This window comes from Schistosoma mansoni, assembly GCF_000237925.1.
Source record: "Schistosoma mansoni, WGS project CABG00000000 data, supercontig 0251, strain Puerto Rico, whole genome shotgun sequence".
NCBI lineage: Eukaryota > Metazoa > Platyhelminthes > Trematoda > Strigeidida > Schistosomatidae > Schistosoma > Schistosoma mansoni.
In genome coordinates, this window is record NW_017386114.1 from 46,036 (window position 1) to 105,589 (window position 59,554).

At 37.5% G+C, this 59,554-nt stretch overlaps 1 protein-coding gene across 1 annotated transcript; it reads right to left on the reverse strand.

Moving 5' to 3' along the window:
* Nucleotides 1–5,993: 5,993 nt before the first annotated feature.
* Nucleotides 5,994–21,703, reverse strand: Smp_120350 (hypothetical protein). Its single transcript, XM_018792544.1, has 11 exons — nt 21,621–21,703; nt 21,469–21,581; nt 21,354–21,435; nt 21,257–21,315; nt 21,116–21,220; nt 20,942–21,089; nt 20,675–20,910; nt 19,349–19,505; nt 14,249–14,548; nt 12,380–12,472; nt 5,994–6,311 (listed from the first exon to the last, which is right to left on the reverse strand). Exons 1-11 carry the CDS (start codon nt 21,627–21,629, stop codon nt 6,006–6,008), a joined length of 1,608 nt encoding a protein of 535 aa, XP_018644625.1. The 5' UTR covers nt 21,630–21,703; the 3' UTR covers nt 5,994–6,005.
* Between the last annotated feature and the right edge of the window lie 37,851 nt (nt 21,704–59,554).

Consider the following 59,554-nt stretch of genomic DNA (forward strand, 5'->3'; position numbering starts at 1 on the left):
GTAACATAGCGAAAATGAAAAGTCACATGTGGAGATTCTGATTGGCTGATTAATTCACTGCTACTATGTTTAGCATTATTCTAGAATTTTCAGTAAAACGCAAGGACTTTAAAATACTATAAAAGTCCTATATTTTCTGTACATCAAACGAACCTTTTGAAGTGAAGTGCTTCTCGCATATTTGTGCCTTTTCTCTCGTGTTCAAGTCGCTGTGTAGTTCTAGCTTGGGGGTCACGAAAGTAGCTTAGGATCCGAATAATAGCGTTCAACCAACAAGACGTATCAGCGTATGAACCCGTGTTGGTCAACGACTACCATGGGACTGTATCGTCTAACGTTGCTCCACTGCCTTGTGGATCAGACCTTCACATCAAAGGCTCGTGGTGTGACCCCCTAAGAAAACCACCTGCTTCGGTTTCACGCACGAACACTATTCCAGTCCTCAGACAAATCCAATCACAATGTGTGCTGCATATACATTTGGTGCCTCCTTGTACCAATCTTCATGTTTTCTAGTAAATAAATACGGCACCTCTTATTTTAACCTCAAAATGACTAATCATTTCACATGTCGGCTCGACTACGAGTCACAGAGCATTCTCAATGCAGTCCATAATGTCAAATGATCTAGATGTAATTTGAGAAGTTCAATTTAGTTTTCTCAACAGTCTTCTCATTTCACTGAACAAAATTTCAATATTTCTCTTGTCTCATGAAATCAACATCTAAAACGCACTGCTCAGTTGTATTTCAGATGAACAATTTATGGTTGGATATTGATTGTAGAGACTATGAAATTCTTCACAACTGTGTGCCTCGCATTATAGTGGTTTCATTTAAGTTATGCTGTTTGACAGATATTTAGGTAAAAATGAGCTATTATGGAATACAACACTACTGAATGATGATTCGTGCTATAAAATGTTCAGTCGGTATAGTGAAATAGTTGAAACAGAGATACTATCTACGAGTTTTCTCTACAGTTTTATAGTGACTACCCGTAGAATGGAAGACACGCGTTTCGTAGTATTTGGGAGTCGTCATATGCCACCATTGTCCAAACGGAATGATCAATTGAAGTGGTTATCATTAACGACGAGGAGATTCAAACGTTTACAGATCCAAGGCACACTGCATGTTCAAAACGTGAGGTGCAAGTGTTACAATATAACTGTTGAGGGAAGAAATGGCGTATGTTGGTATGATCCTGAAAATTTCTCGCAATCGACTTGATAAGCTCATGAAACATTAAGGAGCATTTCATTCAATCAGCGTTTGATTGGAAGTTATGTTAGTAACATAGCGAAAATGAAAAGTCACATGTGGAGATTCTGATTGGCTGATTAATTCACTGCTACTATGTTTAGCATTATTCTAGAATTTTCAGTAAAACGCAAGGACTTTAAAATACTATAAAAGTCCTATATTTTCTGTACATCAAACGAACCTTTTGAAGTGAAGTGCTTCTCGCATATTTGTGCCTTTTCTCTCGTGTTCAAGTCGCTGTGTAGTTCTAGCTTGGGGGTCACGAAAGTAGCTTAGGATCCGAATAATAGCGTTCAACCAACAAGACGTATCAGCGTATGAACCCGTGTTGGTCAACGACTACCATGGGACTGTATCGTCTAACGTTGCTCCACTGCCTTGTGGATCAGACCTTCACATCAAAGGCTCGTGGTGTGACCCCCTAAGAAAACCACCTGCTTCGGTTTCACGCACGAACACTATTCCAGTCCTCAGACAAATCCAATCACAATGTGTGCTGCATATACATTTGGTGCCTCCTTGTACCAATCTTCATGTTTTCTAGTAAATAAATACGGCACCTCTTATTTTAACCTCAAAATGACTAATCATTTCACATGTCGGCTCGACTACGAGTCACAGAGCATTCTCAATGCAGTCCATAATGTCAAATGATCTAGATGTAATTTGAGAAGTCCAATTTAGTTTTCTCAACAGTCTTCTCATTTCACTGAACAAAATTTCAATATTTCTCTTGTCTCATGAAATCAACATCTAAAACGCACTGCTCAGTTGTATTTCAGATGAACAATTTATGGTTGGATATTGATTGTAGAGACTATGAAATTCTTCACAACTGTGTGCCTCGCATTATAGTGGTTTCATTTAAGTTATGCTGTTTGACAGATATTTAGGTAAAAATGAGCTATTATGGAATACAACACTACTGAATGATGATTCGTGCTATAAAATGTTCAGTCGGTATAGTGAAATAGTTGAAACAGAGATACTATCTACGAGTTTTCTCTACAGTTTTATAGTGACTACCCGTAGAATGGAAGACACGCGTTTCGTAGTATTTGGGAGTCGTCATATGCCACCATTGTCCAAACGGAATGATCAATTGAAGTGGTTATCATTAACGACGAGGAGATTCAAACGTTTACAGATCCAAGGCACACTGCATGTTCAAAACGTGAGGTGCAAGTGTTACAATATAACTGTTGAGGGAAGAAATGGCGTATGTTGGTATGATCCTGAAAATTTCTCGCAATCGACTTGATAAGCTCATGAAACATTAAGGAGCATTTCATTCAATCAGCGTTTGATTGGAAGTTATGTTAGTAACATAGCGAAAATGAAAAGTCACATGTGGAGATTCTGATTGGCTGATTAATTCACTGCTACTATGTTTAGCATTATTCTAGAATTTTCAGTAAAACACAAGGACTTTAAAATACTATAAAAGTCCTATATTTTCTGTACATCAAACGAACCTTTTGAAGTGAAGTGCTTCTCGCATATTTGTGCCTTTTCTCTCGTGTTCAAGTCGCTGTGTAGTTCTAGCTTGGGGGTCACGAAAGTAGCTTAGGATCCGAATAATAGCGTTCAACCAACAAGACGTATCAGCGTATGAACCCGTGTTGGTCAACGACTACCATGGGACTGTATCGTCTAACGTTGCTCCACTGCCTTGTGGATCAAACCTTCACATCAAAGGCTCGTGGTGTGGCCCCCTAAGAAAACCACCTGCTTCGGTTTCACGCAGGAACACTATTCCAGTCCTCACACAAATCCAAACACAATGTGTGCTGCATATACATTTGGTGCCTCCTTGGAACAATCTTCATGTTTTCTAGTAAATAAATACAGCACCTCTTATTTTAACCTCAAAATGACTAATCATTTCACATGTCGGCTCGACTACCATTCACAGAACATTCTCAATGCACTCCATAGAGTCCAATGATCTAGATGTAATTTGATAAGTTCAATTTAATTTTCTCAACACTCTTCTCATTTCACTGAACAAAATTTCAATATTTCTCTTGTCTCATGAAATCAACATCTAAAACACACTGCTCAGTTGTATTTCAGATAAACAATTTATGGTTGGATATTGATTGTAGAGACTATAAAATTCTTCACAACTGTGTCCCTCCCATTATAGTGATTTCATTTAACTTATCCTGTTTCACAGATATTTAGGTAAAAGATGAGCTATTATAGAATACAACACTACTGAATGATCATTCGTACTATAAAATGTTCATTCTCTATACTCAAATACTTCAAACAGAGATACTATCTACTAGTTTTCTCTACACTTTTATAATAACTACCCATACAATAAAACACACTCTTTTCATAATATTTAAAAATCATCATATGCCACCATTGTCCAAACAGAATGATCAATTTAAGTTGTTATCATTAACAACGAGGAGATTCAAACGTTTACAGATCCTATGCCCCCTGCATCTTCAAAACTTGAGGTGCAAGTGTTTCCATATTACTGTTGTAGGAAGAAATGGCGTATGTTGGTATGATCCTCAAAATTTCTCGCCTTCGACTTGATACGCTCATGAAACCTTAAGGAGCATTTCTCTTCATCAGCGTTTGATTGGAAGTTATGTTAGTAACATAAGCGAAAATGAAAAGTCACATGTGGAGATTCTGATTGGCTGATTAATTCACTGCTACTATGTTTAGCATTATTCTAGAATTTTCAGTAAAACACAAGGACTTTAAAATACTATAAAAGTCCTATATTTTCTGTACATCAAACGAACCTTTTGAAGTGAAGTGCTTCTCGCATATTTGTGCCTTTTCTCTCGTGTTCAAGTCGCTGTGTAGTTCTAGCTTGGGGGTCACGAAAGTAGCTTAGGATCCGAATAATAGCGTTCAACCAACAAGACGTATCAGCGTATGAACCCGTGTTGGTCAACGACTACCATGGGACTGTATCGTCTAACGTTGCTCCACTGCCTTGTGGATCAGACCTTCACATCAAAGGCTCGTGGTGTGGCCCCCTAAAAAAACCACCTGCTTCGGTTTCACGCACGAACACTATTCCAGTCCTCAGACAAATCCAATCACAATGTGTGCTGCATATACATTTGGTGCCTCCTTGTACCAATCTTCATGTTTTCTAGTAAATAAATACGGCACCTCTTATTTTAACCTCAAAATGACTAATCATTTCACATGTCGGCTCGACTACGAGTCACAGAGCATTCTCAATGCAGTCCATAATGTCAAATGATCTAGATGTAATTTGAGAAGTTCAATTTAGTTTTCTCAACAGTCTTCTCATTTCACTGAACAAAATTTCAATATTTCTCTTGTCTCATGAAATCAACATCTAAAACGCACTGCTCAGTTGTATTTCAGATGAACAATTTATGGTTGGATATTGATTGTAGAGACTATGAAATTCTTCACAACTGTGTGCCTCGCATTATAGTGGTTTCATTTAAGTTATGCTGTTTGACAGATATTTAGGTAAAAATGAGCTATTATGGAATACAACACTACTGAATGATGATTCGTGCTATAAAATGTTCAGTCGGTATAGTGAAATAGTTGAAACAGAGATACTATCTACGAGTTTTCTCTACAGTTTTATAGTGACTACCCGTAGAATGGAAGACACGCGTTTCGTAGTATTTGGGAGTCGTCATATGCCACCATTGTCCAAACGGAATGATCAATTGAAGTGGTTATCATTAACGACGAGGAGATTCAAACGTTTACAGATCCAAGGCACACTGCATGTTCAAAACGTGAGGTGCAAGTGTTACAATATAACTGTTGAGGGAAGAAATGGCGTATGTTGGTATGATCCTGAAAATTTCTCGCAATCGACTTGATAAGCTCATGAAACATTAAGGAGCATTTCATTCAATCAGCGTTTGATTGGAAGTTATGTTAGTAACATAGCGAAAATGAAAAGTCACATGTGGAGATTCTGATTGGCTGATTAATTCACTGCTACTATGTTTAGCATTATTCTAGAATTTTCAGTAAAACGCAAGGACTTTAAAATACTATAAAAGTCCTATATTTTCTGTACATCAAACGAACCTTTTGAAGTGAAGTGCTTCTCGCATATTTGTGCCTTTTCTCTCGTGTTCAAGTCGCTGTGTAGTTCTAGCTTGGGGGTCACGAAAGTAGCTTAGGATCCGAATAATAGCGTTCAACCAACAAGACGTATCAGCGTATGAACCCGTGTTGGTCAACGACTACCATGGGACTGTATCGTCTAACGTTGCTCCACTGCCTTGTGGATCAGACCTTCACATCAAAGGCTCGTGGTGTGACCCCCTAAGAAAACCACCTGCTTCGGTTTCACGCACGAACACTATTCCAGTCCTCAGACAAATCCAATCACAATGTGTGCTGCATATACATTTGGTGCCTCCTTGTACCAATCTTCATGTTTTCTAGTAAATAAATACGGCACCTCTTATTTTAACCTCAAAATGACTAATCATTTCACATGTCGGCTCGACTACGAGTCACAGAGCATTCTCAATGCAGTCCATAATGTCAAATGATCTAGATGTAATTTGAGAAGTTCAATTTAGTTTTCTCAACAGTCTTCCCATTTCACTGATGATGATTGTCAACCATTGACTGATATATATAAAGAAAAGTAGACTCATTGATTTTTTAAAAAGGTTTTGCAGGAAATCCGAGAAAACAACTTGAAGACAATCAGTTAGTTATAGAATAATAACGAAATTAAGATTCAAAAATTAAACTTCTTTTGGTGGAATCAACACATCAAGAGCAGTGTTTGTGCGTCTTTTCGCTAATTTCTTTTTTGTTACTAAAGCTTCACTGGGTCTTGACAATGTGCTTATATCATTAACGTTTTTGTAAGAAACTTTTCGTCGTAACTTCTCTTCTGCTTCTCGTACACCTAAAGCTTCTTTGATAGTAAACATTTTACGTTCAAAGTGTATATTTTGTTTTTTCGCCTCAATGCGGCCTGGTTTTGATCTACCTTTTTGTTTATTTCGTTTAATAGTAGGTGTATCGACTTTGGGAATTTGTCCAAGCTAAAGGGGCAGTAAAAAGTGATATATATATATATACATATGGGCATACAATTCTTGTTTTAAACTAGTTAATTCTCACAGTTTGATTCCTAGAAACTGACGATAACAAACCTCAGTGTATTTGACAGCAAAAGAACTATGAACATGGATAGCTGATACATGCCAATGCTGAATTGATGTCTCTTACTGAAATCTAGGCATCGATTATTTAATCTATGTGTCAATAGCAAGATAAACAGGTGCTTATTGAATGGATACTACGCTAAATTACAATTCACTCTAACGTTCGTTATTCTTGTGATAAATTATTTTTAAAGTGGGAGAAATGAGTAGATTGTTAAGTGTCGCTTAAGCGTTATTTAATTATAGTGGAACTGTTGAATAAATGATGGCGATAGTCGGCGTTAGATACTAGGTGTAAGCCTTTGTCGATTAATGTGGGTGGGAAATATGTTAATCGAGAGCAGTCATCGCCTATCACAGTGAACAACGTCAGCTTGGTAAGCAATAAATTAGGACAAAATTTAAACAGATTGATCCAAGTAGCCTACAATTAATCAGTCAGTCAATCAGGAACAATGTAGACCTTCGTACGTACGTACATCAGTTCGAGTTGCCATACCACATTAGCACAGAAATACAATTGTCGATTGAAATCCCATAGTGGTAGAGGAAGTAAGAGTATAAGCAGTAATCCGAAAGATTACAGTTTGAAGATGCTATTCAAGGAGTACATTTCAGTGAAATAAATTTGGCAAGAGGAAAAGGAAGGGGATATGAAGAATTCAGAAGACTAGATTTCGGGAGAACACAAAGCTAGACGAGTCTCCTGTATCCGTGCTGGGATTTCGTCACACACCAGAACACAAGGGTTGATGAAACTTCCAAGATAAGTGAAGCGGTCAACACGCTCAACTATTGCATTCCCTATCATTAGTCCAGGTGTCGATGCAACCCAATCCTGAAGTAACATTTTGCATTTCAAGGGGCAGAATCGCATACCAAACATGCATGCATCATTGCTTATAGTGGTCAGAGGACTCTGCTTTTTGTCAGCGTCTTCATGAAATAGGACTATGTCATCGGTGTACTCTAAGTCAACAAGTAAGTCTCCCGATAACAGTTCAACTCCTCTAAATTCGGATGAGGAAAGTGTTATTTCTAAAAGCGTGTCAACGACAAAGTTAAACAAGAATGGAGAGAGTGGACAGCCCTGACGAACATCACTTGAGGTAATCAATTCTGATGACAGTTCGCCATAGTCTATAACTCGATCAGTTGTTTTCGATCAGAGAGCCTTTATAAGGTTCAGTGACATAGAACATCACGGTCAACGCAGTCAAATGCAGCCTCAAGGCAGAGAAATATTACGATTGTATGGCGTCTGAATGCGTGTCTATATTCTAGGACCTGACGCAAAGTTAATATCTGGTCTATACAACCACGTCCAGGTCGAAAACTAGCCTGGTTTCTCTAGTCTGCTCTTCACGAGGTTTAGTAAAGCATCGAAGTATTATTGAAGACAAAATTTTAGACACAATATTGGTCCCTCTGTGATTGTTACAGGAGGACTTATGTCTTTCCTTATAGACTGGCACAATCAGTGATTGAGACCAGTGAGATGGAATTACGTCTAGTTCCCAGATTTTACCCAACTCCTCTCACTGCTAATACTGAACTGCCATCCTTTAAAATATCAGGGGTTAACCTATCTGGGCCTGCTGTTTTCTCTCTTTCTCGCTTGAGATGTTTTATAGCTCTTTGTTGGAGCAATCCTGAAATATTCTTGCAATAGACAAGAAACACTCAGGGAACATTAAGAAGCTTTTTATCCAATCAGCGTTTGACTAGAAGTTTTGCTAGAAACATCACAAAAATGAAAAGTCACATGTAGGAGTTCTGATTGGCTGATTACTACACTGCTACTACGTTTAGTAGCAGGAAAACGTAAGGACTTCTAAAATACTAAAAAAACCCTGTATTTTCTGTACATAAATGCTACTCGCATATTTTGCGCCTTTTCTCTCGTGTTTAAGTCGCTGTGTAGATTTAGCTTGATGGTTACGAGACTAGCTTAGGATCCGAATATAGCGTTCAATCAGCAAGACTTATCAGTGGCGACGGGAAAAACTACAATATTTCTTTGGAGCAACTTGAAGCTTATATGGAGCTTCAAGAAAAGCGGTTTGAACAGTCTCAAATCAGAATCATGGAAGCCCTGATACAGAAAATGTGCCTGTCCCAACAAAACCCTGCTTTTGGTGAATTACAAGTATCCCATACTGATTCAGTCATTAGTGCAATCCGTGAATTTAATTTTGATGATGTAGCAGGTGTTACTTTTGACTCTTGGTTTAAGTATGCAGATTTGTTCCATATCGGTCTCTGCAGACTGCATGACGCCTCAAAAGTCAGAATACTTCTAAAAAAACTTGGGACGACAGAACATGAACGCTGTAGTAACTTTATTCTTCCAAAGGACCCACGAAACTTTAGTTGTAATAGAACAATTAAAACCCTGTCTCAAATCTTTGGAGAACAGTCATTTCTATTAAATATCCGTTACCAGTGCTTGAAGAAAACGAAAGAACCAGGAAATGACTGGGTGAAACATGAAGGAATTGTGAACCGAGAATGTGAGAGATTTAAGTTGTCTTCCATGACTGAAGACCAGTTTAAATGCCAAGTATTTGTCTGTAACCTGAGTTAACGCGAGGATGCTGACATCCGAATGAGAATCCTAAGCAAACTTGAACATTGTCCCAACATGACCCTGAAGGAAGTGACTACTGAGTGTCAAAGGTTAGTGAATTTGAAGCATGATACCTCGATGGTAGAAAACGCTAACCAGTTTCTCCACGTTAATGCTGCTGAGAGAAAAGTCTTACAAGGTTCCAGCACGCAGAATTATCGTAATGACAGCGACAACCACCATCCCCATGCTGGTAATGTGGCGGTTGGCATTTCAAAAGGTTTTGTCCGCTTAAAAGTCATCCTTGTACTACGTGTTCCAGAAAAGGACACAAAGAAAGTCATTGTGAAACCCGAAAACGCCATCAACCTAAAGCGTATTCTAAAAGATTCAAGCCGTGTACATTCAAAGTGACGGTAGCTGTGAACAGAACTGGCTCCTGTGATCGTAGAAAGTATGTTTCCCTCAAGATTAACGGGTATGATGTCCGCTTACAGCTAAAAACAGCCTCTGATGTAACACTTATAAGCAGGAGAGGGTGGGAGAAAATTAAGAGACCGAGAATATATTCAACTCATCAATCAGCACATAGTGCATCCAGGGGAATCCTGAACATTGTGAAGTCACAGTCAAAGAGTTCACGGAGAAGTGAGCAATATTTCTGACAGAACGTTCATCCCTCGACTTATTGGGGCTTGATTGGATAAAGTTTGAAATAAAGAATACGTCAAAAGTTGAGAAGAAACACTCAGTGAAAGTACTGTTAAAACGACATAAAATGGTGTTCAGTGATCGTCTAAATTTAAGGCTGTTCTTACCCTTTGACATGAATCAAAGCCATTGTTTCGACCTAAAAGACCTGTACCATATGCTGCACAACCAGTAGTTGAACGAGAGCTAGAACGACTTCATAAATTAGGTGTCATTGAGCCAGTGAATTTCTCATAATGGGCTGCATCTATAGTGGTAGCAAAGAAGACTAATGGTAGCGTCCGTATATGTGCTAATTACTCAACCGGGCTAAACGAAGCCCTGGAAACTCATCGGTATCCACTACCTCTACCTGAGGATCTTTTCGCTAAACTGAATGGTGGTAACCTCTTTGCAAAGTTGGATTTATCGGAAGCTTATTAACTAATTCCTGTTGCTGATGAGTGTAAAAATCTGCTCATCATAAACACACACAAGGGCCTATCCCGGTATAATCGACTACCTTTCGGAGTCATCCATATTTCAGCAAGTGGTGGACACTATTCTTCAGGATGTTCCAGCAGCTTATCTGGATGATATACTAATTATGGGAGTAGATAGAACAGATTTAGAAAAGAAGCTCGATCACGTGCTGTCACGAATAGCCGAATATGGACTTCGACTCCGTGCAGGGAAATGTAACTTTTGTACGCAAAAGGTGAGCTACCTCAGATTTATAATCGACAAAGATGGCAGAAGACCATATCTAGAAAATACTCAGGCAGTGAAAACTATGCCTAGACGGACGGATGCCCCCACATTACGATCCTTTTCAGGACTAGTTAGTCATTATGGAGCTTTTATTACTAACCGTCATTACCTGAGTGCCCCCTTAAATAACCTTCTGGCGAAGAATGTATGAATCTAAGCATGTGCTCCAGAACGAGCGACAGTTTTCTATTCAGCCCCTCCATCGGTGGCTGATAGCGATGTGACCTAGTCGGGCCCAACGTTGGGACGAATTCGGGGGTCCACATGTCAAGAGATGTTTTTCCTTATATTTAAAGTTAGTATTTGCAAGAAATAGGCGGTTATCTGAGCACAGCTGCAACAGACGGTCACCATTATCTGTTCGTTGAGCTATGACGCCATAAGATCAAACCAAGTGTACTTACTTTTTGTTTAGTTTACTAATTGAGCATTGAAGTCACCCGCCACTATCACTACATCAGAGCGCCTAGCTATTCGGAGAAGGTCGGAAAGCTGTCTGTAAAACTCATCTTTTACCTCATTTGAGCTGCAGTCAGTGGGAGAGTAGGCAGAGGCGACGAAAAGGCAACGATGAGTGTCCCTGTATTTCCGAGTCCTTACTGTTCCGTTTAGTCGGACAGTGCACAGACGACTGCCTACTGGGATCCAGTCTAAAAGAGCTGGTTCTGCCCTAGGACTCAATGCCATACCTACTCCAGCGAGGTCACGGGAAGCAGCATCAGGGCTTCCAGATACACGAAGCGTGTATCGAGATAGTTCTTTATTTTGATTAGGTGAGGTCGAATGAATGACACTACTCGGATCTTGTATGCGCGTTTCGGAGACGCAGCACACATCGATGGTGCGAAATTTTCAAGTCCTAACTAAGGAGGCCTTTTGTCCTATTTGGCACAATGTTGGGATGTTGAAAGTTCCTACATGTAGTTTACAGAATGGTTTCAGGAGACCAGGAATAACGTTCCGCGTACTCGATTCGTTTGCTCCTGAGATGCGAGATGATAAAAGGACATGAGAAGGGTTAGTCGTGGAGATAAGAGAGTAATTAGGTGTAGAGAGATTTGAATGTGACCAACTTGATCTCGTGTACTGTTACGGAAGTCTGTTGTCCTATTTCGCACAATGTTCGGACGTTTAAAGTTCCTACATGTAGTTTAGAGCGTGCCCTGCTACGGCCGAGAGTGGGGAGAGTCCGCTCTCCCTCTCGAAATGATCTCACATGGCCACGCGTATATAGCCTGTGCCAGGAAAGTCCTACTCACAGCCTTCTCGTGGCGGGGGTGTTGTTTACGAAACTGAGAAGACGAAAAACGAATGTCCTGAGTTTTAACCGGGTCAGTGGACACGGAGCGTCTACCTAGGGGAGTTGGAAAACCCTGATTCCAAGCCAACGTTACACATGGGCTCCAGTATTCTGGGGGAACAAATGGCGCACGAAAAAATCGTTGATCACCGACTACCATGGGACTGCATCTCCTTACAATGCTCCACTGCCTTGTGGATCAGGTCTTTAGGTCAAAGACTCCGGGTGTGGGCCCCTAAGAGAACGACCTGCTTCGGCTTGGGCACCTGAGCAGTATCACAGCCCTCACACAAATCGAATGAGATTTGTGCGGCACATATATATCTGGTGCCCCTTTGTATTAATATTTATGTGTTTAAATAAATAAATAAATAAGAGGCTACCATGGGGCTGCATCTCCTGACGTTGCTTCACTGGCTTGTGGATCAGACCTCCAGGTCAAAGGCTCTGAGTATGGCCCCCTAAGAAAACCACCTGAGCACCTGAGCAGTATCACAACCCACACACAAATCAAGTGACTTTTGTGGCGCATATGTATTCGAAGCCCCTTCGTACTAATATTCATGTGTTAAAATAAATAAATAAGAAAAATTAAAATAAAACAGATTAACTTACCAACGCAGCCTTCTTCTTTTCCCATTCTTCTAAAAGGTCTTCCCGACGAACTTCACCAACGATTGGTTTTAATGAAATCATTGTATACGGAATCTGTTTGTAATCGTACAGTAAGTAGTTTTTTAATTATTCTACTAGGTGAAACACATGTTAGTCTGTGAAAGTTATAATTAATGATTGTGTCACGGATAACGACACTATCCTGCTTCTAAAGAAAAACTTTAATTGACTATTTGTAAGAATTGGTGTAGTGTTTCGATAAGTTTAGTTACAGGTAATATTCTTTTACATTGGTTTAAGCTTTGAAACTTTAACCAAGATGTCATTAGTTCAAAGTGAGTCGATGATAATTCGATTGGTGTTACCATTGTGAAACATCAACTTCGGTGCCTTGAACATGTACTACAAATGTTGTTCCAGTGAATTCCACGTCATGCATTATATGCCGACGCTGAAACTGGTTAGAAAAAGCGAAGAGGTGGTCAGTATCTGATATGGCATTGTGGTATGAAAGAAAGCTATACAGGATTGATATCTATCGGTTCTTCAAGGCTCCCTAATTGACGTCATATAGTGCAACACAGTGGTTTGAGACATTATCAAATGTTGTCTGTTATTTTTATAAAACATCTAGATATTAAGTAGTAGTTCACAAACCTGTACCTACTTGTGGAGTATATAAACAATTCGATTGGTATCAAGATGTGGAAATTCTTACCAAACCTGATCAAAATAAATTATTCTATTAAACTTAGTCTTTAAATCTAATTACTGATTAACTCTACGGATATTAACCTCATACTTAAAAACCCGTTTTTAATTTAATATGATAATAGTCTCCATAAAAATAAGAATTAGATTGTAGGCTACCGAAAAAAAAACAAGTAGAAGCAGATAGGTTTTTAAATCTCATCTATGAGTAGATAGTAATATACCCAGAAGAAACCAATCATCAGTAATTTGGAAATATAAGAATGGTTAGGACCTTTGTTAAATAGTCTTTGGATTCTTTTGGGTTATTTGTGTTGCATCGATTTGCAGCAACCAATTTTCTTCCACGAAATGTAAATAATTTTTAGTTGGTGATCCCTACGCTTCCTATCATTATTATTATTTAAATGCTCATGTTTTCGATACTCCGATATTAAATCATTTCTCTTTTTGAATTTTATGGCAACATATCTTTATTACACATGGGCATATTCATTAGCAATTTACACACAATTGAATTAAAAGAGAAATGATAGGGATGAGAAAGTTTATATAAATTATGTTAGTATAGAATAACTAAAACTAAGAATTTTACCTCCCTGTGGTTTTCTTTAGTAGGACTATAGTTTATTAAAATAATCATAGAATACGCTCATGTTCTAATAACATTGGTTGATTTGATAAACAATAGTACTCGATGAAGCTCAATCTCCTGGTAGAAGATTACATAGGTGGTTCTTGAATTGGTGACATAAATGACAGGTCTGTAACTATTCTGGAATCTAATTACTACTTTATATTTAGCAGATTCTGAATATCTGAATTTTAGATTTAGTAGGTTTGTTCGGCAGATAGTTGATAAAGTGGTCCCGAGGATATTTAACTACTGAATACTCTCAAGTTGCTTGTAATCCTCTGATGACATTGATATTTGTTGGTAAGTATGCATTCGCAGAATTTATTTAATTCAATGGAACCAAACATATTTAAAACTAAAATCTAACTGAATTCAAATCCCAAAACCAGTTTTTAACAATATTAAGAAATTGCATTGAAACAGATTTTATGAACATAGATATATGAAGGACATACTTGAGAAAAACACAGAACTAATAACGAAACTAGCAAGTAGAAATGAAAACGTGTGAACAATATTACCTTATCCAAAAGTCGTTTAACTTCCCTTTCTTGCCTATAACGTTTATTGGCAAAAGGATTTTCTTCTAAAGCATCATAATTAGGTTCGGCGCTACCAGGACAAAGAATGGATGAAATCCCAGCGGAACTACCTACCCCTAAAACATCTTCATAAGGACAAAAGCGTACATGATGAACTGGATAAACAGCATAGTGAGAAAGATAAGCATTTGAAAGTACTCGTCGGTTAACATTAGGTGAAATGATTTCGAAGATTTTTGATGTATTGGACGGTGGAATGGAATGGGGATCACGTAAAACCTTTTAAAAATAAAAATGATTTGCTCAGAAATTAGACAAAAGTACGTGTATACTACTTAAGATTCATTAAAATAAAACCTTATTTTATAGATCATAATACTTCATCACAGACAATACTGAAATCATTGTGGGTTTATGTGAAATAGAAAATAAAACATAACTATCTACTCATAGTAAATATTATCAAGGATAACTTAATATTTTGATAACAGTAGATTTATTACTCTTTTCAAAGCACTACTTCGGCCATAGCAAATCGTAACAATAAATATTGTCTTTTGTCATGGCTGTTATTATTCAAAATGGGGAGGACTTTTCTTCATAACAGGCAATCACAAACTAGATATACGGTCGTTAGCCTTTAGTTCCAGTTTTAGACACGCTATATTTCACTCCCTCATATAAACAGAAGAAACGACTTCAGGAAATTAAAAGTAAAAAACAAACCCGAGATTTAAACAAAAGCTTAATCCACTTACCTGCATCAGTACCCAAAAGAGTTCCAACTGTAGGGCCATAATTATCTGGTAAATTTCACTGAATGACTCCGCACATCCCGACTACGCTAGGATCTGAAGTCGATAATCTCATAGACTGATATTATTTTATGAGCTGTTTACCCCTACATTTTATCCAATTATAGTTATAACATGATTGCGGCTTACACGAGCAATGATTATAACACATTTATGATCAAATAATTACGACCTACACAAGTATAATAACTTAGAAATAACAAAAGGTAGACGTCTGTGGTGTTCAATGCCCACTACTTGCTTACTCTCTTGTGTTTGACTGAGAAATGATACCATATAATCCAGATGCGTTCTTTATCTTTGAAAGGAGAGCAGCGCAACCTACAAACTATTGTACTGTCACAAAGTGCTTTGTTCAGGTTATATTTCGTCAGTTTTTACCAGGCAAAGCTCCAGGTGTGGCCCCCTAAGAAAACCACCTGCTTTGGTGTGCGCAACCGGGAAGTGATAACTGCCCTCATACCTCTAACAGCACTCAAGACCACTGTATTCATAATCAATCTCCTTCTTCACTTCCTACTATTCCTTCAACCTCAACTTTCAACACTAAACTTCCTCTTTCGGTTTCCTCCTCAAGTGTCACCATGGCCAACGATTCTTGTGCGCGAAACGCTGTCCCAGGTCTACTAAAACCTAGCTCCAAACTACACATTGGAGCCTTCAACGTACGTACCCTAAGTCAAATCGGTCAACAGGCCTCCTTGGCTAAAACCCTAGAATCTCGTACCATCGGTGTATGATGTGTCTCCGGAACACACATACAGGATCCTGATGTGGTCATTCATTTGACCTCACCTCGCCAAAATGCACAGCCAACGGAATACACCCTCCGTGTATCTGGCAACCCCATGACTAGTTCTCATGGACTGGCAGGTGTAGGAATAGCACTTAGTACGAGGGCAGAACAAGCACTACTAGAATGGATCCCCGTTAACAGTCGCCTGTGTGCTGTCCGGCTAAATGGCTCCGTAAGAACTCGGAAGGATAGGGACACGTCGTTGCCTTTTCGTCGTTTCTGCCTACGCTCCCACTGACTGTAGCCATGATGAAGTGAAAGATGACTTTTTCAGAAAGCTAAGCGCTTAGACATAGTAGTCGTAGCGGGTGACTTTAATGCCCAGGTAGGCAGCTTAAATCAAACAGAAAGACATTTAGGTGAGTATTTTAGTGTTCCGGCTCAACGAACCGATAACGGTGATCGTCTGTTGCAACTATGCTCAGACAATCGTTTATTTTTAGCAAACACTAACTTTAAACATAAGGAGAGACATCGCCTAACATCGCGACCACCTGAACCAAACCAACGATGGACTCAAATAGACCATATTGCCATCAGTCATCGTTAGAGAGGCTCAATAGAAGATTGTCGCTCGTATTGGAATACTTGTTTAGACTCTGATCACGCTTTAATACGAGCACGCATTTGTTTGCGCCTCACTGGACGCACGAAAACTACACTGAGAAGATCCATTAGGACTGAACTGGAGGACGAGAAATCCAAATGTAAATTCCAGGAACTACTGAGTTCACATCTAGGCAGTTCTGTAAACGAGACTGACCCAGATGCTGCTTGGAAAGACACACGAACAGCTGTGGAAACAGCAGTCACATCTATTAGTCATTTAAACCATAGGGCTCCAAAAAACCAATGGATTTCTTCCAAGTCTATTTCACTGATGGATTCGCGTAAACTCATCCCATCAGGCTCCGAACACGACGAAGAGCGTAAACAGAGCAAATCAAGGTTGACTAAAAGTCTAAGCAACGGTCGTGAGCAGTGGTGGGCGACGAAAGCAAAAGAGATGGAAAAGGCAGTGGCTGTAGGCAACACCAGACAACTATTCAGACTAATAAAAGAAACCGGAATTAAGAAGTCAAGTGTAAGTGAAACGATCTCGGAAAAAGACGGAACCCTTATCTGCTCTCAGCCCAGACGTTTAGAACGATGGGCGGAACACTTTAAGGAGCAGTTCAGCTGGCCTTCAGCTACTGTACAACTACCCACTATTCCCAGAAAACCTGAATGGAACATTGAAGTAGGTCCCCCGACCCTACTTGAAGTTCAAAAGGCTATAAGTAATCTGAAATGAGGAAGAGCAGCTGGTCCAGATGGATTGGCTCCAGAGGTCTTTAAATATGGTGGTCCAATTTTAGCGATTAGGTTGACTAATATTCTGGCTAAAATCTGGGAAACGGACGTAATCCCATCTGACTGGTCACAATCTCTGATTGTCCCAATATATAAGAAGGGGCCAAAATCATCCTGTGATAACCTTAGAGGGATTAGTCTGACTAACATAGTATTTAAACTACTAGCCTCAATAATTATCGGGCGCCTAACTAAGACTCGTGAACTCCAAACACGAGAAAATCAGGCTGGCTTCAGACCTGGTCGTGGCTGTATCGACCACATATTCACCATTCGTTAAGTTTTAGAGCACAGACAAGCTTATCGGCGTCCGACAATGATAGTTTTTCTTGACTTGAAAGCAGCACTTGACTCTGTAGACCGAGAGCTTCTGTGGCAGTGTCTGTCACTGAAAGGTGTACCTCAGAATTAGATAAACCTTGTGAAGGCTCTTTACTCGAACACTACCAGTCGAGTGAGAGCTTATGGCGAACTGTCATCTGATTTTACAACCTCAAGTGGTGTCCGACAAGGCTGTCCACTATCCCCATTTTTGTTTAACTTCATTATAGACCTGTTGCTGAAAATAACACTCTCGTCGACTGAATTTTCAGGAATTGATCTCCTACCAGGGGGTCCACTAAGCGACTTAGAATACGCAGGTGACAGTCTTGTTTGGTGAAGACGCTAACAAAATGCAGTCTTCTGTTAGAACTGAGTAATAATGCCAGGATGTTTGGGATGCGTTTCTCCCCATCCAAATGTAAATTGTTACTCCAGGACTGGCCTGCGTCAACACCTGAACTAGGGATAGGGAGTGAAGTAGTCGAACGCGTGGACAACTTCACTTATCTTGGAAGTCTGACAAGCCCTAATGGGTTGGTGTCTGACGAAATCTCAGCACGGATTCAAAAAGCTCGTTTGGCTTTTGCCAACTTACGTCACCTATGGCGAAGACGAGATATCCGTCTATCAATTAAGGGACGAGCATACTGTGCAGCAGTTCGCTCTGTTCTACTTTGCGGCTGCGAAACATGGCCATTAAGAGTAGAAGATACTCGCAAGTTACTAGTATTTGACCACAGATACCTTAGAAATATTGCTCGCATCTGCTGGGATCATTGGGTAAGTAACAGTGAGGTTCAATCAGTCAGTCACAACGTATAACTTTGTACGTACGTACATCAGTTCGAGTTGCCATACCACATTAGCACAGAGATGAAGTTGTCGATTCAAATCCCATAGTGGTAGAAGTAGTAAGAGTGAGGTTAGACACAGGGTGTTAGGGAATGATGGTAAATCAGTTGATGAGGTCATGAATCTTCATCGACTGAGATGGTCAGGCCACGTGTTACGTATGCCTGAACACCGATTACCACGACGCGCTATGCTGACTAGTGTAGGGGATGGTTGGAAGAAAGTCAGGAGCGGCCAAACCGAAACGTGGCATCAGTGCTTGAAGTCACTAACTTCTAGTCTGAGCCATGTTGGTAGATGCAAACTACCTGGTTGGGGTCCGCGTGACTATCGTAACCAATGGTTGGAGACTTTAGGTGACATAGCTCAGAATCGATCACAATGACGTACGTGCATACACTCTTTATCTTCCCTTAAACCTTAAGATTAAAATTGCTTCATAACGTTCTTCCTTCCTATACTATATCCTTATATACAACCTATCTTTTATATACTACCATCACTAAATTAACTACTTCTATGAATCCGGTGTTCATCTTGTTGTGCTAACGAGGTATGGCAACTTGGACCGATGCATAAATGTGCCTGGTCCTACGCTGTAGCTGACTGACTGACTCGGTTTGGGCACCTGGGCAGTATCACAGTCCTCACACAAATCAAATGAGATTTGTGCGGCGCATATATATCTGGTACCACTTTGTACCAATATTTATGTGTTTATATAAATAAATAAATATGAGGCAAAGCGATATCTTCATACAAGGGTCGAGATACGAGAGCGATCAGGCAAAGAAATTGTTATCTTCAGGAGTATATTCACAACAAATGAATGAAAATAAAGAAGGCAAACAGTTTGAAGCATGGTGTGGTATATGGAGAAACAACCACTTGATGCGATAAGTTAATTACTAAACTAAATCATAACCAGAAGTATCATACCTGTACGGTATTAGCGGCACCCAATGCTAATAAACCTTTCTGACTGAAATTAATTGTTGAAGCAGATATAGATAGCGAGATTTCGGAAAGAGGGTCATAGGAGGATCTCAAATCCCAAATCTTTAGTTTTCGGTCAACTCCACAAGTTGCCAAGTAGCTGGAAAGGTGAAAGTGAAGAAAGAATGAGCTATGAGCAAATACATCGTTCAAATAGTGCGAAAAATGTAGAACACCGGCTGTTGAGATATTTTGTGGAAAAAAAGATAATTTATAACCAGTCAATTTTAAACAATACGAAAGTGATTGGAATTAGGTTAAGTGAGTAATTTCGCCAATCTAACTTTTAATCAAAGACTGCCTAACAAAGCTTGAAGAAACGTAGGATTCATAGTGGTTTCCAGATTAGCATATAAATAAATAAGGCACTACGGATCTCCATAACCGAGAAATATAGTATCATTTCATTGAATTCCTCTACCACTGCCACTAACGATAGTAAATTAGAAAGACGAGTTTCATACGAAAACGCTAATTGAGGTGGTATGCCGTTCAGAATGAAACCAACCAATTTTTGCTGAGTCTTTGTAACACATGTGTTTGAAATTTTAACTTCAGAAAAGGTAAGCCTGCTATACATTGCAACATACACAGCTTTTGACAATAACTGCAATGTATAAAGATAATTACTACACTAAGTTAGGTAACCAAAAATTGATTTTTATCGAAAGCGGTACCCATAAAACACCCTCTGTTTTGGACTGGTCAAGTGTTAAGACTGTGATCGTCTAAATTCAGTCACAAGAACAATCAACTAAACCTAAAAGACAGATACCAATATTATGCTTTATCATTGAAAACTTGATTGTTTATTAAGCTTAAGTGGTATTTGTACGAACTAATGATTCCTTTGTATTTGATGGACAGATGCCAAATATAATACGTTCATTTAAGCTTACCTAGTTCTACTTGCTGTAAATTCCACTATTTTAGAAACACCTAGTTAGTACATTACTTCGAATACTTATGATTATCATATTGGCGTCGCTTCATATTCAAAAAACATTTTGTCTGTCCAGTGGTACTTTTCATGATTTTATTGTTGACACTGACAGTATCAAGTCCATCATTTCAGCTGAAAAGTTGAAGTCATTAATACCCGATGCTACAATTGAGCCTTCCAAAGTTACTATTTCGAGTATTACAAGTCATAAGCTTCCTATTTTTGGATGTTATAATCTGCTGATTAGAGGTGATATATGAGAGAAAATTCAGTTGGATATGGATTCGAAATGTATCGAAAGTAATGGATTTATCATAAAAGCTAACCTTCCAGTTTGATCGCAGGCTATTGAAGTAATGGCAGTTGGGTGTGCGAACATTTTGACAACGTATGACTTCTCTGAAGGTACCCACATAGATACAACACCATCGTTGTGCCCTGTGCAAATAACTCCGTTGGAAGGGTTTTGACACATGACACCAAGGCGCCCCATATATGTAGGTATTGAAGTAACAATTGTACCAATTGAGCAGTCTAGGTAGTAAAGAAATCCATTGTCAGCCTTAAATAAAAGTTACGGTTCAGAAACTTACAGTAGACACCAGAAGAAAATGATACGGAAGAAACTCCATTCGTAATATCCCATTTAGTTTTTTTAAACAATGTACTTCTAAGCCTTGATTGTCATATATAGTAACATATTTTTCTGCAACGGCAACGAACGTTTCTTGGTGAAGAAACCTGAAAGATTAATAACTTGTTGTTACTTAACATCTCTGCATTCGTTAGGGACAGTGATCTCAAAAATAGGCTTCTTAACCATCCAGTCGAACGCCGCAATGTGACCTGACTTACCACACAGGGCTAAAAATCTGTCTTCTTTTACGAGAGTTCGGTAACCAATTTACCTGCCGTTCCGTGAATAATCGATTGCATACGGCCCATACTGTAGTTTAACATCAAAACGCTAATTTTAACATCCACCTTAAGCTTATATTATTTTACCTTGGTTGCGGAACCAATATCAACTTCTTTCACCATAATATCTTGAGTGATCACTTCGTTTTCATCTTCCTTCTCAAGAGAACTAAATGCCATAAAGAAGAGAAACACAACGTACCCAGGCAATACATTGTGTAGTGCCGCAACCTGAGTGACACTTTGTTTAGCATATTTAACCTTTCGGTTGAAAGCCTCTGCCTTTTTCCTGAAGAACCTTTCGGGAAGTTTTTTCTACGAACAACCTATGAAAAGACTAGACCTGCAACATACTGTGTCCATATGGATAGTTGTTGATAAAATGTGACCTATGTCTGTCAAAAACTCAGCACGCCGTCCTTGAGATTTGAAAAAAACGGAGCTGCCTATCAATATACAATATCTTTGAGACGAGGTTATGTATAACGAATGATTTCTTTGAGCTAAGGTCTATTTGTTTTGTTGCGCCTCCAGGTTTGTAATAATTTTCAATAGGCTGTATTCTAGTCATTCGATTGCATTATTCCTAGTCAGTTTGGTAGTTATTTGTGGGTTTGTAGATTTTGTAATTTTAGTGAATGCGTTTGTCTCGGAACAGTATAGTTTCTGGATAACAGCGCCTCTCACATTATCAGGCAGGTAGTTGATTAGTTGCGGTGTGAAAAATAATAAACCGAAAATTCTAATACTAAGAGATGAAGAGTTGAAGATTCCACCGGTATTGTAGTTTGACAACACTTTACCAGTAACACCTTCTATAATCAAATCGCGCCCTCCTAGTTAAAATCAGAAGTCAGTAGCGAGGAGGTTGGAAGATATATTTGATGGGTTATCAATATATCGGGAAGTGGCTGATCAAATCTGCATAATGATCGTAGGAGATATTTCTCTAGAGGATTAATTCCTCTATATCTGACTCCAATAAATAAATGATATCTCGTTAACTGAATATTCAATGCAGACTAAATCTCCTAGTAGAATTACGGGTTTATTCGAGATTATTCAAAAGCATGAACACCAGTTATAGATAGTTTGTTGTTGAAGTTTGGCAAAAATCCGCAAGCGTACAGATAGCAAGCACACAGGGAGGACAAGTGAGTGAGTATGCGTGTGTGATTCCATAGGTGTTAAAAAATCCATATATATTTATGGGTTTTAATAGATTAAGGACAAATTATTGATTGTCTTTGTTTACAACCAATGAGAGAATAGATCAAAGATTGATATGTAGTGCCGTGCTTCGATAATAGTTCACTTCGATAACCGTTATTATACCAATCTTAACGGTGTATAATATCAGAAGACAAAGGGAAGCGGCAACTACATTTTTATTGATGAGATGATGCAGACCAGAAAGCTGTGGGCACATGAGCAAGTGTAAGCGAGCGAAGCGAAAACAATGAGAATTGGAGATGGCTGGGAAGCCAACTCGATATGAGCAAGCATTAATCAACATTTATAGTCAGACAAAAATGAATGACAGACATGTGATAGGTAGGATAAGAAGTGTGCATACACATACACTCATTTAAAAAAATAGTCAAGGTCAATAAGCGAATAATTAACGAGATCAAAATATGGCTCATAACGTTATAGGTGAATTGGCTTGTCCAGAAACTAGAATAAGCTATGTAGGTGTAATATAGTACACGACGTTACACTACTCCCCACAGATATGCAGACACATGCGCTCAATCAGACTCACAAATAAGTTTACAAATGTCTAAATTACACAAATATTGTAACGGTTGAATGGGCTCGCTACATTTCGCACGCCGTTCTGAAACGTGATCTGGTACGGATGCATGACCGAGCGCCTTCAGCTAAATGAGTCCACTAAAACTAGTGTGAACAGTATTCAATGTCGAACACTTACAGAGTTATTGATTTTGGGGAATTATTTACAGCTACAGATCAATCCCCCCCTAGTGAGGTAGTGATGCCCCTACGACGTGGCCAGCCAGAAGTTTAAACCCAACGAGTTTGTCGTTGGTAAACACTCTTCTGATAGCTTGCTATATTTAGCAGCGTCCGGTCATCTTTCCTTGCTATAAGGAGCCATATAACACAGTATAGTAATCGTAAAACAAAATACAGTCGAAATCTCGGTTCTTCATTAACTTCATCGTACTTTTCCAGCCGTCCAGTAAAAGAATAAAATAATACGTGTTAGTGCATGTCGAAATACACTCGTACTTGCGTAGAGACACAAGGTGAGCGAAAAAAGGCAAATAAACTAATACGTCTACGACAGCGTAAAAGCAGTCGAAAAAAATTGTTTCCTTGATTTTTTTTACAAAAAAATACGCTTATTAGTAAAACAAAAAATTGTTTTGGAATAAAAATATAAGTATGAGCGTACTCATTTTTTTATAATGTATAATGCAATGGAAATGCGAGATACAGCTTGTCTTACGTGTAATAGACTTTCAAATGTTCCTGAAATCCTAATCGTCTCCCAGAACGCGTTGTTTTAAGTTTATGTTTAGACGCTGACGAAGTATCAACCTGCGTGTCAGCTGTCGGGTGAGTTACCACAAGTGTGGAAGCAATGTTGGTAGGATTTCTTTCCTTGAGGCGATACTGATGCTATCGTTCGTGCCGTTCTTATCGACTACATAGTACTTATGTTCACGCTGAAGAACTATGAAGGGTCCTTCGTACGCTGATTCGAGAGGTCGTCGATTGAGTTTCGACGAACGAAGACGTGTGTACTATGTCGTAAGTCAGGTTGAACGAAATCATCAGTTGATTGTGGTCGAGTGTGAGCAGGTTTAACTGAACGCATTGCGTTTGCAAGCCTGCTTGTGTAGGAGTTTAGATCCATGTTCATTGAAGAGGACGAAGGATATACGAATTCTCCTGGAAGTCGGAGTGTCGTTCCGTAAACAAGTTGAGATGCAGTGTATCCAATGTCAGCCTTGACTGCATTGCGGATACCCAGCAAGACGGGTGGAAGAGCGTCTGTCCGCTGTGGAACGTTTGTTGCTGATAGAGAAGCTTTTAGTTGTCGATGAAAACGTTCTACAACCCGTTTGCTTGTGTGTGGTAGGCGGTCGTTCGGAAGCGAGTGATTACTAATAGTTTGGTCAGGCTACGAAAAAGTCCAGATTCGAACTGGCGTCCGCAGTCTGTAGTGATGGTTGAAGGGCAGCCGAAATTTGCTACCCATCGTTCGACGAAAGCGCGAGCCACAGTTTCAGCAATAATGTCCTTAATAGGTACTGCTTCTGGCCATCGAGTGAAACGGTCTACGCATGTTAAGAGATATGAGTATCCGTTTGAATCGGTTAAGGGTCCTACCAAATTTAGATGAACATGGTCGAAACGAGCGTCAGGGGTTTAGAAAGAGCCTAAGGGACATTTTTTGTGTCTTATGACCTTAGATTTCTTGCAGCTTACACAGGAGCGTGCCCACTCCCTCGCGTCTTTATTCATGCCAGGCCAGCAAAACCGTTCGGCTATAAGTTTGACAGTTGCACGAGCACCTGGATGAGAAAGATTGTGCAACGTATTGAAGACGTTGCGTCGATAATGTTTTGGTACTATTGGACGGTCCCTACCTGTAGATGTGTCGCAAAGTAAGGTTTCCTTACCTGTTCCCATCTGTTGAATACGCAGTTTAAGAGTTGTCGAGGATAACTCATGCTGAAGATCAATGTCTTCTTTTTGAAGCTGAGCGAGTTTAAGAAGGTCGATTCCTTGGAAACTGTTCAAGGAACTTATTCGAGACAAGGCGTCTGCGACTACATTGTTTGCTCCAGAAATGTGTTGTATATCTGAAGTAAACTGTAGTCCAGTTTTCGAGACTCTCGGGGTGAGTACTTGTCTGAAGATGAACTTAAAGAGAAGGTAAGAGGTTTATGGTCAGTAAAAAGTGTGAATTCTCTTCCTTCGATAGAATGTTGGAAATGCCGTACGGCACAATACATAGCTAGGAGTTCCCTACCGAACGTGCTGTACCTACATTCCGCGTCTAGCAACAGTCTCGAGAAAAATCCTAAAGGTTGCCAAGAGTTGTTAACCCATTGTTGTAAGAATCCTCCGACTTCTGAGTCGGATGTGTCTACGGCGATACTAATGGGCGCTTGAGTGTCCTGAGGCGCATGCAGGGTCGCCTTAGCGACATGTTCCTTAACTATGGAGAATGCTTTTCGCGCGACGTCGTCTAGATTAATTGATTTCGCATTTCCCTGGAGTTCGTCTGTTAGCGGTTTCTTGAGGGATGCGCATTTCGGTATGAACCGCCTATAGAAACTTACGAGACCGTTAAATGTGCGCCATTGTTTGACGGTGGTCGGTTCTGGGTAATCCAGAATGGCCGCTACTTTGCTTCTAAGGAGTCGGATGCCTTGGGCATCAATAGTGTGTCCTAGGAAGTCTAAGGATTTGGTTCCGATTTGGCATTTCTGAATGTTGACAGTAATGCCATGCCTTTGCAGTCGTTCGAAAACAATGTCCAGATGCTTGAGATGTGATTCTCTGTCCGGACTTGCTATGAGACAGTCATCAACATACGCATGTACGAAGTTGAGACCTCGGAATACGTCATCTATGAACCTTTGGAAAGTCTGGGCAGCATTTCTTAGGCCGAAAGGCATTCGCATAAACTCGTGGAGTCCAAAAGGAGTTATGATAGTGGTTTTTGGAATGTCGTCAGTAGCCATAGGGATTTGGTTATAGGCTTTAACCAAGTCGATTTTCGAAAAGACAGTTGTACCTTTTAGGGTAGCTGTCAAATCGTGAATGTGGGGCGATGGGTAACGATCGGGATCGGCTTTAGCATTCAAACATTGATAATCACCAGTTGGACGCCAATCGTTGCTGTCCTTTTTAGGGACCATGTGCAAGGAAGATGACCAAGGGCCATTTGACGGTCGAATGATTCCTAATTCTATCATGTGATCGAATTCATTTTTATCCAACCTTAGCTTTTCGGGAGCCATTCGGAGTGCTTTCGAGAATACAGGTGGTCCTGTAGTCGAGATGTGATGTGTAACATTGCTGGTTACACACGGCGATTTCGATTGTGGTCAATCTATCTCAGAGTACTTATCGAGTAATGGTTGATATAAGGGGTCTATGACGTGCTTAATTGTGACTGGAGATAATTTGCAACTAGAAAGAGGAGTTACGCAAACAGATAACTTAGTGTTTCTGTCTACTAGCCTTCGTTTGCGTGTATCAATGGGTGGATTGTTTTTTGAGCAGGTCTATACCGATGATTGGCAGAGATAGATCTGCAACCACGAAAATTTACGTTCAGGCAGACGTACCGTTCACCATATATGGCAATCGGTTTCCCATTTGTCACCTGTAGTCTTGAAACCAACTCGTGGAGCCTGTCGTTGGCATTAGCAGGAAGAACGCTTACTTCCGCGCCAGTGTCGATGAGGTAGCGAACTTTCGTTGTCACACCCGTGACATATAAAATGCAGCTATGCTCGCCAGGTGCGGTTTCCGTTAACGCGTGCCGGCTGGGAAGTTTCCCGAATTTTTTTCATGTCGGTGGATTTTTGTTCGGATACTCGCAAGGTTTTCTAATATTTTTAGAGGTGTTTCCATACTGGTTATGATACCAGCATCAGTCGGGGTTATCCGTTTCTCGTGGTCTAGAAACAGATCGCCTACATGAAGTGGTTCTCCGCGGGGTTTGTGACCGTTTACGGTCATTACGAAATCGAAGGAAACGTGTCAGTGAATGACACAGATACGAAATGTCATTCCGTCTCCCATGAGATTTTTCTTGGACTGAGAATACCTCGGCGTTAGAGGTCTTCGTGATTTCAAGTATGCGATCGGTAGATGCAGCCAACTCGTCCAAGGTGTTGTTTTGAAACGAGACGAGAACTGTGTGCACTTATTGAGGAAGTTTAGATAAGAGACGTTGTTTGAAAAGGCCTTCATCTAAAGTTCTCTGGCCAATAACTTCTCCCATCCTTAGCAACATATCTGTCGCAGAACCATGTTGCAGGTCGATACTATTAAGGAGTTGATCTAATCTTTGTCGATCGGTTATATCTCCGTGTCTCAGCATCGATCGTTTGAGAGTTTCGTAAGGTCCCGAAACATCACTAGTAAACATACTTGGTGGAACGCACTCGTTGAAATCTCGCGGTAGTGCTTTTACAACCGCGAGAAACTGTGCGTGTGAATCAGTGATGCCGTGCTCGTGGAAATCGGCTTCTGTGTAGCAGAACCAGGCTTCGATATTGTCCGGCCAAAAAGGCATTAGCTGAAACGAGGGTGGTGTAGGAGTCTTAATCCTAAGAAGCTTGGGAGTCTGATCAGTCATGGCAAGTTTAAAGTATAGGAATGAAGGATGAAAAAATATCCCAAATTACGAAAAATATATCGCAATGTATAAAATAAAATACAGCAAAGCAATGATTCATGAAGTTCCAGAAAATAACAGACTCACAGTATATTGTTTAGTGTACCAGATCACGTCGGGCTCACCACTGAAGATATCAACGATATTGTAGTTTGAAAACACTTTACCAGTAACACCTTCTATAATCAAATCGCGCCCACCCAGTAAAATCAAAAGTCAGAAGCGAGTAGGTTGGAAGATATATTCGATGGTTTATCAATATACAGATGAGTGACTGATCTAATCTGGCTAATGATCGCAGGAGATGTCGCGCACACCGTTCCAAACCGTGATCTGGTACGGATGCATGACCGAGCGCCTTCAGCTAAATGAATCCACTAAAATTAGTGTGGGCAGCATCCAATGTCGAACACTTACAGAGCTATTGATTTTGGGTATTTATTTATAGCTACAGAGTGTTTCAGGTAACCAGTGATAAATGTGCTAAGTAATTGGCAATGAATATAGTTTGAGAAGGCTGGAGTACAAAAATAAAATGAGAAGCAGAGATGAAAATTATTGAGGGAGGATTCGGTCTATGACATGTGGTAATGATAACAGTAGGTGGTTTAGGAGATAGCAGAAGTCTCAGCTAATCAAAGTGCGAGATATTAATCAATGGGTGAGTATGCGTTTCTAAACTTTCCTCTTAAAGCCATCCGCTGAGTGAGCTGTGGTAACTTCGGCTACGAGAACACTTCAAATAGAGTTAGCTTTTAATAAAAAATGCTGAGACAGTGCCTAGTCTTTGTTGTTTGCTGTGGAATTCTTTGAAGATGCTGATGTTCAAGTTCAAAGCTCGTGTTGGGGTGGCTAGGCGTCAAACTGTCATAGACAGTAATCAACATTTTTGTGAAGTGACAGTAAGAACGCGATAAATGCTTTATCGTCACGGCACAGTTCTAGGTATTTGAAGCGTCAAGAGAAGGTTATTGAGACATTCTACTGCATATGCCCCAGTGAATTAGATAATGATATCTTGAAATCCAATGTCCGGACTAATTTTCACTTTATTGATTTGAATGTCTATTTGCCTATATTTTCATATAGTGCAGATGCAAATATCTCGATTTCAAGATAAAAAGTAATGCTGAACCAACGAGAAAATTAGTAGAATTCGTATTACTACGCGAACTAGGAATCACCGAAATAACTCGATGTGACTAACACAGAACTAGATGAGTACAAACAAGCGCATTGTATTTAGAATTCAAAACCAGGAAGTCATCATGTACAAAGAAATCATTAGTTCACACGAACACTACAGCCACAACAGTTTAAATTGCAATCCAAGCTATTGTGATCATTTGAACGTCTTCCCCTCAGGTTCATCGAACGTCTGTCAGATTGTGCATTGGATATAGACTCTATATTATCTAGAATATGCCCATTAGTATTGGAATTACCAATTGAAATTGGAACGGACTCATCTGGGTCCTAGAAATGTATGTGATCAACATGTCTGTTTTGTATTGGAATCACTGATACCTAGAATTCGAAAGGTCGCCTTTCCAACACTATTCTCCCCGGTGAAATAATCTTGGATATTCATGTCCCTGAGTTATAAATAACGTGGCTTCATTTAAAACATATTTCTCACATTAACTAGGAGATTCGTTAGAAGTGACTCCGTGATAAGGATAAACAACAGTTGAAATGAAACCATCCGAATTGTAATCAGGGTCAAGCTCATTTGGGACTCGTGCTTCGTATTGAACGAGTTCCCCACAAGAAAAAATGCATTATGAGAACAAATAACATTTGATGTAACATCATCAGGATACGTCTAGAATAATCTCGTCGAACTCATCAGAAATTTCATTGGAGATTAGATTTCTAATCATTAATAGATTCATTCGATATATCTTCCTCATTTTTATGGAAACATTCATTAAAAATGTGTGAATCACTGGGAAAACTGATATATGGTGAACTAACATGAGTAATCTGATGAGTTGATTCGCTAGGAACTTCTGTTTTACAATTAGTCTGAGGGTCCTTAAAAGCACTGGTATTCATTGTGTTGCTCCCAATAATTGTCAATATGAGTTTCTCAAGCTTTCTAGACAAATATAAGAGCTATGCGAGGCTGACAGGGTTCATTTATTTGTGGACTGCTATGTGGCTCTATACTGCAATTCCGAAATCAGGGATAAAGATAAATGATTATTATTATTATTATTATTATTCACAAACACCTTATGGGTACATAAGTGCTGTGAAGAAACCTGATTTCGGGTTTCTTCAAAAATGCAATAATACACAATTTTCAATAATGTTAGCATTACATATGCCATGTTTGAGAAAGGAAGGAAAAGGAAAATGAAATATTAATAATAGAATAGTAATAATAATAATAATTATAGTAATAATAAATCAGGTTCTGCGTAATTGGCAAGAATTTTGAATTGATTTTGAAGGAGGAAAGGAAGAAACTAAGGAAATAGAAATAAAGGAGATGCGGAATACGTAAATATCTTAACGCAGAACAAGAATAAACAGCTATGTATGTATCGCAAAATGAGTAATAAAATTAAGATAAAACAAAATAAATTAATAAGTAAATAACTTATTATTGCGGTAAGATATGACGTTAGAATAAGTGTTTGTGCGTGCAGTCATAGTTTAGGGTGATGCTATGAAAGTTTCAATTAAGTGCAAAAGATAATCAATGTATATGAGGTGTATATACATAGTGAAGATAAAACGAGTCTGATAAGTTGAATTCAGCGTAACACAAGTTATTGTCTTAATCCAAAGCTTCGTAATCTTAAGAATAATATTTATTTAGAAGGAAAAAGAAAGAGGGAAAAGAAATGAACACATGGTGAAAGGGTCCAACCATGATCATAATAGTGTAATGGATATAGACTTTTGAGATAAATGAATGATTTCAAAAAGTAATAATAATAATAACAATAATAGTAACAATAATAATAAACCTTTACTGCACTCGGATAAATACGTGTAGAATTATGTAACAGTATACAGAGTGAAACCGGGTTGTAGTATAAACATTAGTGCAATAATAATAATTTAGAATGATGCTATCATAGTCATAATTAATTGCAAAGAATAATTAAATACAAATTTTTATATGTTATATGTTGTGAATATTTTGAAAAAAAATTATTTGTTTAAGTGGAACATAGGGGTTTTTTGTTTTTAATTGTAGACTTTGGATAAAATATGTTTAGAAGGACAAGAAGAGATGAAATGAATATCTAATGTGTCGAAAGACCAATAATGATATTAATAACAGTAATAATTATAAATACGAACATAAGCAGACTTTGTATATTCAGATAAATATAAAATAAAGTGAAATAAACGTGAAAAGTTTCAAAGGTTTCACTTTGCTTTTCAGTCAGTTAGATAGATGACGGACCATTTTTGTATAAATCGTTGTTAAGCACGTTAATATTCAAAAGGTGACACAATCCACTTTCGGAAAGAAAGTCATCAAGAAGACTTCGGAACCGGATTATAGTTTCATTGCATCGGAGGTTCATTGGTAGTCTATTCCAGATGGTTGAGTAGCGAATAACGAAAAAATTCTGGCGTAAATTTGTGTGGGTTTTTGGAATCGCTAGAATATTTTCCTTATTGCGTAGATTGTGGGACGGTATCATAGAGTATGATGGGGTAGATAGCGAAGAGTAAGAAATACCGTTAAGAAGCCGGTAGAGAAAGATAAGGTTTAGTTTGATACGCCTGATCCAGAGAGGTTCTAGTTTGAGTTGTTGACATCTTTGGTGATAGTCTTTGTTGTCAGAATACCCCAAAACAGCTTTGGTGAACCTTCTTTGAACACCTTCAATTTTAATTAGGTCATTATACCTGCAATTACTGTAAACTAAAATACCAAATTCAAGAACTGGTAAGATACATTTTCTGTATAATAATAATCTCGATTCGGTATTATTGAAATTAATCATTATGAATTCGATGAGCTTTCTAGCTTTGGATACTTGAGATGCAATGTGTTCAGAAAAGTTCAAACTGTCGCTATATCTTAAACCCAAGTCACGAACAGTGTTGAGAGGTTTCAGTGTATGTTTGTGTATAGCCAGATTTAGGTTAAGGCAGCGGCCGATGTTAATAAATCCACTTTTGTCAACATTAAGTGGCAAATTCCACGAAATAGTCCATTCGTACAACTTGTTTATTTCTTCTTGGATTACCGTTGAAATATAGCTGTCTTTGGTGGGAGATGAGAATGAATAAACCACTTTTAGATGATCGGCAAAAAGAAAAGGTTTACCATATTGGAGGAGGGAGCAAACGTCATTGATAAAAAGGAGAAATAGTAATGGACCAATTACACTTCCTTGTGTAACCCCACTGGTTACATTCACAGGTTTGGAGTAGCAAGATCCAAAGCGGACAATTTGGCTACGTTCTTCTAAAAATGACTTGGGCCAAGATAAAAGGGGATTCTGTATTCCATATGAAGAGAGTTTTATAAGAAGAAGTTTGTGTGAAACGCTGTCGAAGGCCTTACTAAAGTCGAAGTACAGAATTATCACTGACTGACCAACATCTCTTCTCTGGGTAATTTGATCAAAAATTTCCAGGTGCGATGTGAAGCATGAGCGTTTGGTCATAAACCCGTGTTGGGATGGGCTAATCAGATTAGCCGAAAGCAAAAATGATAATAGCTGTTTGTGGATGATTTTTTCCATAGTTCTTGACAGCACGGATGTCAAATTAATTGGTCTGTAGTTAACGATATCACTGCGTGATCCGGTTTTGAATCTGGGGGTGATAAGAGATGTTTTCCATACGGATGGACAGGCCCCATATTCCATAGATAGGTTGAAAAGTTTTAAACAAAATAATGGAAATTCTCTACTACCATATTTCACAAATGGTGAGGGAATCCCGTCAGGTCCACCGTCATAGGACTTTTTCAAGGCAGTTATGGCCTGCTTGATGTTGGAGGGTACGAAATCAATTTTCGACAGGTGTCTGCATGTCAGTATTGGAAATGTATTGATACAGCTATCAGTTCCAGTGTTATAGCACTGCGAGAAATGCTGACTGAATTGTTCGCAAATAAGATCGGGGTCATCAATAATTCTTCCGTTAACTATGAAGAATTTGGTTGCGCCAAGAGAATTTGACTTCACACGCGATTTAAAAAGCCAAAGTATTGATAATTCTGGGCTTTTATTACCTAGGGCTTTATTTTCTATATTCATAGAATACTTGCGTTTAGATGAAGCACTCTTGTCAATTAACTTAAGTATACTCTGTAGTGCATACAGGTCATTAGGCTTGTGGTAACGGTGTTTTAATTTCCTCAGCTTTCTTTTAAAAGTTTTAAAATTATTCTGGCCCCTTTTTTCGTTATAAGCCACATGGCTAATAATTGGAGCAGTGCAGTCGAGGCAGTGTATCAAGTTGTGGTATAGATCAGAGATCGCAATGTCAATATTATTTGTGGTAAAATAAGTTTCCCATGGTAAACAACGAATAAGACTTTCAGTCCGTTTCCAGGTTTGTTGATCAAAATGTCTACTCTTGTACATCATTCCAGCTTTAGAATTCAATTGTATGGCGTCGAAAGAATGAATGATACACAATACTACTCTGTGATCACTCTTAAAAAACTCATGACTGATATGCACTGAGATAGAATCTATGTTGATTGTAAATAGTAAATCAAGTATATTATTCCTTCGAGTCGGTTGTCGAACCTGTTGGACCCATCCATAAAGTTCTAGTGTTTCAACTAACTTGTCATGTCGACCTGGTACCGGAGTCGAATCCCATGTAATGTTTGGCAGATTAAAATCACCTCCGATGATTTTAAAAGTATGCGGTTGGTGTGAAGCAATGGAAAAGATGTTTGTTAGTAATCTGTCAAACCTAGAGTCTGCATGGGGTGATCTGTATATGCATCCCACCAGTAGATAATTCCGAGATCCACAGTTTACAGTAACCCACGTGGAGTCATCTATGGCATCAAGGGATTTATCCTCAAATTTGCAGGCCTGAATATCCGAACGGACATAGATAAGTGTACCGCCCTCTAATCCATAACATCTATCGGTTCTAAAGAAAACATAGTTATCTATTTGCAGGGAGTGATCGGATATAGATGAATTGCACCACGTTTCCGCAATAAGTACAATAGTTGGATTTACAAGGAATAAAAGGGTTTTGAGGTGAGTAATTTTATTGGGCGGAGAGCGGGCATTGAACGAAAGGATAAGAAATTGAGAATTACCATGGTGAAGCAGGTTAGAATATAAATCACAATTGGTATTTTCATAATACTCGTAGAAACACTCAATTAAATAATATCGGAATAACAAAGTATAGCATTACTTTCAGCGAAATGAATAGTAGTATTACAAACTGACTGAATGTGTCCAATCTTACCATCTTTAAAGCATTAGGCATTACGAAATACACATGGATTACCTAAGTGAAATTTACCACATGACACACAATTATCACAATTACCATCTTCTTGACCTGCTTCTCCACTCAACAGTGAATTTTTATCTGAATCACCATGAGTACTCATTGAATTGAGATGAAGTAGTTGACAATACTTTAACCAGCAACACCTAAAATTGAATCGTACCCACCCAGTGAAATCAAAAGTCAGAAGCAAGGAGGTTCGAAGATATATTTCATAGGTTACCAATATATCGAGAAGTGGCAAGCAATCTCAGGAGAATTTGAGCACGACGTTCCCACTCTTGATCTGGTGCGGATGCATGACTGAGAGCCTCCAGCTATGTAAGTCCATTAAAACTAATGTGGTCGGCATCCAATCACAAATACTTACAAAGCTATTGATTTTAGGGATTTACTTAACTCTACAGAGAATGTAAAACCTTTTTATATCTGAGTAGTATCATTGATGAACGCGTTGGATCTGATGTAGATGTGAAGGCGTGAGTCGACAATGCAAGAGCAGCATGTCTACTGTTGAAGAACATCTGAAACTCGAAGCAATTGTCAATCAACATAAAAGTCAGAATCTTCAATACAAATATCAACACAGTCCAATTGTATGGGGCGGGAAGCTGAAGAACTACGGAAGCCATCATCCAGAAGATAAAAGAGTTTATTAACAGTTGTCTACGCAAAATACTTTGGATCCGTTTTCTAGACACTATCAGCAACAACCTACTGTGAGAGAGAACAAACCAGATTCTAGTTAAGGAAGAAATCAAAAAGATGCGCTGGAGGTGGATAGGACACATAACGAGGAAAGCACTCAACCGCGTCACAAGGCAAGCCATCACTTGGAATCCTCAAGGCCAAAGGAGGAGGGGAAGACCAAAGAAAACATTACACCGAGAGATGGAAACAGACATGGAAATAATGAACAACAAATGGATAGAGCTAGAGAGGAAGGCCCAGGAAAGAGTAGGTTGGAGAATGCTGGTCGACGGCCAATGCTCTATTGGAGGTAACAGGCGTAGGTAAGTACGTAAGTAATAGATCATTCTCTCCATAGTGGGGTAGTGATGGCCCAATCAGAAGTTTAAGCCCAACAAGTTTGTCGGTGGTAAACACTCTTCTGCTAGCTTGCTATGTTTAGTAGCGTCTGGTCGTCTTTCCTTACTATACGGGGCCATGTAGTGCAATATCATAAGAAAGGAACCAGGTGCATTGAAAATTAGGTTCATTGTAAACTTCGTGGTTCCTTTTCCATCTTTCACAACAGTTCTGGAAAAGAAAAAAGAATATGCAACTGTGGGTCAAATTTTACTTGTATGTGAGTTGAACAAAAAGCGGAATAAAAAAGATGAAATATGCACATAAAAATGCCATAGCGTAAAACGGACTTTAAAAAATGAATTTTTTCGTTTTTCTTTGAAAAAAATTAATATTTGCATATTGGCCAACATGAAAAGACGATTTGTTTTATGAGGGGAGAGATTACTACATGTGTAAGCATATTAAATTGATTGTTACATATATATATAACTCTTGGCGTTCTACAAACAGTCATAGTGGAGTGGAGGATTACCTGTTCAAACACACAAACCTTTTCAACATTCAATATAGGATAATAGGAAATATGATGCCCATACGAAATAAGGAAGTGGGTGAGCACTTAAGCTCTATTGTTTTTACTTGTACTTAGTTGTTTGAAACCAACTCGTAATTGGTCAACCTAAGTTGTCACAGTGTCTTACGTGCGGTGATCGCTTAGGTATTCTAGAAACCTTTCTATTCTTCCAGAGCGCCTTGTTTTGGGTCAGTTGTCTGATACTACTGAAATATCTTCGTGATTGTTGACTATCGGATGTGGTGTCCTAGTTTCGAAACTCCCGTCTTTCTATTGTACCGAAGGGAAATATACATAAACAGGGTTTCCCACTAAATACACAGCCTCCAGACCATCGATGCCGAAGCAATCGTTAGTTCCGTTCTTATCGATTATATAGTACCTAGGTTCAAGCTGAAGAACTTTGAACGGTCCTTCGTATGCCGCTTCGAGAGGTCGTCGAATTGAGTCGATACGTATGAAAACTTGTGTACTGTAACGTAGGGCAAGTTTAACAAAAACATCAGCTGATTTCAATCGAGTGGTAACAGGTTTAGCTGAATTCATTACGTTTGTAGGCCTTCTCGTGTACGAGTTTCGGTTCATATCCACTAAATACGATGAAGGATCCACGAATTCTCCTAGAAGTCGAACTGTCGATCCACAAACAAGCTGAGCTGCAGGGTATGCAATATCAGCTTTCATTGGATTCCGAATACCGAGTGAAAAGAGTGGAAAAGCGTGAAACGTTTGCAGCTAAGAGTGAAGCTTTGAGCTGTCTGTGAAAGCGTTCTACAAACTCTTTTGCTTGTGGGTGGTAAGCGGCTAGGAGTTCCCTACCGAATGTGTTACTCTGATTCTGTCTAGCATCCGTCTCGAGAAGAATGTCAAAAGTTGCAAGATGTCGTTGACTCATGGTCGTAAGACTTCTCCAATTGCTGAGTCGGATGCGTCTGCTGCGCTACTGATGAGTGTTTGACTGTCCCGTTCCAACGCGACGCTAATGTGGTGATTGGAAGTGGTTAAATTACTACACAAACTAGGAATCCCCGAATTAACGCAATGTAACTCACATAGAACTAGATGAACACAAACTAACGTATTGCATTTAGAAGTAAAAATCAAGTAGTCATCAAATCTGAATGAATTATTGGTTCAAAATTACACAACGGCCTTTCTAAGTCCACACTTCGAATTTCCTGAACTTTTGAAATGTGTCGTGTTTCAGACAATGATATTGTGTTATGATTCACGATGCAGACAGTATGAACATGCTGATAGGAAACTAGTATTCAACATATAGTCTGCCTATTCTGTCCTACAAACAGTTAGCCACAGGTAAAATGGGACCTGGTACGCTTATGCACAGACTCAAATTCCTACACCACCTACCATATCCAGAGGGGAATAAATGAGTGGCGACCGTTAGGAACTATTTATGGACAAATCTTGTGCTAACATTCTTATTGTATGACGATTACGTGACTATATTATACGTATATTCATTTTCTTTTCATTATAAGCTATTAATTGACCTATTGGTTACCGTTATATGATTTATTATTCTCAAGCAGTTCCCAATCTATTAATCACAGTTTCTCACAATCACAACCACTTTTCTCTTGATCTTGTTAAAATGTTATTTTTATATTTTATGGTGTGGTCTGAATATGCTTGCATATAAACCACGTATGTTTGATATAAATGATTCGCATCATGGATGCTGACATTGACATTCTGGATTTAACAGACAGGGCTAGGCGAAAAAGGACTAATCGGCACTTCAAGCTGCCGTACTGGTTTATGGATTATTAGCTTGGTCGTAAAAGTTAGTGTATCCGAATTGGCAATCATATTTCGCAATAATCGTATAGCTAAAAACATAACACCGGCACAGAACAGCGAGAAGAAAAATTTGCCACTAGTGCCAGAATGATAGAAGTATTTTTAGTATGTGGTAATAAAATAGATTTACCATAAAAGATATGATTCGAAAAGACAGTAAATTGTTACGATAAAAAAGGTGTAATCAAGTTTTGAAACTCAGGATCAATCGCGAGCAAAAGACCAAATCTTTCAACCCAGTCGAAAGTAATTCTTAGCCCTGTCACTCAAAGTCTTCAGTCACTGGTTGGGGTTATCAAGCAGACTCCGAAAAATAGTTGACATTTTCCAGCCTAGATTAGTACTATATTTTGATATAGTCGTGTGTAGTTCTCTCGCAACTGATCATCATATCAGCCCCCGTTTCAGATCCTGATAGATAGTGTTTCTGCAAACTTCCTTATCTAATTAATACCTTGGGTTTAACCTCAAAATTGACCAAGTTTCAGTCCAGAAATACCAATTCAGTAAGTCAAAGAAACTTTAGACCACCAACGTAGATGATCTGTGTCAATTGATTGGCGGCCTACTTATGATAGATCAACCAGCTAACTTGAAAGTCACTGTTAGATCCATTTTGAAGGTTTCGTGAGTGAAAATCCATCCATGCATACAGAAGTAACTTGTTCTTAGTGGTTTCTTTAAATATACATTTTGTTAGCCTTTTTGATTCTATCTGAGATAGTAATATTCGATTATGGCTTTCTCGTTTTTCTTTCGCCTTCACTGAGATTTTAGGTTTCTCCCTTAGTTGTTTTAGTTGATACTTAATCTTGCCAGCATCCATATTGATTGTTCTGCCTTTCGACTGTGCCGCTTGAGTTTACTGAGATTGTGAGTTTTGATTGTGAATTGAAGCAATTTTCCAAACCTGGAAACCCTTTGTGTTACAAAACAAAAAAATTCTATCTTTTGAACGAATTTTTGCGTGATCCATCCAGAAAGCATAGAATAACACTTTTAATGCGCTTGATCGATTACTGAGGGAACAAAAATTAGTTGAATAACTGAGCGGTAATATTTGTTTAGGTAATATGTACATTTGTATCTTTGATGAAATTTAGAACCGTTAATTTCCCAATTTTCGTGTTTTGATTTCAACTGGGCAATAGCGCGTGTTTAAGCTACCGAGACAGTTATTCTTCGGCCCGAACCTTAGTTTGGATCTTAAAGTCACACTTCAAGATTAGTACCTAACGCTGAGTAATCTTTCGTCGTATCCAGGAACTATTGCCACTTTGATAATCATACAACACAAACGAAGTTGTTACAGAAATATATTAGTATGAGAATCACAAGGAACGTGGTGGGACAACTGTTGCACGGGCCAGTCCATGACATGCAATTAAATGATCAGCATGGGTTGTATTTAGTCAGGGCCCAATGACAATTCACTTGCACTACAAAACCTTTGACTGCTATAGGAAGATGTAGAACGTGAATGTAGGTAACGTACGTGGATTGTCCGTTTGCTTGGCCCAGACGGTAATGGTGTAACCCCCTAGCTTACTTCGAAGTCGCACCTCATGGTAAATAGTTTATTTGGCTTATCCTAATGTGATAAACATGTCAACCGTCTCACATAGTGTCATTGCCCCCGAATGCCCTGGTACGACCGAGGATGAGGAGAGTCAGCTATCCTTCTCGAATCGCTTTCAAATGACCAGGTGCATACAACTACTGCCAGGGAAGTCCTACTCACTGCATTTTCGTGGAAAATGTGTTGTTTACAAAACTGAGAGGACGGAAAGCGAACGTTCGGCGCTTTAAACGGGTTGACTGGTACAAATGACTTACCTAAACGAGTTGGAAAACCCTTATTTCGAACCAGTGTTGCACATGGGCTCCAGGGTACTGAAGGAATGGCGAATGAACCTGTCGTTGACAACCGGCTACAATGGGACTGCATCTCCCAACGTCGCTCCACTGCCTTGTGGACTAGACCTTAAGGTAGAAGGCTCGTGGTGTGGCTCCTTAAGGAAACTAGTTGCTTCGGTTCGGTCACATGGGTAGTATCATAGCCCACACGCAAATCAAGTGGCTTGTGTGGTGCATAAATATTTGGTGCCCCTTTGTACTCATATTTATATGTTCAAATAAATATAAATAATCTTACAGGGATGACAGCATGTATTAATAAAATAGATTGGAAAAGTGCAGAGTGTGAGCACTGCTCCATGCACGTGCCACCGAATAATCTGCGTTGGCCACTCTTGACAATGATAATATCCAACCTTTAGTTCGGCGTTCAGTAATTTAACACCTAACGTGCAAATGACAGCCTGGTGGATTACTTGATGTAATGATTTGAAGTATTTGAATTGTATTATGAACTAGTAACCCCAGAAATAACGCAATTTAATCAAGAAGTATTAGATGAGCTTGAACGAATCTACTGTATTTGGAATTCAAAATCAAAGCAGTCATCAAAACAAAGAAATCATTGGTTCATATGAACAGCACACTTGGTCAGACTCAGTGACTTTTCACTGACACTGAACACACTGAAGTATTGTATTTCGATTAGAACTAGGATCCAAGTAATGATGAAACTATTAATAATTTTATTCATGTGCTACATGTGATCCATTTATTCAGCCAATTTACTCTCTGTTGGTAGCTTTGGTGCTGATGTAAATTATTGTTATGGTAACATTACGCATTTAGAGATATAAACGTGCCCTAATTGCTTAACCAGTGTTACTGGAACACATTGGGGGACCCCTCATTTTGTAATTCTTCGTCAAAAAAGACTATCTCATCTCCCTGCTGTAATTCAACGGGTGAGTCAGCTGATGGAACATCAGTCTCTAACAATGCAAACAATGAGAGCGCTGTCTCTGAAAAATTGTTTATAACGAAGCTAAATAAGATTGGATGAGGAAAACAGCCCTAACAAACACCCTGATATCGTCAATTCCGACTGCGGTTTCCCATAATATCTGAGCAGATCAAGTGTTTATGTGAAGAGACTGTAGTGACCTACTTTCGTGACGAGAACGCGATGGGTATAATGGAAATAATTATTATCATAACCAAGTATATCAGTGATTGTTTTACTGTACGTTTTTTGCTAAATGTGCCAAGCGCACTTTTCCTTCCGTTGCCTTTGACCTTGCATGAACTCACTTCTGCTCGACAGTTTTGCTTGTAATATTTGGCACTTCTCGGTATTCTTTCGATACCAGAAGTTCGCCAACAAATAAATCTTATCTGCACCATTAACAGCTTTCTGGCTTTTGGCCCACCAAGGGATCCAAGTCGATATCTGGCACGTAATCTTACTGTAGTGGTGATCATTATCAATCGCAACTCGACGCCATCTACAAGACTACGCAAGGTTGTGTACTGTATAGTACTTGTTCTATGAGGCATTTAAAAAAATATGGTATATAGTCCCGAGAAATTCATTTTCTTGACACAATAACATTACGCACGAACACCTATGTTTGTTCTATTTACACAACTTTCTGTGTAAGCTCCAAACACTCAGTATTTATCCATCATAATTTCCAATATTACATGACTTGAAAGCCCAAACAATCAAATGTGTCATTTACCTTAATATTAAAACCAGAGTTTTTTTTTAATATCCATTCGAGTATTATAAAATACTGAAATCCGTTAACACACAATACAACACAACAAAATACTACACTACATTATATAGTACTGAAGATAGTTTTAATGCCGCAACGTCGATTCGAAAATATCTAATCCTCATCACTTTTGTGCACTAAAATTGTCTTCAATATTCAACTCCTGCAAAACAGTCTAGTTGGTTTTCTGTGGTTAGAGATTCCTTAGCATGGTTATTTATATGATCGCGTTGCAAATCTCACTCGAAAACTCGCTTTACCCATGCTTGTGGCCAGGAGTGGCCCTATGGGGGTTCCAGGAGGAGATTATAGTCGATTAAATCATGGGATGGCTTCAGCATTGCACAAGTACAGCCCATTTTGTTAACCAGACTTTCGTATGACACCCTGTTGACTGATTTATAGTGTAAATGAATGAGACAGCTACCGAATCGTCCATTTCTTCTGACCTGTCTATATAGTACTCCATTTTTTTTAGTTTTCGTCATTGCCAGCTGATAACAACAAATAACGAATTCTAAACCTGAGTTTGGTACTGTAAGGATTCAGACCAGGTTTTAACCTGAGTACCATATGCGCGAAACGGAAGTTCATAGAACAACAATTTGTCTAAAAAGCGGTTCTTCACCGACGAACGAACATAAATTAGTTATCAACCTCAACTCATGAGGTATATGTGGCGATTAGCACGTCTGTAGGATTGTAAAGTAAAAGGCTTTCTGAAAAATGACATGTAGAACAAGTACGAAATATAATAGTGTAAATGACGGTTGATAGCTGTGTATAAGGTTTAAAACAGGTTATTAGCGAGCAAAAATGGAACCAATTACAAAAAAAACAAAGACTCAGCACTACTCAGAACTGGCAGTAGCTTTTATGCGGAGCGAAAGGTGATTTTAATAAAAAAAATACAGTAAAAAGAGATTAAGATGGTGAATGCGAAGATAGGAAAAGCTGAAAATTAGCGGGCAGAGAGTTCTTCATTCTTTATATAAGCCAAGTAATGCGTAAATTACAGGTAACAAATCACAGTACAGATAACAGACGCACATACAGATCAAGCGCACGAAAAATAATACACGGATATAGTCTACAAGACCACAGATAACTCGAGCACTCAGGAAGGTCATAGAACTATTGACTATGATAAAATGACTGATTTAAAAATAATAATAATATATTCCGAAAATAATAACTACAGGATTCACATCAGTTTACAGGCATGATCAATTTGATATAAATAGCAACATTAGATGTAGAGAACAAACTTGTGATAGAAGATTGTTTCAAGTTTGCTAGTTCAGTAGTGGTTAAGCAGTCTATTTATGACATGTATCACGGCAATCCAATGCACCATCAGGGAACTTTTAGTTTTTTCTTAAGTGGATAGCCTGATGATTTATGAACGTTGTTCTTTAGGGTTATTTCCCGTGCCAGAACGAGTCATTGATAATTATCTACAACTAGAGAAAGTAAAATGAAAACAGAGCACGGAACAACAAAACAATGATTGCCAAAATATGTCTATCAGGTTTACCACTGTTCATGTTAGATATTATTCAAACGAGTTAGAGTTTCTGGTGACAGTGTTAATGTAAAGTGACAACAGGTAAGTGGTTGAACATTTAAAGTTCCTATAATCTCACTTGTGGAGTAAGATACACTTACAGGCGCTAGAGCAGTTAATGCATTTTCAGAGGAGCGGTATGCATCAATGCAGCGAACAAACAATGGGAGAGATTTTATCGTACGGATAGATTGTGGTAGATTATTCCAGAGTTTAGAAAACTTACAGGTAAAGTAATTCATATAGAGAAAATATCTAGAATATGTTTGTCTCACCAGCGACAAGCAGTTACGAATGTCGTAATGAGACGTTTCTGCATATTGAATCGCTTGATTGGATGTGAAGGATAGTTAGTTAAGTATTTTGAAAAAGATAATACTTAGTTTGAGTTTCCTCTTCCATAAAGGATCGAGCCCAAGTTTATTACACCTAGATTTATAAGTCAAGGTACAATCAGTTCCAAGAATACGAAGTATTAATCGTCTCTGTACTGATTCCAGCTTTAATTTATCCATTATGCGCGCGCTACTTAGAATAAACGCGCAGTATTCGAAGAGTGGTCGAACACAAACGAACACAAACTTTGTGCATTAAAATACGTGATTCGTTTTTATAAAGGTTCCGAGTTATGTAACCTATAAGGCGTTGAGACTTGGAAGTTTGTTTCATTATATGTTCGGTAAACGACAAGTCGTAGGAGTATACAAGTCCTAAGTCTACTACTGTGTGTAACCTAGATAACACCTCTCAATTTATGGTAGGATCCATGTTGAATGATGTATCACCGAAGCATATCCATCCACATTTAGCTGTATTAAGCTCCAGCTTCCATTTTGAGCACCACTGTGTTACCTTGTTAAGCTCTGTGCTGATGCAATTTTGAATATTGCTCAGCTCATGTGGAGAAAATGAATACATGACTTCACGATCGTCTGCGTACAAAAGGGGCTTACCCACACAAAAACACTTACAAATATCATTGATAAAAACTAAAAAGAGCAAAGTTCCTAAGACACTACCTTGTATTACACCACTTCCAACAGGGACAGCGTTCGACAGTGAAGAGTTAATTTTAACTATTTGATGTCGTTTGCTGTGGAAAGAATCAAACCAAGTAAACAAAAGGTTTCGGACTTCATAAGATGGGAGTTTACCTATGAGACGTTGGTGGTTGATCATGTCAAAGGCTTTAGAAATGTCTATGTATAGCACTAATACTAGATATCCTTTGGTACGAAGAGAATAAACCAAATTAAAGAAGTCAAAGTGACATGTCATACAAGATTGATTTTTGAGAAATTCATGTTGCGTGTCGTTGATAAATTTTTCAGTCAGTAAATAGTTGGATAGTTTGTCACTAATAATTTTTTCCACAATCCTGGAAATAACTGGAGTCATATTTATGGGCTGATAATTGTTCATGTTAGTCATATCTTCAGATAAACCTGTACGTTTTAATCGGTGCACAGGAATCTAGAAAAGAGTTAACAATCAAATAGAATATGCTGAAGGCATCTATGAGACTATTACATGAGAAGAATTCATCCCAGTCTGAGAGTTTGATGAATGAGCGCAAGAGGTCCCAGTCAGCATGCTTTTAGTCTCTATATTGGCAGATTTTTTGAATTGGTCGGTTATGAGAGGGATAGATAGGGAGAGCACAAGCTACTATCTTATGATCACTGCTTTCAAACTCCTTGTATACTTGTGCTAATAGTGGGATGACATCTCCACTAAATATTAGATCAAGTATATTATCACGCCTTGTTGGGGTACGAACTTACTGTGACCAGCCGTGCATGTTAAGGATTGCCGAAAAGCCATCATTACTAGACTGACAAATACCGGTACTCCAGTCAATCCCAGGATAATTCAAATCTCCAGTGATAACCTTAGCACTGAAGTTTAGAGCGGGTGCATGTTTAAATGCATTGATAATAAGATCGTTCACATTATCCGAACTATCAGGAGCTCTGCATATACATCCTAGGAGTAGATTATGATTCAGGGTGTTGATTGATATCCAGACCGATTGTGGTAAGCTATTCAAGACACTGTCTTCAACTTTGTTAGTTGTTAGGGTATCTAAAGCAAATATAAGACAACCACCTCCTCGCTTAGTTTCTCTGTCACAGCGATAGAGTCGATAGTCGTTGATATTTAATTCTGAATCGGATACTGCTGGATAGCACCACGTTTCAGTGATAAGTATAAAAGAAGGCTTGGTTAGAAAAGTTAAGGTTCTCAAGGCTGACATTTTGTTCAGAAGTGAACGTGCGTTAGTAAGTTATAAGTTTCTAAAGGGAGTATGGAGTGTAATAAAACCGAGAGCATCCCTATCGATGGTATGTGTTTTAGATTTGCCTAGACTATGTTTTAATATGTTTGGCTGATCGTATGGGTTATGGCTTGAAAAAACTGTAGTGCTAGTGTAACCAGGGATTTCTGAAGGCTAAAAATATCATTACCTTGATAAGGTGGATTGATTTGTTGAAATTGTCTTGGTGGACAGTTAAAACAAGCATCTGCTAGTTGGGGTTGAGTTAATGGTGCATAACCTAGTATTCCATCTTCCCTATTGTGAAAGTGATGAGAAGAGTTACATCTTGCAGGTTTAATATTTAAAACGTTTGAGGGTAACCATGGGGCACGTTTGCTCATTGCTGTCTGTCTTATAGTAGGCCTGCCTACACACTGGTTGTTGTGACCGTCTCGTGTGACGTTTGAACGAAGTGTGTCCTTATAACCTCCCCTTCGATGAATGGGGGAAAGCATAGTTTCGGAAAGTATATTTTTGTTTGGTATGGTCATTGTAATATTTTTGGTATTAGGTCTAGAACCAGAAGGTTTTGTGTATACTTTCTTTTTAACTGGTATAGACGTTTTAGTTTTAACAGTGTTTTTAGAAGCCTTCACATTAGAATTAGATGTTTGATTATTGGCTTCTGTTAATACACTGAGAGATAATGCATTAGTGCCTCAATTAGATATATATTGGTTATGTGAGGTCACTACAGGTATGAGAGACAGCCTTGCACTCTGCATTGGTAAATCGGTGTGCTGGCTAACATGAGATAGATTAGCTGAACCAGTGGGTTCAGCTGCTAGGGCAACGGGGTTTGTTGTGATTTCAACAATGTTATTTTCGTTTGAGGTACGCTTTGGCGTCAGTCTTTGGTTGGTGGTTTTATATGAGACTATACGAGCGTTTTTAAACTTTGTAAGCGCGCAGATAAGCTGTTCGGATTCTTTCAAATGTTCAGCTAATAAATGCGAATCAAATCTAAACAAGATAGCCCACGAGTATTTCTGGTGGTTTTTATTAAGTCGAATACATTGGCATGGACTGTCTTGGAGGTTAGCTGCCCTTAATATCGAATTCCTTACAGATTTAATGGCGACATTGTCAGGTATATTATAGATGATCACATTATTTCGAGTGATTATTCGTATAGTAACTTCACTAGCGATAAAATCGATAACAAATTCTACTTTGATCCTATCTTCAAGTTCCGCAGGAACTACTTCCTTTGACAATAGCAGTTTAAGGGGTGACAGTGTCCTTAGTTCTTGCTTAAGATCATCATGCTTTAATAAAGAGCCCCCAAGTGACTCCACTTTAGAGCGCGTATCGCTTAATTGCTTATAGATAGTGTATAATTCGCTCTTAATACTGTCGATACTTTTAGATCTTGATGTAGAACTCATTATTAAATTAGAGACTGAGTCGTCCAGTAGCAGATGGATAAAGTTGCTTAGAAAAATAGACTGCATATATATATATATATATATATATATATATATATATATATATATGAGGATCACCACAGATGTTTTCGGTTTAAATTCCTCTAAGACTTGGTATCGTCATTACACTCTTTGGCTAGTAAGGCTATTTATATTTACATATGTGCAATCATACGCAGAAAGTCGAGAATGTTTTTATAAGTAATTCCATAAAAATGCTTCTGCACCACAAATCGAATTCAAATCAAGAAACATTTGAAACTGGGAAATAGTGGACAGGTAATGTATAATAGTTTTATTATTAAATTATACAGAACCTTCTATAACTACTGTAGTGAACAAAACAACGGTTGGGGACAATCGAATGTATTTAAGCAAACATTACAGACTATCTCAGTAAATTCTGATTACCAAACAATGAACAGTCAATTTGCAAATTAACAATCAATTGTTTCAATCTTCACTGTTTCTTCTCTTATTCCATTGCTCATGCATTTTCCAAACGATTGCGCTTCATTTCAGTTCTTTCCTCATCGGTCTTCTGCGAAAATACATTCTATGTCTGACCCACACCATATACTACTTATATAGATATAAGTAGACCACACCACACTCGTCCCCCCTTTAAAGCATTCGACCATGCGGTGGTTCTGCTCGCCAAGCCGCAATCTTCTTCCACTGCAGTCTGTGCCAAACTCTCCGTCAGAATGTCGAGTCTGCGGCGCGCTGACCTCCATAGCTCCGTCGACCTGCCGGGGCACCAACATCCGCATCCACCCGGCACCTGGGACGTTCAACACCCGTACTCCACCGGCCTGCTGAGCCATCTACATCCGATGTCCGCCCAGCAGCCGCACGTCCCACTGCTCCTCTCCGTCGACAGCACCCGCTACAGCCAACGCCGCCCCGCCAGAACACTCCACTCGACGCCACCTCTCCTCACCAGACTGCCCCAACTAGCACCTCCACTCCAGACCCGCAGCGGCGTCCGCAGAACAGCACCCTTCCTCCTGGTTGGCAGCGACACCAAATGTAGTGAACAAAACAACGGTTGGGGACAATCGAATGTATTTAAGCAAACATTACAGACTATCTCAGTAAATTCTGATTACCAAACAATGAACAGTCAATTTGCAAATTAACAATCAATTGTTTCAATCTTCACTGTTTCTTCTCTTATTCCATTGCTCATGCATTTTCCAAACGATTGCGCTTCATTTCAGTTCTTTCCTCATCGGTCTTCTGCGAAAATACATTCTATGTCTGACCCACACCATATACTACTTATATAGATATAAGTAGACCACACCACACTACTACCAAACACGTTTCTATTAAATACCATTTTGAATAAATATTTTGTTACCAACCCTCTTCACTCGGTATTAATAAAAATTAAGTTCAACACTTTAAAATATCCAATTAAATGTATCTCCAAGAGCCACAAGGTCAAGGTCGTTTATCCACTAACCAGTGAGTATCGATGAACTGATTTATTGAAATTCTTGAAACTAGTGAATAATTATTTAATAGTAATGTCAATACGTTAGATACAACTTAAAGTAAGTAAGTAATAAATAAATCATTTCTTATTCATATTACTCTCAAATGAAAAACTTTAATCATCTCTCATTATCAAGTGTTTCCGACATCAAATAAAACGCTCAATTTAGAAATTAGTAACAAGTTTAAACTCTCACCAACTGAGTTAGTTTCATAACCTTTCTTATTTGTGACCATTTCAACTGAGGCAAAAATGAAGGGCGAATCAAATTAAATCATCATTATTGTATAACATTTGAAACTATCTCAAATAGCTAATATGTGAATTCACGATTTTGTTCATAAATTTTTTTACATGTAGGTATTAACACTAAATGATGGTATAGTTTTATTTATTCAAATAAAAACATGAAAAATATTGATTCAATTGTGGTACGTGCAATCAAAACTCAACAAAAAACGTTTGTATTTTATTGATAAAGACCTTTATCATTTAGCAAAAGCATTGAATTTCTTAACTGGCTTGTAATATTAGATTTACGTTCAAATGATTTATCCGATCTGCCAATTTTACCAAAAAAAATACGGAAACACTTATTTTACATAAAAACTTTATAACATGATTACCTGAGGTAAGTAGTGTCATATTATGAGAATTTGTATTTTAGATATTTGAGAAACTGAAATCACTAAAAGTTTTAGACTTTGCTGGTAATAACTTACAACTTTTACCAGCCAACGTAAGTCACGTTATAAAATAGGGATTATTTTATGAGACTACAGTTTATTATGATGTTGGCTTTTATTACTATTTGACAACTGCCGTAGAACTACAAACAGTTAGCGAGATTAGTATATCTGTTTCATCTTAGTAATGAACTTCTACGAAGTCTAAATCCATGTCACCTCATAGGGTCAAATCCAGAACAATCATTATCTATTCTCACGACTAAGTCGAAGTAAAATAGTAGTTATTTTCAACTTTCGTCAATCCAAAATTTTAATTTCAGTGACAAACGATAAAAGTTAGTAATATGAATCACTGCATTGGTCTGAAAGCACTATGATCTCCATAGGCAGGAATGTCCTAGGTTTAATTTTATGTAGAGTTATCAGTCTACAGTTCTAAGTAGCCCGACAACCAAATAGTTGTCACCTTTATACTTGTTCCTAATTATTCTCCAGATGACGTCAGTAGACAATAATAAATGTTAACTTTATACCCGAATAATCTTCAATTAAAGTTCAGTTTGAATAAATTATGTTTTATTTTTCTATAATTCCAGTTTACATAGTTAAAATTAAAAGAATTCTACGCTGAAGCTAATTCATTCACACGAGACCATTTATTTACTGCAACGTATAAAGAAAATGTCTTACGAAAATTATCCCGTTTAAGATTTATTGAGTAATATTTAACTTTATCTTATGTATATTATTCATGTTTTTTAGTACTAGTGTTAGTAATCCTTAGTTAGAAAGTATTATAGGACCAAAACAATGGCAATCAGCTGGATTTTGTGCTCTATGTAAAAATCCATTTGTAACTTGGTGATTAGAAAATGTCCGATTTGCCAATCGTAAAGAAATAGTAGGTTTTAATGTAATCGGTTCATTCATATATATTATCTAAATAACTTCCTTTGCAATCTGGGATGATTGAAGTTGACAAATTGCAAGTAGTTTATACTGATGTAGATTGTAGCTAAAAGTGAATGTGTACCATAACAGAGACGAGATCCTTTATCTTAGATGTGTCATCTTAGAATTTTTATTAATCAAACTGGAATACATATTGTGCCTCTGTCCCAACACACTTTTATATTCCAACCACTTCTCCTACTGAATTAAGATGGACTTGAAATCATGTTACATAGATTTTTTCGATAGACTATATGATACGACGTAGAATACAGCTTATATATATGACCGAATTAGTATATGGTTTCGATTTTTTTAGCAAAATGAGTTTTATTTAAATTGTCATCTTCATATTGTTTTCAAATGCTACCAAGGACAGTCTCAGATAATATAATTAGTAATTAAATTTAAACAGGTTAAAATTCTACTCACTGACTGATTCCCAAAAAGACTCACAGGTGATATATATATATATATATATATATATATATTACAAATCGTAGACATCCGAAATATTTTAGGAAGCACATAGTCATGTTTAGTACTGTTATTCACAGAACTGCATAGCTATTTCGTGAATCCAGCAGAATAAACATTTTCTTTGGTTGGTTTTATTTGTAGGAATTATCTCAGTTTGAAAATAGTTTCCATCACGAAAAGGATATCAGCTGAAATACAGCTGAAAATAAAATGGGCAATAGGCATCAACTTCATCTTGTTTTTGACTCCTCGGCAATACACACTCGTGCTACCACACAGAATTAGACTCAAAATTAACACGTCCCACAGTGAATATGATGCTTTACACCTTCAGAATATAAAGCACAATTCCAAACTTCATGTAAACTAGTTCTTACTTAGATGCAAGAAATCACTTTACTTATGGCTATGTAAATTTCTTACTTGGCAAAAAATACAGCTTCACGTAATGGGCCTTAACGGATTTAAAGTTATACGTGATAAAAGGTTGCGTAATTCATATGGATTGATGGAACAATGTGCTAAACTCTCTTGTAAAATCATTCAGATGACGTTACATTATGGATCGAAAACAGAAGTACGGAAATATTTATCTCATTTATCATTAGCTTAAATTTTAATATCTAATTAAACAATTTCTTATTAATAATCGATTTCCATTTGATATAAGCAAAAGTTTTTTACAACTGTTGCTTTGTTTTACTCCTACTTTCTTTTCTTAAAATAATATAGGTTATCTCTAAAAAATCTCAGTTGAGCAAAGAGTCTCCAGAAGTATTATATTTATTAATGACTTTATTTTGTAGTTATCACTGCTTAAATTCAAGTAAAAATTGTTACGAATTAAGTGTTGGCTGATGTTCTGTTGTAACGAATTCACCCTTAGTGATGATGAAGAAAATTTAAAGCTGGGAAGGAGGATTTCGAGTGATGTGTACAACTGAACTGGATGTTTTATTCACGAAGTATCCACTGCATTCCTAGGCAATATCATCACTGAATTCTTCTATGATAGGTAACTTGTTTCAGAAGTATGTGCTGATGTTATTGTTCAAAAAGACACTGAAAACTTCATAATTAAATCATCCAAGTAATTGAACACAACACTCTGAAATTACTGACAGTGGTGCCATTCATGACATTATCTTTAATTGCGCTCTTTTCAAGAAAATTTCAATTCATGGAACCGAGATTTAATCTCACAGTTTATTTAACTCAGTCATTTGTTTATTCCAAAAGTAATCACCGCTTTCTGTAAGTATGGGGTTTTTGATGATTGACATCTGTACAAGTTATTTTATTTATAATTTCAATTATATGTTTCAAGTTCTCCAGAGTTTTTTCTTTCAAAATGCTTTTTTGAAAAATCGACATCTAGTATTAACGAATAAAACTAGTTTTAAAAAAATAATAAAAATATATGTAATACAACTACTTATAAATACATATGTATATATATCCAAATACCAAATTTAACTTTTTTGAAAAAAGTGATTGTTGATTAAAACAAAATACAATTCTCAGGTGAATTCGGTGTGAATTAAACAAAATTGTAATGCGCTTAAAACCGTGAAAGAAAAAGATTATCATCCATAAATAATAAATATATCTTTTGTAATATCCCAATTAGTAAATAATTGTATTTCTAACATTTCCTGACTTAATGTAAGCCACTTTTTCAGAGTAAATAAATAACCGAAATAAAATTAAATACAAGTTTAAATAATACAAAGATTGTCTATTCATTCCGATGAAGTGGTTTACATTAATTTATGAAACGTCAGTAATTTTCTACAATTTTCTACACATTGGGGTACAACAAAAAACACATTATTAACTTTCTACACTCAATTTATTTAAAACTATAAAGTCCAACCTTTGCGCTGATACCCACATTATCATTCATTGTCTATCTCTTATAATACTTGTATTATACTAAATATGTTCACAAACTAAATGACATCCATTTTGCTTGAATTTCATTTAAGATAATCACTGGAAATAAACTACGTTCATACTCTCCTTTTCATTATTGATCAAAACTCGATAGTCAGGGGTCGAAAGCATGATAACCTCGTATGTGTTGGAATACATCTCACTTAATAAAAGGATACATCATACTAAAAACGTGTATAAATTCTAGACATACAAAAGATTTAATGCATTTGATCGACTAATGTCTCAACACTGTTTTAACTTGACTTTTAGATTTAAAAAGAAGAGGACATTTCAAGGCAAAGGTCGATTGTTTGACTTCATTATCAAAGATACTTGGCAAATTGATTTCACTCGACAAAATAAATGACCGAATAGGACCGAATCCAATTCAGTCAAACTTAAATCAGTGTTTACCTAGTTGTCAATAAAAATATATTGCATTTTTTCACATGGACTGTTCACGCTTGGTAGTCTGATAAAAATCTCTCTCTTCATTTTTCAGTTCACATACCTTCAGTTGCAAATTATTATTTTTGCTTAGGGATAAAATATTATTCTGAGGCTAGTCACAAAACGTTTATTATGTATAAGTAGTTGCTAATAATTCATGATAACCCATGGTAATTTCTATGTTGCGAAAGATTAAGATTATTCACATAAGGAAACAAATTAGTACAAACTTAACTTCATGTCATTTGACACAAAACAGAAATTCAACGTTATTTATCCACACACTTGTATGGGAGGAAGGGAGAAAAAAAAGAGACTTCGAGGATAGCTTAATATTGGGAATTAAAGCTGTAAATTGGATTAATAAATTTCAAACTCACTAATTAAACATGATCTATTAAGTACACAGTTACTTTTCATAGACCCTATTTATATTCAAAAAATTTGATTGGGAGGGCTCAAATCAGAATCATAAACAAAACGCTGTATATGTTCCAAATTTCAGTTGCTGAAATCTTTTAAAATATAATTCCCTTCTTGATGTTTCCCGTACAACCGGGGTCCAACTATCGTGAAATGATTCATCCAAATTTAAGAGAAAGTTCTTATAAGATAACAATTTCGTTGTAGGTTTGAAATGTACACAGAAATGTCTTGTATATTAATTCAAACCGAAGCAAATGGACAATCACATCATTCAATAGTATAGTATTTGTGAAGATCGTTAATTTTTTGAATTTTAAATCATTAATTGACTTCAGTTGGAAAACTTTTCAAACGCAAAAAGCGATAGATAGATGTTTCTTTTTAATGTGAGACTCCACAGAAGAGCGCATTCACAATCTCACCAAATATCGAATCCATGACCTTAAAATCTCGCTCTAAAAGAATGTTTTAGACTACTCAATAAGTATCCAATGGTTTTCATTTCTAACTTTAGTTAAATAACGACAGAGAGGGATCATAATCCAATCCTGTTTGTGGGTCTTACCGCCGAAATTGTTTCTGAAAATCATAGCTAATCATGATTAATTAAAAATATGCTGACGAAATCTTTGGAAAAACATTTCATGCTGCTAAACTTCTCCATGAGCCCTATTATTTGTGGTCGTATAAGCAATATACTACTTTCTTGGTCAGCATCAATCTGTTTTTACAAGTTTAATTACCCTTATGGAGTAGATTATATTGGCTGCACAAAGCTAGATCTCTATAAACGCGTCTCCAAGCCTCATCCTTCTTGGCTTTCGAAGAAAGAATGCCAAATAAACCTTAGAGAAATATTGGGACATCTCTTCAATTCTGATCACGCTATACCATAAATTATTGTAGTGGCTGATCCTATGTCGCGCCCACATAGCTTATTCTAGCTTCTAGACAAACCAATTTATCCATTCTTTTCAAGCTACATTTTGATCTTGTTAATTATTCGCATATCCATCCTGACTGTTTTTATATGAACGTATGTGTGTGTACATCTTATCCTACTCATCATATATCTGTAGCTCATATTTATCTGGCTATAAATGTTGTTAAAGCTCGATGAAATCGGGTTGGCTCAGACGCCTTCTCCACTGCGCGTCATTTCGCTTCGCCGTCTTCTCTTCGCCACGTCTCTCTGTTTGTCTGTTCCGATCGACGATTATACAAAATATACGTATCTGAAATCCAATCTCGTATTGGACTTATTTAATTCCGTCATTCACTAACGTGAGTTAAGTCGATAATAATATACTAGGATTGGCGAAATGTATATTTCAATAACAATCATTCTTCCGATCTAACTGGAATAAGATATTTCAGGGCCATAAATATATGCCTTTCAAAATTACCTATGCAATCAAACAGTTAAGTTCGAAAGGAACACTAACCAATAACCTAATGCTGGGGATGCTAGATCCTCAGAAATCACTTGGTAAACGTCTTACTTTTGTAATTTTACTTTGGAAAACTGAATTTTTCATTTTTGCGCCAAAAGCGCACATGTTTACCTTCAGATTGTACTTCACAATTGGGAGGACCTTAAAATGTTGTAAACCACTTAAGTAGATGGTCTATGTCGAATGGTCGGTGGCCTACTTGAGTCAGATAGACCAGCCAACGTCGAAGTCACACCTTAAGGTTAGTAACTAACGTTGATTACTATTTCGTCGTATCCAGGTACTATTGTGTGAATGATAACACAGGTGAGGACAACGGGTTATATATTCAGCACAAAGTTATTTGTTGAAATAGAAAACTCATACTCTAATACTTCATTTGCAAAATGTTCATTTATTGTCTCGGGCTTCATTGTTCCTGCATTTCCATTACAATTGCTTTCTGTTTCTGTTATTCCCTTCTCGATCTTCCCAATCTTCTGCTGCCAGATATTCCGTTCCTAAATCACAATATATATTAATTGAGTCAGTATAATTAGTCCACACTACACCATGGCTACTTTGATAACCGTACAACACAAACGACGTTATTACAGAAATATATTAGTATGAGAATTACAAGGAATGGATTGTGACAACTGTTGCATGGGCCAGTCCATAACATGCAATTAACTGATACGCATGGGTTGCATTTGACCTTGACGAAGATAGGTGAACTGTTCAATATTCAGTGATTCGACTGCCAGATGATTTGATTACGGCCGAATGACATTTCACTGGCCCTACAATGTCACTGGTTCGTTTCGTCTTTTAAAACGCTATTTTGTGACGTTTCCCAAGGACATTTTTATATTATATATATATACACTTAAATTGTGTGCCGATTTGTTCGTGCTTCTGTTTGCTTGTGGAATACACTTTTCCCCCGGCTGAATCTGGCGTCTCACCCCTAGTTAACAGGGCTGGGGCGCATTGGAATAGTTCAGCTTGTTCTCATGTTGTGTTGCATACCTTCGTTCCGTTTACTAGTTTAGGTGGTATCATAATCTCTTCAAACATAGCACTTACGAATTCCGAAAATGTTTTCAATTCATTATTTCAAACTAGAACTGTGTACAAAAGTGACATGTACAAGCAATCATCCTTCTATGGCATTGTAAAACATTTTCTAATCATTAATAGTTGCGTAAACCTGAATGATTTCAATACATCAATACTTACCATGATAAATTTATTGTTTGACAAGCGAGCAATCGTAGATTTTTACTAGACGATTCAGGAATTAAAGGACTTGTTAATTCATCACAGTTTAGTGAAAAACTCTGCAATGATGTTACTTATTGAAACTTCACAATCGTATTTATAGTTAATCGGTATATTTAAGTCGAAATCGCATCATATAACAAATGATCAAAATGCCTTTACAAGCATCACTGGAAATTACTTAATAGACCAAAGTGAAAATAAATTTCAGAAAGATGATTGTAGATGGTTGAAGATGATAGATGATTGAAGAACATAGAGTATATATATTTGTTAAGTGACCAAATTAGGTTAAAAGTCATTTGTATTATCTCTTTTAAAGCTGTTCATGTCACTTACAGCTGAGTAATTTCGAATTTGTTTTGTGAAATCATTTTTATGACATACAAAAGAGCAAGTGAAATTAATAACCATGTGTAAATAATCGGGTTTCAGTCAATTTCTCAAATTATTTTATTCACCGTTTGTAATTAGTGTTAAATAATAGTTTAAATTGATTCAGCTTCATTTGACAGTTCACTTCAATTGATAGGGAATCCTCAAATTTACTTTCAATTATTTTTGCAGTACTTATCAACTTTGGAGATATTTATAAAACCAACCTAAGATTTGAATACCTTTTATAAATGAAATGAAAATGCTAAATGTCATTACTGAGCTACTATCTTCAATGGTAATTAACTTGTAAAGTCAGGGTACTGATAATAATGAGATGGCAAGCTTAACAGTCAATGTCCTCTATCTGTTAAGTGGAGTAAATTAAATTAATAAATCCATTTTAGAAATGTGGTTCGACATCGTGTTCAAAAATTTCGCACCAATTATTTTAAACTCTCTAATTCATATGGCATGGTACATTGTGCTGAATTCATTGACAGAAATCAGCAAACCCATTGATTTATATGTGTTAGTCAATATCATTGGACCGAAGCGCAATTTGAATTTTCACTTAGTGAGTGACTAGTGTAAAAGCTGCAAAACCAACAAACATGAGTATAATCATGAATTTTGTATGTTTGTAATATATATATATATATATATATATATATATATATATATATATATATATATTTATCAGTTGTAATGGACATCTAAAGATGAGAGAATGGAATCGAGGAATAAATAATTGGAAATCACATTTTTCACAAAATGTAAGGAAAAAATAGAGAAAGAATACACTTGTGAGATTGCGACTGATTTTAACGGGATCTCAACCTGGACCTGCTTACATGATTCATACCAGTAATCAGGGCCTCCACGACTTGACCTCATTTCCCTGCGATTACTTCTTTCCAATCTTCTCCTCTATCAACCGGCATCATATGAATGTATGGTACAAACTACTTATCATATTTCCAAAAAATCATAAAGGGGTTGGAGAGATGTCAGATATGGCCCAAAACTAAATATAGATAAAATTTCGAAGTAGATATGTTTCACTTTCATCGTAAAAAACAAGTAAACAAATAACTGACAATGAGTCAGATGTCACTTTCATCTTCCTCCTTTTTTATGCTTACTGTAGAATATACTTATTTCACTCGTAAATTCATGATACCGACTTACCTTTAATGAAATATCCCCTGATATGACTAGCGTAATTCAAAGATAATCAATTGAAGACTCATATATTATGGTCTTTCGCTGAGTCTTTTGACAACACTGCGAAGTTGATCAGTAGAATTTAGTAAGCACTAAAAATTGTACTATATGAAATTGGTTATCTTTTGATCGGCGACTGTAATCAACTGAGACTTACAGGATATTAGTTGCCTCTCAAATGGATCATTATTGATGTATGTAATGGCTACACTAAATGATATATTGAGTGTTACTCTGCAAGAAACCCTAAATTAATTGATTCCTGATGTTTGCCAACATAAATTTAGTATGAAAGCAATTCATTATGATTTTTGAGCCATGTATTTGAATGGTCATACAACAAACTTTGATCGATAAAGTTCAATCATTAACAAATACTAAATAATATGATATTTTGTGTCTAACATTAGCATAATAATTACGCAAGTTCGTACATCTTTAATCGGTGAAGTTTTAAATGAAAATAATTTCATACAGATAAAACTTAATTTTGAAATCACCTCATATTCGATGGCAACATCTTAACTGTGAAGGTTGAAGTCTATTTTTGAACTGGTGATTACTAGAGATTTAAGATACCCTAATAAAGCATTAGTCAGCAAGCCTACAGCACTTTTGTGATCATGTCAAAATACTGAATACAAATTACTGAAGTCTTAGGAAACAGTTTTGAAACATTAAAAACATCAACTGTGCATGCTAAAAATGTTTTTCTTCAACTAGAATCAGCAAATATTCATCTTTTAGCGTTCCTACCGATTACTACTTAAAATACCAGCCAACACCAATCACTTTCACGAAGAAATTTGCCTACAAAATAATCATTTCATTTCATTTGTCTGTTATTATTTCAAGAATTTACTGTTAGTTGACCACTGAGTAATTAAAAACTATTATCACGTTTGTTTAGTCCCTTTGGTGCTGATTGGATTCTATCGATCAAGTTGTAATAAGGCCTTTATTCAAGATGACTCGACATCAGACTCATTATATTAAGATGTCAGTCGGTTGGAGATAACAGAGAGAAAAAGTTCAACCTATGTTTCTCTTGTGACGTGCGGTATCCGAAGTATGGTACTGATACATGGTGTTCTATGTGCTAACCTCCCAACTGACTACTTGATTGAGAACACAAGAGTGAGAGAGAAAGCGTATTTGATTGCCGAGTAAAATGTAAAAATACTCATTCATACATGTACTCGTCTATCCTTGGGAAATTGACCCCAAGGAAATACATTTGACCTTTAGTTCACATTTGATTGCCACCTATTGAACTTTTGCTATTGACGAATGGCGCGCCATATCAGTTCCTCTAGAGTTGGCACACAGCAGAATGGCTAATCTGTAATCTTGAAGGAACCAATGCTAGAGAAGATTTGTAGCTCAGGCAGATGATTTTGATGGTGACGTCGTTCAGAAGAACGATGAAAGCTCCACTACCGAACTATCTAGCTCAGAGAAAAAACTCTATCTGAACCAATATTCTATGTGGGATAAATATTTCAGTCCTACAAGAGGTAACCTTCACTCAGAATATATGTAGTTTAATATATCAGACTGTAAGGATGGAAGACACGGATTTAAATTCTGTATGGAGCATCAGTCCTCGAAAGGGTATAGGTACTCTTTCCTGACGAGTTTCCTAAATTTATGAATGGTGAACGTTGACATCACTACCATGCTCAATATGATCAAGGTGTTCATACTTACTCACAAATCGGTCACTTGACATCCGAACTCATATGCACAAGCAAATAAAACATTCAATACAACCAATTTGATTGGTTGATTACCTTTCCTAAACAAACACGGTAGAGTAGTAAAGATTCGTTATAATCCATTTTCAAAAAAAAATAATGTCAAAACAATATGGTAAGAGATTTAAATGAACTTAAATTATTCGATTGGTTATGATGTGTAAAATAAACCATTTTAAATTCTTATATAAGTAATTTCCATACACTTTAGGGAACAACAAATATTATGCTAAGGAAAGTGTTTTTACGACAAAAATTATTCAAATTAATGGATCACTCCTGTGAATCTGATGTTCCATCAGTAATGCATCTATGCACGGGAAATGAACTAGCTTTAAACCACCTATTATCGCCTTACGAAAACTCAGGTAATTCTGTCTCCATCTAATGTTTCTCGTTTTGTAAGAGCTAATAAACAGAATGATTACGATAAGAAACCCTTGAATAAAATTATTTAAGAGCTGGTTGAATAGATTAATATTAAAATTGTTATGATATAAGATGACTTTAATTCGAGACCTGTG

What these genes read in the sequence shown, in the direction of transcription:
- Smp_120350 (XM_018792544.1), bottom strand. An exon ending in ATTTTCTTCTGGTGTCTACT is followed by an intron (nt 20,911 to 20,941) that starts GTAAGTTTCTGA and finishes CTTTTATTTAAG; the next exon opens with GCTGACAATGGATTTCTTTA. An exon ending in GCCTGCGATCAAACTGGAAG is followed by an intron (nt 19,506 to 20,674) that starts GTTAGCTTTTAT and finishes TCACCTTTCCAG; the next exon opens with CTACTTGGCAACTTGTGGAG.